General features: G+C 42.4%; 2 long non-coding RNA genes across 3 annotated transcripts; both read left to right on the forward strand.

The window, feature by feature from the left end:
• The first annotated feature begins 40,700 nt into the window (after positions 1 to 40,700).
• LOC144370347 (uncharacterized) lies at positions 40,701 to 52,880 on the forward strand. Of its 2 annotated transcripts, none has more exons than XR_013430339.1 (2): positions 40,701 to 40,914; positions 52,764 to 52,880. It is a non-coding gene; the product is annotated as an uncharacterized LOC144370347 (long non-coding RNA). The 2 variants fall into 2 exon arrangements; XR_013430338.1 differs by lacking the exon at positions 52,764 to 52,880 and adding an exon at positions 41,824 to 43,159.
• A 12,230-nt stretch (positions 52,881 to 65,110) lies between these two features.
• Positions 65,111 to 67,573, forward strand: LOC144370348 (uncharacterized). The gene is made up of 2 exons (XR_013430340.1): positions 65,111 to 65,328; positions 66,238 to 67,573. It is a non-coding gene; the product is annotated as an uncharacterized LOC144370348 (long non-coding RNA).
• Positions 67,574 to 72,089: the final 4,516 nt, after the last annotated feature.

Consider the following 72,089-nt stretch of genomic DNA (forward strand, 5'->3'; position numbering starts at 1 on the left):
TGCATCGTCCCTTATTATCACCAGAAGGATGCTGGGTGTATCCTACCATGTACCTAATAGGAAAGATAGGCTAATGAAAAAAGTAGGAAGAGAAAACCAGTCCCTGGAGGAAGGCTTCACCCACAGAGAAAGATAAAACTGCTCTGCTGAACTGCCCAAGGCCCCAGGTTTCTGGTCTCCTACTGGGGGTGCTGGACTACTGAAATTGTCTTTAATCCAGTCCTGGAGTTGAAACTGCACCTCAAGATCCTAAAAAGGAATCAGATGAACCATGAAAGCATGCAAGGCCAATCCACATGAAGCAGGGACACGAGGCAGGCCATAATAAATGTCTATTCTGCCAGGAATGAGTGGCACCTATTTAAAAACATCACTCCATATAAAGGAGAATTTATTTATTTATTTATTTATTTATTTATTCTTATTTTAGCAGTGCTGGGGGTAGAATCCAGGACCTTGCACATGCTAAGCAAGGGCTCCACCACTGAGCTAGAGTCTCTATCCAATGATAATTTTTGAAAAACCCTCAGAGGATTGACAAAGCCGCTTCACAAAACATTTGCTACAATAAACAGAAGTAAATTACAAATTGTGCATTTCTTTTCAATCATTTAATTCAGAAAAACATGAATTGAAGGTAAAAGCTAAACAATGAGATGATTAATGAGGGTCTTTTAAAAAAATGAGAGGATTGATTGAGATGAGATGAGATTTTCACTGTCCAAGTTCACACAATAAGGAAATTAAAAATATCATAGTCTAATTCTGAAGTTTGTTGACTGCAGTTCAATACCGGAATCAACACTGCAGATCTGTATAGAAGTCAAGACTGAGACAATTTTTAGAATGCAGAGAAACAGAATAAAGAAGTAGAGGGAAAATGAATCTAGAACTAACACAAGAAAAACCAGAAGACAGATATTGTGGCTTTAATGGCAGAATGAATAAGCAAACAAGTGAAAAAGGATTAAAAGTTCCCCATATAAACTGGTGCAGTGGTGTCTGACTATAATCCCAGCAGCTCAGGAGGCTGAAGCAGGAGGATTGAGAGTTCAAAGCCAGCCTCAGCAAAAGCAAGGCTCTAAGCAACTCAGTGAGATCCTGTCTCTAAATAAAATACAAAATAGCTGGGGATGTTGCTCAGTGGTTGAGTGCCCCTGAGTTCAATCCCTAGTACCCCCCAAAAAAGTCTATATTTTTAATCTGTAATATATGTATATAAGAGGCACAAAACAAAGTAGGAAAGATCTTTGCAACATGTAAAAGAATGCTTGAATACCTTTGAGATCTAATGCTCTGACAAACTTATATAGAAAAAAATAATATAAAAATTTAAAAAATTGTAAATAAGACTTGAGGCACCCAAATAGCTAAAGAACACTTACAAAGAAGTTCATCAAATGCTTACGATTTTTAATTAAAGAAACACAAATTTACACCCATGAAATCGGCAAGGGTTTATAAAAATATGCATATCCATATCAGTGAAGATTCAGAAAAACTACTACTCCTGTACAGAGCTAACAGGCATGTAAATTGACACGAGCTTCCTAGATGGAAATTTTGCAAAATATATCCAAAAGGCACTTACTTGATCCAACAATTCTGCATCTATGAATTTATTTCAAGGAAGCAATTAGAAACATGCATTTCCACTGATTTATAATAATGAAAATGGAAAAATAGAGGCTTTGAAACAAGAGAGATAAATAGTATGATGTATCTATATGACAGATTACCAAGCAGCCATTAGCAGGCATAATATTATTCAATGACATGGAAAATATAAATTTTTTGAAGTAATATTAAGAAAAAATGCAATTTCAAGTCAGAATATAAAGGACACCAAATTGTTTTAACAGAATGTATGTGTGTGTGCGCTTATCTGTATGTATACATAAATAACAGCAAAAGTCTAAGCATACCAAAGAATTAACATTGCCTATGTATATTATGAGTGATTTTTAATTTTATATATGTCTCTTTGAATTTTCCAAGCTTTTTAAAAGATCAGATCATTTCAGTAATCAAAAGGGAAAATATCAGTCTTAGAGGTTCATTCCAACACTAAAAAATCTTCCTCCTAATAGCCTTACCTTGAGATGAGAAATATTAGTCTCAGAACAAAAAAGAAAGAAAGAAATGTCCCACATTCCACAATTTATAAATTCTCAAAGAACAGGGATTATATCTGTTTAGGTCATTGCTGTGTCCCCATAAGCTATCGCCATGCCTGACACGTAGCCAGTGCTCAGTAAGAATTTGTCTAGTGAGTGACTGAACACAGGATAAAAGTATAGGGCAATGCCCAAAGAGCCCTAGACCCTCCATGAAGAAAAGTGCATTTCAAGTCATCATTGTGCAGATTTCCTGGCATTCTAAAAATGAAACCAAGACTATCACCCTACTGTTTCCATTTCTAAACTGCTGCAGTGCAAGTCAGAGGGGAGAGGGAGCCTGCAGCCCAGAGTCCTAAGCAACAACACCTGCAGGCACTTTGCAGCGTGTGGCCTTGGAGGGAAACCTCACAGCAGGTGAACTGATGGAGACTATATTTGAAGCAAAAGCTCTGGAGAAATTAAGGAATTGTTGCAACTGGTGCAAAAGTGGAGATTCAAGGTGGCAGATCCATGGCTACAGACACTGTGGCACATATGGATCTAGCCTGTGGAGGAAGAGAGTTTTGGACAAGGCCAAGTTAATTCCTCCACTGTTTCCAAGAAGCCAGAATGAACAGACACTAGATTGGAGAAGTCTCCCTTAACTTGCCCTCAGACATGTTGGCTGCTTTGGCCAAGGGTCATGTGTCTTTTAGTTTTTGATCATACCATTCTGATAGTTGTGCTGTTATGGACCCAATAGAGTCCCTGCAAGTTCCTATGTCAAAGCCCTAATCTCCAGTGTGACTGCATTTGTAGAAAGGTCCTTTAAGGAGATTACTAAGGTTAAATAAGGTCATAAAAGCCCAATAGGGCTGGTGTTTTAATAAAAAGGGAAAGAAACAGTAGATCTCACCCTGCCCCACCTCCTTTATTTCCTCACTCTCTCCACCCCTCTCTCCACCTTCTTCCTTGTGCCCAGCAGAAAGGCCATATGAGGATAGGACAAGAAAGCGGCCATCTACAAGCCAGTGGCACTTGACCTTGTATTTCTAGCCTCCAGAACCCTAAGAAAATAAACATTATCTAAGCCCCCAGTTTGTGGTATCTCATTTTGGCAGCTGGAGCTGACAAATACATATGTCATCTTTCTCAACTAAATAGAGACAGCAGAAGACTCCCAGGATAAACCCTCTGAATAATAAAAACATGAAGAAAAAAAAACTTTTATTAAGAGCTATGATGTTATACAATAAAGCAATATTAACTATAATGAAAAATTAGTATATTTAAAGCTCATTGTTAAACTTATCAATGTATTCAAGGCCCCTTTGTAGATGTAAGTTATAGTAGGGTTATATAAACTTTTCAGGTAGACTTTTTCAACCTGAATTGTTGAGAGCCATCCATGGGCTATGTGTGGACTACACTGGCACCAAAGTCAAGTGAATAGGAGAATCTTGTGTCTGGGAATGTCCAGTGGAAATTTCCTCTGGACAAGACCACCCAGCTACATTGTAAGTCCTATTTAGCCCTGCCCCAGGTCCCACACAGCATGGGAGATGGGGTGACCTGCTGCATCCCACAGCCTCTCAGAGATGGGTATGACCTGCCAAGATGCCAATCAATATGCTGACTGCCAGACATCACTAAGCAAGACTCCGCCCCTAAAATAATATCCCTGCCTTTGATGTACTGTCTTAAATAAGCCACAGGAACCATTTTTTAGTTGTCCAGCTCCAGTTCCTGTGTGGGCTGAACCTATCAAGTACTCCATCCTTTAAAACTTTAATTCTGACTCTGTCTTTTGTTCTTTACTAATTATTTTAGACTTTAAGTTCTTCAGAGGTTTCATTCCTCTGAGCAGGCAAGAGTTCCAGGGTGAGGTGCTGGCCACCCAATGGTAATGAATGAGTCAAAACAATAATTAAATTTAATTTCAAAATACTATTAATTGCTGACAACCCAAGTGATCCCAGCAAATCCAATGACCTCAAACATCACATTGGCATTACTTTAATATTTCATTTTAATAATCAGTTTTACATTCCTTCTCCGATAGGCAGCTTCTAAAATGGGTCTCAATCATCCTTGCCTCATTGTATTCACATCTTGTGTAATTCTACTCCAAGATTTCATTAATGCATTGAACATTTCAGGCTACCCTCAAAGGAGAGTTATTTCATATTCTGGAAAGCTGTTGAACCCATGCAAGCCCTCTTTTCCCATCCCAGCTTCTGATTAAAATTACTTAAGAAAGAAATAGAATAGAGGAAATATTTTTTTACCAAACGTTGCACACTCCATTTCTTCTACTCTCCAAAAAAAAAAAAAAGACAATATTGTTCACTTTTGATTGGTAAAAAATACAAATTAGCTAAGATCCCAAGGAATCTCGAGGAAAAAAATATATAAGATACATAAAATTAGTACAAACACTAGAAAAGAGAGCAAAGCAGATTCCAAATTCACCCTCTATACTCTATAGATCATGAGACAAAGATACTGAAGATTATGTTTTCTATGTTTTTGTCACCAAATTATTGACAGTTGGAAGGAAGAAGAGATTCTTTTCTTCTCATATACTGTTGCTTTTGTTAGCCTTGCCCAACCAGCAGCATTTTGCCTCTAAAGTAGAAGTTTATTCCAGTAATTTCAGCTAAATTCAGGATCAATAGTTTCACAGATATAGTGCCTTCAAGTTCTATCATAACCCATCCAATCCTAGATTTTAAAAGTAGCAGTAGCTGGAGACACCACTTCAGCCTCCACTGACAACTTTTGAAAAACCCACAAGTAACATCATAATCAATGACAAAAACTGAAAGCTTTTCCTCTGATATCAGATACAAGGCAGAGATATTCACATTCACCAGTTCTCTTCAACATAGTGTTGGAAATACAAGCAAGAGCAATCAGACAAGAAAAAATAAATAAAACACATCCAATGCGGGTTTCAAGGTGTAACAAGGTGGTTGCTCCATGGTGTGAAACCCAAAAAACAGATAGGCAGCTTCTCAACAAGGTGGGTAAACAAAATATGGGCCAGAGAACTTTATTGTAATTTAATACTCAGCATAAAGAATATTAGGGACTCAGGAGGTTGGATATAATTAAATAAAGAAGAAACCTCCAGTGCCACGTCCACTGCCACAGTGGGAAGCAATAGCCAGAGCAGTCCCTCCACAAGCAAAGTGAGGGGATAAGGGAGAATTAAAGGAATCCACATTTTTAGGAAGCCTGAATCATGTCTGGATATGAAGAGTTTAGAGATCAAAGACAAAGCCCAACTGAACTGAAAGGCATGATGCACAATATCCTTGTGCAGGAAAGAACCTGCATCTCTCCCAACTGTGTGCAGAGGACACAGGAAAGAACCATTTTGCAGTCAAGGAATTGGGGCCAGCAAATAGGGGAGCCAATTCCTAGCAAACCTGAGTTCAGTCTGAAATAAAAGCCTGGCAAAATCACACTGCAGAACATACAGTGTATTTATGTAACCAGGAGAAAAATCAAACATGGAAAGGGGTTTACATAGAATACTGGTTGTGGAAACCCACTTGCTTTTGCCCTTCCACTCCAATATGGCTGCTTGTAGGAAAGGCTGGGAGAGGCATGCCTGGCTGGGAATTGGAAAGAGCAGGGACAGAAGAAATTGAGTCTGAAGACTGAACCAGCGACCAAGAAACATGAGATTCACAGATAACAGAGAGGCCTAAGAATTCACTCCTTCACCATATCAGTGGAACCTAGGGGAGATCCCTATGGTGCAGTCTTCCAGGGTGGACCAGCAATTTCTGGGTCCTAGAGGTGCACTTATTTAAAATCTCCAGACCAACTGGCATTCATCAAAGTGCCTGGAGCCTACCTAAGCCTAAACCACCTCCAGGAGTTTCACCTTTGAGATTACCTCTCTCACTCCAGCAACCCCTGCCCCCAAGGGTGGAGGCAAGCTTCAAATTCCAGACAAGCCCATGTAACACTGTTGAGAAGGGAAGCTGATAATATTCTGAACTCCAAAAACAAAAATTCCTTAATTTTTCATTGAGATCCTTTTTTTCCTATTTCTCTTTTCTCTGTTTAATTATGATCTTAATGATTCATGGACCTTCGTACATATGCATATTTGGTTTTTTTTCTCATTTCTAGCCTATTTGAAGCCAGTTATTTTCCATTGACCAGTATTTTGAAGACAAGGATGTTTGATTATTTTATTTTTATTTTTAATTTTTAAAATTTTAACTTATGTATATTTTTTTCTCACTAATCTGTTTCCCTTGATTCTCTTATTTTCTTTTTTTCTGCTAACAATCTCTACTATTCTTTCATTCTAGCTTTAATTTTTTACTTCTATCTTCTCTCCTTCTGCCTCATAAACATTACAACCTACATCACTTCTAATCTCTCCCTATCCACCATTTGAAATTGTAAACTGTTTTGCAAATTTACTGTTTTATTTCAGGCAATAACTGATCATGTTATTCCTGTTCATTGTGACAATTAACATTGTAGATGTCATAGCAGGAACTATTTGGTTTAATGTTGTATATCGTTTGCATTGGTTGTTGCTATTATTTGTACCCACCCTAAATGGTGAGGTACTGGAAACTATCGGGGACACTATAAGTCCACAAGGCAGAAACACTACTATGTGAAGTCCACATTTGTAGATGGGTAGACACACAAACAACATGAAAAAGCAAAAGAACAAATCATCCCAAACAAATCAAGATGCTCTAATAACAGAATCCACTGACACACACTGAAAGAAATGTCAAAGAAAGGTGTTTAGAATGTACATAGTTAAACTGATCTGCTAAGTAACAGATGGTATAAGAAATGAAATTGGTACATATTATTCCAAGACCTCAAATCTAAGAGGTCATCTTGGGATAATATATACCCAATCTCTCAATGAAAATGAATGCCAGCCAAGAATATTACACCAAGCAAAATTAAGCTATAGAATTGATGAAGCAATAAAAACCTTCTGTGATAAACAAAAGTTAAAAGAATTCACAATTAGAAAGCCTGCATTACAAAACATACCTAATAAAATATTACATGAAGAAATTAAACATAAAAGTGAAAACCACCACTGGGAGGAAGTACACTAGAATAGTCAATCAAAGAAGAAACTAATTCAAACTAAAAACCAAAAATAACTCAAAATGACATAGAGTAAAAATAATTTCTCAATAAATATATTGAATATAAATGGCCCAAACACATCAATCAAAAGACATAGTCTAGCAGATTGGATTAAAAAATGAGATGCAACAATATGCTGTCTCCAAAAGACTCATCTCCATAGATAATGACATCCAGACTGAAGCTAAAATGATGGGAAGAACATATCATTCACACGGATTTTGTAAACAAACAGGGTTTATTATCCTCATATCAGATAAAGTGGACTTCAAGCCAAAGTTAAACAGAAGAGACTAAGAAAGACATTTTATACTGCTTCAGGGAATTATACATCAACCAGACATAACAATTGTAAATATTTATGCCCCAAACAATGGAGATTCTACATACATCAAACAAAATGTTCTCAATTTCAAGTATCAAATAGACAACAACACAATAAAACTGGATGACTTTAACAAAACTCCCTCACCACTGGATAGATTCTTTAAAGAAAAACTAAAAAAAAAAAAAAGAAGAAGCTATAGAACCTCAAAATACAATTAATAATTTAGACAAAACATAACAGACACATATAGAAAATTTCATCCATCAGTGACTTAATACCTTCTAAGTAACACATGGATCCCCATGAAATAGACCATATCTTAGGCCACAAAGAAACTCTTAGAAAGTAGAGAGAGAGAGAGAGAGAAAGAGAGAGAGAGAGAGAGAGAGAGAGAGAGAGAGAGAGAGAGAGAGAGAGAGAGAGATAATACCTTCATTATTATCAGGTCATATGGATTGGAATCTGAAATCAACAATAAAATGAACAATAGAACCTACAATACCTGCAGACAAAATAACACCATATTGAATGACCAGTGAATAGAAGAAGAAATCAGGGATGGAATTTTACTTAAATATAAATGAGTATATCAATATAGTATATAAAAATATCTGGGACACTATGAAGGCAAGTCAAAGAGGAAAGTTCATTGTATTGAGCTCATTCACTAAAAGAATAGAAAGTCACCAAATAAATAACCTAACATTATATCTCAAAGATATAGAAAAAGTATAACTAATCAACACCAAAAGCAGTAGAAGACAGGAAATAATGAAATCAGAGTAGAAATAAAGAAAACTGAAAAAAAATAATAAAACAAAATGTTATATCTTTGGAAAAATATATAAAATTGGTAAAACCTTAACCAACCTAATAATGTGAGAGAAAACTTACTGAAATTTATAATGAAAAAGACACCACTGAAATAACAAAAATAATCAGACTATTTTGAAAATGTATACTCTAATAAATTAGAAAACCTTGGAAGACAAAAGCAAATTTTTAGAGACATATGACCTACACAAATTGAATCAGGAGGACATAAGAAATTTAAACAGATCAATTTTAAGCAATGAAATTGAACATTCATTAAACCCTACCAGCAAACAAAGGCCTAGGACCAGAGGGATTCTCACCTAAATTCTACCTGACCTTTAAAGAGAACTACCACCAATCCTACTCAAATTATTCCATGAAATGGAAAAGGAATGAACACTCCCAAATTCATTTGATCACCCTGATACCAAAAAACCAGATAAAGATGCATCAGGAAAGAAAACTTCAGACCAATATCCCCAATGAACATAGATACAAAAATTCTTAATAAAATACTGGCACATTGCATACAAAAATATATTAAGAAGATAGTGCACCATACTCAAATGGGGTTCATCTCAAGCATGCAAGGTTGGTTCAACATACAGAAATCAATAAATGTAAACATCAATAGACTTAATAACAAGAATTACATGATTCAATAAATAGATGCAGGAAAAGCATTTGACAAACTACAGCATCCATTCATGACCAAAACACCAGAAAAATTAGGTATGATAGGACCATACCTCAACATGGTAAAAGCTATATATAATAAACCCAAGGCAAACACCATTCTAGAAGGAGAAAAATTGGAAGCATTTCCTCTGCAAACTGGAACAAGACAGGAAGATCCTCTTTCACCACTTCTGTTCAACACAGTACTGAAAAACTTATCAGAGCAATTAGAAGAAAGAGGAAAAGAAAAACTCAACTTATCCTTATTTGCTGACTATATAATTCCCTACATGTAGAAGACCATAAATCTCCACCAGAAAACTTCTAGAACTCAAAATGAATTCAGCAATGTATCAGGATATAAAATTAACACTCATAAATCATTTCATTCCAATATATCAGTGATGAATCACATGATGGAAAATTATCCCATTCGCAATAGCCTCAAAGAAAATAAAATATTTGGGAATCAATCTAACAAAAGAGGTGAAAAAACCTCTACAATAAAAACTACAGAACACTAAAGAAAAAAATCCAAGAAGACCTTAGAAGATGGAAAGATCTCCCATGATTTTGAATAGGCAGAATTAATATGGTCAAAATGGCCATGCTACCAAAAGTACTATCTATACACATTTAATGCAATTACTATTGAGGTTCTGATGACATTCTTCAGAGAAACAGAAAAAGCAGTCATGAAATTCATTTGGAATATAAGAGACCCAGAATAGCCAAAGCAATCTTCAGCAAGTAAAGCAGGAAGCATCAAAATACCAGATTTTATATTATACAATGGTATAGAAGATAAGAGTTACAGACAGGAGACAGCGGGGCACCACCCAGAAATGACCAGCAAGCAGGGAGAAACGTGGCTGCGGATTCTGTGGAATTCTGCTGGCTGAGCCCCCACTGAGCCCTGGGCTGAGTTCGGGATTTTAGATGGGGAAGGAAGCGGTACAGTTCTATCCCCCACAACGAAAACTCCACCAAGAAACCAACGGCCACCATCTTGGAGAGCTGAAGTAACCACCACCACTCTCCCACAGATTGCAAAAATAAAACAGGTGTGTGCTACTCAGCTCATTTCCCATACAGCAGGAAATTCACATAAAATCTCTCCTAGACTTTCCGGGGGAGGGATTATCAAAGCGAGCCTGCATAAAGACTCAGGGAAAACTAGAGACACCTGACCAATCAAAATCCCAACGGCATTTCTTGTAGAAATAGATAAAGCAATCATGAAATTCATATGGAAAAACAAAAGACTCAGAATAGCAAAAGCAATTCTAAGCAGGAAGTGTGAATCTGGAGCTATAGCGATACCAGAGTTCAAACTGTACTACAAAGCAATAGTAACAAAAACAGCGTGGTACTGGTACCAAAACAGGCAGGTGGACCAATGGTACAGAATAGAGGACACAGAAACCAATCCACAAAAGTACAACTTTCTTATATTTGAAAAAGGGGCTAAAAGCATGCAATGGAGGAAGGATAGCATCTTCAACAAATAGTGTTAGGAAAACTGGAAATCCATATGCAACAAAATGAAACTGAATCTCCTCCTCTTGCCATGCACAAAAGTTAACTCAAGGTGGATCAAAAAGCTAAATATCAAATCAGAGACTGTGCGCCTGATAGAAGAAAAAGTTGGCTCCGATCTACATATTGTGGGGTCGGGCTCCAAATTCTTTAATAGGACACCCATAGCTCAAGAGTTTATAACAAGAATCAACAAATGGGACTTACTTAAACTGAAACAATAAGAGAGGTAAATAGGGAGCCTACATCATGGAAACAAATTTTTAATCCTCACACTTCAGATAGAGCCCTAATATCCAGAGTATACAAAGAACTCAAAAAATTAAACAATAAGATAACAAATAACCCAATCAACAAATGGGCCAAAGACCTGAACAGACACTTCTCAGAGGAGGACATACAATCAATCAACAAGTACATGAAAAAATGCTCACCATCTTTAGCAGTCAGAGAAATGCAAATCAAAACCACTCTAAGATACCATCTCACTCCAGTAAGATTGGCAGCCATTATGAAGTAAAACAACAACAAGTGCTGGCAAGGATGTGGGGAAAAGGGTACACTCTTATATTTTTTTAATAGAAAAGGATGAATTTCTTGACTAATATCACCACAAATTTATCAATTTTATTAGTTTTCTACTGTACCAAGCTTCAGATTTCAAATGATTTCTCCTTTTTCTATATCCATAACTTGTGCTCCCTAACCTTATTTCCTGTATTCTACTTTTTTTTTGTTTAACTTGTTCTTTTCTTTATACTGTCTTGACATAAATGTCTTGATTATTTATTCTCACTATTCATATTTTCCAAGTATTCACTTAATGGCCAGCGAAGGCTTTAACTGAGCTTATGAAATTGAGATTAATACTGAACACATATTTTTTCTAGTTTCTACTCTTTTCTCTGATCATGGGTTATTAAGAAGCTTAATTCCCAAAAGACATGAATCGTCTTCTTCTGATGATGATGATGATGATGATAATCCTTTTTGATAATACTTTCTAGCATAAATCCACTGCAGTAAGAGAACACATACTATAAACATACTAACACATGGTTATGGTTAATTATGGCTATTATGGTTGGCATCACATGTGGCCAATTAGAGTGGTCTTAGGCCACTATAATACCTCAGCAGTAAGAACCATAGCAATATGGACTTTGGACATAACCAATGCTGAGCTGATCTCAGCAGGCCATGGACTTCAGTGTGTGACACAAAATTGCCACATTCCTGGTCATAAGCAGAACTCAGGAGCCTGGGGATAGAGTTCTTGAGTTCCTGACCACAAGACAATGATTGTGGATGAGGTATTTGGACTACCCTTTCTCCAGGGAGAGGTTTGTAGGCACAGACTACCCTTTCTAGATCCCCTTCCCCAATTCATTTTGAACAACACATCAACTACAGAGTTGGGACAAACCTGGGCTTGGGTTGGACAAGTTGCAAAAACAACTGACCATGGACCACAGAGCTGGAGATCCTATAGGAATCCTGTTCCAGAAGCTGGGCAGCTGCCTATCTTTCCCCCACCTTCCATGGAACCTCTCCATTTCTCTTAGCTCCCACTCTTGCACTTTGACTGCACCCCAGGATTAAAATCTTAGACTCATTCCCCACAACTCCACAGTCACAGTGCTGTCTGACTCTTCATTTTACTTCAATTCTGGGTTCCTTGGTGAAGACTGAGTATTCAGGGAGAGGCCAAACTACCTTAGTCTAGACTAACCAAGCATCCAGGAAAGGCCAGTACACAGAAACAAGAGGGATTCTACTGATGACTCTCAACCCCACTTGATTACAATAACAAAGAAAGAAAGAAGAAGAAGAAAAGCACATTAAGCTAACTCCCTTAACAACAGTTCAAAAGAAAAGCAGATCAAGTTAAAACATGATAGGATAAGCAAATACAGTGAAGAAGATCAAGCAGCTTAACTCAAATTGGGCTCTGAAAGCTATGATGTGCATGGCAACCATTTTGCAGTGACCACAGCTAGCCAGCAACCCTAGAAGAAATTAAATCAATACAGCTCCTCCCCACCTTCAGTCAGCAACAAATAAAACCAGCAGGAATACCTCTGAGATGGCATATCTCAATTATCAGTCTAAAAGAAACTTGCAGAGATAACTACTATCTGAAAGTTACTGAACCCCCTCCCCATCACAGGAGACAAGGGGAATAAGAAGCACCAGAGCTGAGAGCTCATCACTCCCAGGGAGTGTTAGCCCTGACCAAGCACCCAACACAACCTGCATGGGAGCTCAGACAACCACAGCTGACATTCCATCTTCATAAATGACAGATAAAAAGCCCATGAGCTACACCACACAGAGGCTTCTGTCAGCAACAGAAAAGAAAGAAAATGTGGAGTTTTATTCTGTCATAAAGAAAGAAATTTATGGCATCTTCTAGTAAATGGATGAAACAACATGCTAAATGAAATAAGCCAGACACAGAACTCAAGGGTCAAATGTTTTCATTTTCTTTCTTTCTTTCTTTCTTTGGTACCAGGGATTGCACTCAGGGGCACTCGACCACTGAGCCACATCCCCAGCTCTATTTTGTTTTATTAAGACACAGCGTCTCACTGAGCTGCTTAGCACCTCACCATAGCTAAGGCTGGCTTTGAACTCAAAATCCTCCTGTCTCAGCCTCCCAAGGTGCTGGGATTATAGGTTTGTGGCAAGATCCCAGCTCAAATGTTTTCTCTCATTTGTTAAAGCTAGAACAAACAAAGGGAGAGAAAGTGATGGAATCCTATAGAAATAAAACAGACTTCAGTAAAACAGAGGAAGTGGATTGATAGGGAGATAGGAGAGATAGGGAAAGAAAAGATTTGATAAACTGTATCTTCAATTTTTTAATATCTGATTGTTTTGTGGATCTGAATCAACTATTTTGTTGGGCATGGTGGTTCACGCATGTAATCCCAGCAGCATGAGAGGCTGAGGTAGGTGGATCATAAGTCAAGGCAAGTTTTAGCAATTTAGCAAGGCTCTAATCTTACCTAGAAATATTCTGTCTCAAAATAAAAAATAAAAATAGGGTTTGTGATGTGGCTCAGTGGTTAAATGCCTCTGGATTCAATCCCTGGTATTAAAAAATAAAATAAATCCATTGTTTTTGTTTTGCTAACCACTTTTCAAGGTTAATTATTTCCTTATGGATTATGAGTTCATATATTGCTGATACTAATCTGTAGGAATCATGAGGTATCCTTCTTAAAAGCTGCATTTTTTTTAATCATCGATGTCATCAGTTATGGGCCAGAAATTCACCTGGGATTCCTTGGCCAGCTTCTCTCAAGGTCAAGCAACAACTATTTTAAAAAAAATATTCTTTTATTTTCAAGAAAAAAAATACAATTTTCTTCCATCAGATGCCCTCAGTTCTTACCAATCTTGGAAAAATGTAACCTCATGGATTAATATATAATCAAAATATAAATCTATATAAGATTTGAAGTATAGTCATGAATTCTCAATATGAGGATTTTGTTCATCTGTTTTTCTTTTTCTTTAATATATCTAGAACTAAGAAGAAAACAGATGATAACTTGTTTTCTCCCTTTGCTTGAAAGAAGTGGCATATTTGTTGTGTAGACTTCCCTTCCAATTAGACTAATGCAGTTAAATATTACTATTAGGTAGGGGTTGAGAGTTTTGGGGGAGTTGTAACATATCTGTTCCTGGAGGATATAATCCTCTGACAAAAGAAAAGTAGCCAATTATTTTTAAAAAGAGTGCTGGGAGCCCTAAGACTCCAGAGGCTGAGGCAGGAAGATTACAAGTTCAAAGCCAGCCTCAGCAAAAGCAAGGCACTAAGAAACTCAGTGAGACCCTGTCTCCAAATAAAATACAAAATAATGATGGGGATATGGCTCAGTGTTCGAGTGCCCCCTCTGTTCAATCCACAGTGCAAAAAAAAACAAAAAACAAAAACAAAAAAACACCCAATTTGAAATAACAGATCAGTAGAAAAAAGGGAAGGGAACATAAGAAGGGGGGAGGGGAGGAAAAAGGGAAGCCCTGGGAACTGAATCAGAACAAATTATATTTCATGCTTTTATACTTATATCAAAATGAATCGTATTGTCATGTATAACTAAAAGACCCAATAAAAAAAAGTAGCCAACAAGCTTCAGGAAATAAGATGCTTATCTTGCAAAAGTAACAGATTCTATCTATATATACAAAGTAGATTAACAAAAACTGCTTACATATATTTTTTTAAATGGATTAATTAAAAATGAAAAATAAATGGGTGAAATTTTTCACAGTATCACTGAACTTAAAGATCAATGTCAAATAATTTGAAAATAATAATGTATAAAACAGTATATACCAAATTTTTATCCACAACAATATGCAATTAAAGATACCGAGAGAATAATGATGAGGCATATTCATTTTTCTCAAAAACACACAACATGAGTCTTGAGAAACTTATGAAACTTTACATTGCACTGAAATTATATCCAGAGATAATAATGTGTAACTGCCAACTATAATGTCAGGCCCAGTTTACAAATAGAAAATTTATGTACTATTCAGAGGATTACAGTTCAAAAAGTGTTGTGATAGCAAGAGTTTTCAGTTAGACTTTCCAAGCTATATATCTAGGCATCTTACTTTCCTAATAATTAAAATGAAAATGTAGGTCTATAATCTAGAGAACTATTTTTGTTATTCTTGTCATAATTATCCTACTAAACATTTATGTGGGCACATTTTCTACTACCAATTTTTAAGAAACTACTTTTAGTTTAGAAAAAAATTACTAAAGTTTACCATCAGTGGCAGTTCACTACAGCCTGTTGTGTTATTTGTGGCAAGTTTATAGGTCTCTGTGGAGGAAAAATTCATCACTTTGTTTTACATGTACCTTATGTAAATCACAAAAATTTTCCATTTTGAATTCTCTTGAAACAAAGACTTATGTTTTTATCTAAATTATCTATAATGGGAGAAACAGCATATTTTATATTACTTATGTATAATCCCATGTATGAAAATTAATGTTTTTAGTCCTATATTCACATCTCCCTTTTTTCAAGCATACCAATGAACACAAATTCATTCTCTAATAATTTTAACAGTCATGCAGGTCCTTCATGAAAAGTAAAATAATGATAACATTTGCAAGTCACAAATTCAGCTCTGAAAGCACTTCGTAACAAAATTATATGAAATAAGTGGAAATAAAAGAGTTAACATGGGTATAGCTTTTTTTCCTTCATGCGGTGATATATCAGACTCAGCATAAATGACTCTTTTTCCTGAGTGAGGAATATTAATTTGATTACTTTTTTCTTCATAAATCATGTGTATAAATCCTGATAGAGCATCAATTGGTTGGTTCGATTCCATATGAAACATCTTTGAATTGTATTATTCCCCTGAATGTTAAAATAATTCAAAGAAAGTCTGAAATTATTCTACCAAAACTATAATTCTAATGAGAAATTTTGGCCAGATTTGTTTTTCGATTTTTTTTTTTTAAGATTTAAATGTTACCTTTGTTTTTCAACTTTATTCCTTTGGTCTTTGAGGTTTCATATCAGAAACAGACTACTATATCACAATGTATTTTGCTTTCTGTTACAAATATTTTTTAATCATTTTACCAAAAGCACATAGTGGCATGGATTTGTGTTCTTACACAGGCAAGGGACCCCCTTTCTAGTGTGTAGATTTTCAGAGCATATCTGCAGGGTCTGTTAGTCTTGTGTCCCTTTTCTCTGAAACACTAACTCTGATACCTAATGTTCATGTGTGCTGAACTGAAGGTACTACATGTCTAAAAATTATTGCATGCAGAGCCAAACTGTCTATTGGTCTAAGGCGTTGTACAATTGGCAATTATTGTAGAAAATTAAGAAATAGGTATAGACTGAGGAGTGGGATATAGCTGGGTCAAAGGTGGTTCTATTCCCAGTTTTCCAAGGAATCTCCATACTGTTTTCCATATTGGTGGCACCATTTTGCAGTTCCACCAGCAATGCACAAGTGTGCCTTTTCCCCCACATCCTCCTCAACACTTATTGTTGTTTGTATTCTTAATAGCTGCCATTCTGACTGGAGTGAGATGAAATCTTAGAGAAGTATACAGCCACATCAATGTTTATAGCAGCACAATTCACAATAGGTAAACTGTGGAACCAACCTAGATGCCCTTCAGTAGATGAATGGATAAAGAAAATTTAGCATATATACACAATGGAATATTACTCAGAAATAAAAGAGAATAAAATCAAGGCATTTGCAGGTAAATGGATGGAGTTAGAGAATATAATGCTAAGTGAAGTTTTAGCCAATCCGAAAAAACCAAAAGCCAAATGTTTTCTCTGATATAAGGAGAATAATTCATAGTGAGGTTGGGAGGGGGGGGCTTTTGAGGATTAGATGAATTCTAGATAGGGCAAAGGGGTGGGAGGGGATGGGAGGGGGAATGGGGGTAGAAAAATGGTGAAATGAGATGGACATCATGACCCTAAGTACATGTAAGAAGACATGAATGGTGAGAATATACTTTGTGTACAACCAGAGATATGAAAAATTGTGCTCTATATGTGTGATATGAATTGTAATATATTCTGCTATCATATATAACAAATTAGAATTTTTAAAAAATTTAAAAAGGACAAAAACGGAATTTGGGCAAACTAAAAAGTTATGGAGAGACCAACACTCTGTATACTCCAGACTCATCAAAGTCAATAAGCACCAGATCCTTTTGGTATCAACAAAGCCTCTCATCAGGAAGCAAAGCTGCTAGGGTCCCAATGTGGTTTTATTAGTTATTCTGATTCATCCTTAGGGAATTGAAATATAAAGGTGATTATAGAGTGAGAAAACATATATGAAGAATTAATTTGTAATTGAAAGAGTGGCAAATTGAATATCTTTAAATTATGAACAACCTGAGTCCTGAACAAGTGTTGAGTGTCACAAGAGAATTTATAAAACCTGCAACATATCCATTATAATTGCAGTTCATCTGAAAAACAAAAATACATAAAGTAAAACAAGTGGATAAATTCATTTTTAAAATTTACTTCCCAGTATGACATTTATATTTATTCATATTAAAAAATCCTAAAACTTACCTGAGCTAACAAAGGCTCAGAATGTTCAGTGCCATTTTTGTCATAAGAATAAATAAGAGATGATGGAGATAAAAACGATCTAGGCAAAAATAAAAACAAGCTCAAATGAAACAGAAAAAGTAGAAAACATACTCTTCATATGCAAACACTCTATGGGTTGAGGAATTCAAAGTATGACCAATCAACTGTTTATAGACTGTTCTCCAAATCTTTCCAACTAGAGTTATAATACTAAAATGCAAGTCCATGAAAAAACAAATCACTAAACATATAAAAGAAAAATCATGTAGGCCCCATTTCTAGCATAGAACTTTCGAATCTATGTCTTTATCATTCATTGATTTCATATGTTACTCTTGAATCTCAAAATTGAAATGTAGCATTTTAAAAGATTTGTTTTCTTTCACTACAAATTCATATAAACTAAGCTTAGCTATGCACAAAATTCATTTAGATATTGGTTAAATTTTCTTTTATTCCTCTCAGTAATCATTCAAAAACTCAACACCACTCCTATCAATCATTCCAGAAACACTCCATGTGCCAGTCCTCACTCCTTCACTTCCAGAGGATTACTTCTTTTTATTTAAAGCAGTTCTTTAGGTGCTGAGGATGTGGCTCAAGTGGTAGCGCGCTCGCCTGGCATGCGTGTGGCCTGGGTTCAATTCTCAGCACCACATACAAAACAAAGATGTTGTGTCCACCAATAACTAAAAAACAAATATTGAAAAATTCTCTCTCCCTCTCTCACTCTATCTTTAAAAAAAACTTCTATTGTCAGAAGTTGAATATGGCATTTTCAAGTCATTACCATCCTAAATAACTCTCCCTTGGCCCTTTGCCCTATATTTTTCAATTCTTAACAAATTTTATCAAAAGAATAATTGTTATGGTTTGGATGTGAGGTGTCCCCAAAAAGCTCATGTATGAGACAATGCAAGAAATCTTCGAGGTGAAATGATTGGGTTATGAGATTCTTACACTCAATCAGTGGAATAATGCCATAATAGGGATTAACTGTGTGTTAACTGTAGGTAGGTAGGGTGTGCCAGGACGGTGGTAGGTTTTTGGGTTAATGGCTTTAGTATATATAATTTGTCCATGGTGAGTATAGCATTCTCCCCATATCTATCTATCTATCTATCTATCTATCTATCTATCTATCTATCTCCTCCTCCCCCTTCTTAATTGTCGTGTCTGACCTGTTTTTCTTCCCCACAGTCTTCTGCCTTTATGTTCTGCCTCACCTCAGCACGCCCTCCCCCCACCAGAATAGAGCCAATTGTGTATTACTGAGACCTCTGACACGTGAACCCCCTAATAAACGTCTCCTCCTTAAAATTGTCCTTGTCATGTCTTTTGGTTACAACAGTGAAAAGCTGACTAAATCAGTAGTCTAACACATATACTCCACTTTGTCAATTATTAGTCACCCTGAAACTTCTCTGTAAAATATTCATAGCCATGTATAGGTCAAATCCAAAAGATTTAAAATGCACTGCCATATTCAACTTCTGACTTCTATTTGAAAATCAGGACCACTCAGTCCAATCATTTAATTTACATTCACTTCATTCTTCTGCTTCTCTTCCTACTTCACTGGCTGCTCCAGTTTCATCTTCCATGTTAGCTACATTTTTTTTCTACCTTTCACAGAAATATTGGTCTTTCTCTGGGCTTAGACTTTAGCCTCTAATCTGTTCATAGACATAACTCTCATCAAAAATTTCAATATAGCCAAATTATCACTTACTGGTAAATCTATATCCCTATGCCTATATTTATCTGTCCAGTAGGAAAAATCCACTTGGATATGTTATAAGCACTAAAGCTCACTCTTTCCTCATACAAATATCTCCCTTGTTCATATCCTCTGTTCATATCCCTCATTTGGTTACATCATAAGCTATCCATTTACTTGAGCAACAACTAAATTATATCTGAGGTTCCCCACTGTTTCTCAATCGTTCTATCAAATCTGTCTTGAGGTTCACTGAATATTTTTTTGCAGTGCTATAATTGGTGATGCACCATCATCACTCACCTAAACTATTAGTTATGTTATCAGTCACCCTACCTTTGGTATTTCACCCCTATAAGACTCAATTGGACTATACAAGTACATGAGTAAAGCTATTTTTGTCTCCCAATATCCTCAAACAGACTCCAACCTTATTTTTCAGAATCTGTTACCTCTATCCTTCAGAAAAATTTATTATTTAGTAATTCACATTGACTTTTTGCATATCAAAAACAACAACACCACTACTCTGTCTCACATGTACTTATTTTGAAAATGATTTTCTCTCTTTATGGAATGCCACTCCCGCACCCCATTCCTACTGCTATTCTTCATATATATATAGCTATATATCTTCTCTCAATGCACAAGTTATCTCTTACCTCTTTCTAATAAGATTTCTCTGATTTCCAAACATTACGACTTATACATTTATCATAATAAAATACTATAATAAAATTTTTTCTCTATTAATGTATCTCCTTGAACTATACATTTGACTATGTATCATATTTTATTCTTTTTTCTGCCTAGTACTTTGCTCAATACCCAATTTACAATAGGTATCTATATATTTGAATTAAAATGATTCTAATCATAACTAAGTTTTACAATCAAGAAAACAAAGAATTAAAATTTGAAAAGATGAAATAATTACTTACTGCTTTTTAAGATGAACAAAATATGGTTTTCCTTCTATTGTAATGATATAAGCAATCTATAACAAGAGTATCCAAAAATTTCAGTTAGATTTATAAATAATATGTGTTAAACTATGTACTTTTTAGTACTTATATTTTTTTACCATACGATTTATTTTTATTTTTTTTAGTCATACATAACAGCAGAATGTATTTTGACATATAATACATACATGGAATGTACATACATCAGTCATAATGTCTATTATATTCTGTTCCCCTTCCTATCCCCCCTACTCTAGTACTTATATTTTAAAAGATTGACAGAATTAACAATAATATGTAACCATTTTATTTGCTTCCCTATGTGTATATCTGAGGCTTCAGGAGTCTGAACCAGTAATAAAGGACCCATTATTTTGCATCATTACATTTCTGGGTGAACACTTACCTGATGTCAACTGTTATCTTTTGACTTAGAATCCACCAGTTCACCCATGCCAAAGACAAATTTCATGATTCACTTCACTCACATTACCTTAATCCTGTCTTGGGGGAAATTCAGTTTTGTTATCCACTTAATTTCCATATTTTTGGATTCTTATCCCTAAAGTCCTTCATCTTCAAAGAAATAAAGTTTCATGCATATTCACACACATTGAAATGGTCTGCTGTGAAACTATTCTAAGCTGTCATCTCTGCCTCCTGCAGCAGTGGTGTCACATTAAAAAGGCAACTTAACATAATCTAAGGTTTAAAAATATTATTCCCAGGTCAGTAGAATTGAGGGAAGGGAACAGGAGAAACAGGAGAGGGAAGGAAAAGTAGAAATACTTTATCTATTACTGAGACCTCTTATAATTCAAGAAAATTATATTCCATGCTTTTATAGTTATGTCAAATGCATCCTAATGTGTAACTAAAATATTTTAAAAATTTGCATATATAATAATATGATATAATAATTATATAATCCGCAATTACTCTATTTTCTCGATCGTGTTTTGCATCTGTTGATGAAATCCTTTCAGGAACAGTGGTGTGAAGAAAGCTTTTGTGCGACTCTAAAAATAAAAAGAAGTGATTTTATTTTAGTACCTGTGATTTTACATTATGTATTCCTAAGTCTATTTCTGCATTTCTTTCTCTACATTAAATAATCTACACATCTCTTCCTTTTTACCATTTTTCTAGTCCTTTTTATCTCCAAATTTCTAAACCCTTTCTTGTCAATATCTCAAGTTTTATTCTCTCTCTCTCTCTCTCTCTCTCTCTCTCTCTCTCTCTCACACACACACACACACACACAATTCAGCTAGCTAAAGTACTTAGTACCAAATTAGTGTTGTGACAGGAGCAGAAATGAGAAAACAAACTAATTAAAAAAGGGAGGTCATTTGCAGGAAAGCATGTAGATTACCAGATATAGGAATAATCTGCAATTTCCAAACCAGAAAATCATTGAGTTTCTTCATGGTGATTAGCAGAATTTTGTATGGGAAGGTGGGTGAGGGAGGCACAGTTTTGTCCATTTTGCACATAAGAACGCTGTCCCAGAGAAGTGAAAGTATTCTCCACCACAGGCAGCCTTTCTGGTTTCACTTTTTGGTAGAAGCAAGTGGCAAGGAGAAATCGCGTGGGAGATCATGGAGCCACACCTCCTGCCTGGATCTGGGATGGGAAGGGAGACCCCCCCTCCCCCCCCCCCCCCCCCCCCGCTAAATGAACACAGTCCACACTCAGAAGCCCAGGCTGGGAGAGGGGGACAAGTGTGTGCACTCACTGCGGCCTGCGTGCAGCCCACCAAGTCCGGTGAGAAGCACCACAAGAAGTAACATGGCTCCGGTGTCATGGAGCCCGTCTGTGTAACAGCAGTTGAGACGTTGAAGCAAGTGCAGGAGCAGCTCGCGCCAGGCAGCGGCGCGAGAAGCCCCACAGGAAGGCGATCTGAGAACAGAGAGAAGGAAACCTCTGCGGAAGGACGCGCTGCTGGTGGCTGCTCAGTGCTGCTAGCCCTGAGAAGGCTTTCAGAGGTTTTTTTTTGTTTTGTTTTGGTTTGGGTTTTTTTGAGATTCAATAAAGATATTTAATTAATTTATTTGATACATGGCTATTGAATTAGTAAACCATTAGTGTAAAACCAAAATAACAACTTTTCTAAGAGAGACAATGTACATCACATTAGTCCAACACATTGAGCACAATTCAAGATGAAGTGTTCAAAAATTCAAGAGAGCCTTTGCCTGAGTCAGGGAGCCAGATCCCTGGAAACACTTTAAGGCTCCAAAGCAAAGTTTTCAAAATGACTTAGTGACAGTGACATAGGAGAAACAACTCAAGAATTTGTTAGAAATTAACAAAAATCTCTTCATAATATTGTTTATGGAATTTTGTATAATCACATCCAGAAAAAAAAAAACTGGCAGGTAGATATGATCACCATTATCGTAACCTATGAGTTGTCCATTGGTCTTGTTTATTTTTAGTGGTGATATCTATTAAAATCACTGAGAGAGAAAAGATAGAACCTAACAATTATAGTTTTGTTGAAATCATCTCTATTTTTTGCACTGGATATTTAAATTTTTTTTTTCAAGCTTTGGGTGCAGTCCGATTACAAAAATGTTGGACATACCCTTGCTAACAACTATAGTTTCGTTCTGATTTTTAGGTGAACCCAAGTGAAAACTTATATTTAAATGCAAAAAATTCACATCACATAGTACAGAGAAGCAAAAACCACTTGCTTTAAAATGAATCTCACAAAAAATTTATAATTTTCTGATAGATCTTTTCCTGTCATCTTCAAAGACTGTCACTGAAACTTTTATTTTCATCATTTTTAAGCAAAAAAAAAAATCCTTAATCATTATCAAAAGAATTTAAATTTGAGATACCCATCTGTTGCAATTTTTAGAGGCTCCAAACACCCCTCCTGGAGAGAAACCTTGGTTTTGAACTTCAGTGATGAAACAGTGGTCTCCTTTGTGCAATCTGCTCATACTGCTGTTAGGTAGCAAGTATTTCAACACTAACCTTCAGTCAAGAGCCTCTTGTCCTACAAGACACTCATTATTCAAGAAAAAATATCATCTACATTTAAAAAATGAAAGAACAGAATCTGTGCTCATGCAAGTGTTTATGTTGTATTTTTTTTAAATCTCTAATGTAGAGGCTCTGCAATCACCAGAATTGCAATTTTTTTTCCTGTCTGAGATAATAAAGGGACCACTTAATTATCATCTCATGGTCATTTTGCTTGCGACGTACAGATTTGAAATCCAATAACAACTCTAATGAAAAGCATTTCTTCATGGCCACAACCCTTTCACACCTGGACTATCGCTTTCAGAAGATGATTATATGGTTGCTACAAGAAGGTCACCATACAAGGCCAAAGTTACCGTCAGATGCCTGGATTCCCCACAAGCACCTTACTAACATAATGCAGAATGAATGGCTCCAGAGGTTTACAAAAAGAGACTATTTTTCAATGTCCATTAGTGCTTTGAAAAGACAATTTCAAATAACATAACACTACAATGAGGTTAAGATAATGGACTAACCTTCTAAAATGTTAACCAGCTTGTAGTTTGAATTAAAAATAATGGTAAAAGAAGATGAAACTAATATTTTACAGTAATTTTCACTGAAGTAAATGAAGCAAGGCTTACATAGGAGAACCTCGAAGAATATGGAATTCTACCCATCAATGTGCTTCAAACGACAGCATATGTTGTTTATTTTGAATTCTCTGATAAATGAATGTTTATCCTGGGATCAGTGGCTCTAGGTGAATGGCAGATTGCAGCAGCAATTGCTTTCTTACCAAGAGAATCATCTTAAATCAGATCTCCTTTGTTTGATGAAACCTAAATTGCAGGGGGTGTTATTTAAACATCTAAGGAGAAAATTCATAGATAAGTTAACACATGGCTCCAAGATGCATTTAGCAGAACTAATTGTCTCTATTATTCTTTTATTCTGGAAGCTACAGATAGAATGTATAAGTGAAATAGCAAAATACTCTACCATTGTGCATTCTCTGATAAGGGACAGTAAGCCACCAAAATAGTAGATTTACTTCAAGTGGGTCCTGGGACCAAAGAGACAATTACATCTGTAGCAAGTCCAGCTAAATAGCTGGATTAAGAATAAAAACTCCTTCTTTGTGCTGTGCTTTTTTTTGTGAGGCGGAAAAAACCTGGAATCTGGTTCCTCTGTGGAGTACCTGTGGTACTCTGCACTCTCGACTCAAATATATCAAGAAGACTGGCTAAGTGACTGCACATGTGTGGTCCTAAAGAAAGTGATAGTAAAACCACCATGATAAAGAGCTCAAGGGCAGACATTCCTGCATTTGACTCCTGTCTTTGCCACATACTAGATACATAACCCCAGGAAAGGTCTTATATCTCTCTAAAGTCCTTTTAAAAAGTTTTGGTTAGCTAGAGAATGTTAAAATATAATCAAGTATCAAAAAGCCATCTGGGGCTTGGACTGTGTCTCAGTGGTACAGCATTTGCTAGCACAGGAGAGGCACTGGGTTTGATCCCCAGCACCATATTAAAAAAAAAAAAAACTAAAACAAAATAAAGGTATTGTGTCCATCTACAACTAAAAATATTAAAATAAAAAAAAAGCCATCTGGCAACCTATCAGACATTTCTCAAGCCTTTCCAGGAGAGTTCCTTGCCTCCCCAGCCCACTGAAGCTATCTTGCCTGAGCTTCTCCTTGACACTGAGCCCAGTAGCTCCATTCAAAGCCTGCTGGGTTCTAAAGGATACCTCTGCAACCTCTAACTCTGCTGGCCATTCCCCTCTTTGTGAATCACCTCCTTCCCTCAATACAGAGAGAAAAGCAGACATATTTATAGAAGAGAAGCCACTGTTCTGGGAGAGACAGTAGCTGACTGAGTTTCTTTCACCTCTTAGAACTTGGTTTTTGGTCTTCCTGACGCTAGGTTCTAAGAATGTCTCATTGAGCTGCCTTAAAACATCAGAGTTTAAGCAATGTTAAAGCTAAATGTTCAAGACAAGTCAGAAAGCCACTAAATTTTACAGGTTAAGACAGTACATGGTGAGGATTTTGTTTAGATGCTTTGAGAGTCACAAGGGCCTCCTGGCTCATTGGCCACTCGCTTGTCTTAAACAGAGATGGAAAGCTACATTATCTTCCAGGTCCCAATCTATACATGTTCCCACATCCACCCCCCAGTAATGATGACCAGAAGTGACCTAGTGAGCCCAGGACACACAGTGCTTAGCCCAGATTCTCAGGCAGCACTGGACCATGCTGTTCGATGGGAGATTACATTCCATACCGTGGTGAAGATGAGGCTTTCCTCTAAAATATGTGGTTCAAATTTAAGAAATAAGGGAAAGGGACTTAAAAATTATTAGTCAATCCAGGTGTGGTGGTGCATTCCTATAATCCCAGTAATTCAGGGGCTGAGGCAAGAAGTTGTTGAGTTCTAGGGTAGTATCCCAAAAGTAGTGAGACCCTGTCTTAGAATAAAAAGTAAAAGATTTTTGTAAAGCCCAATGGAAGAGCACCTTTGGCTCAATCTTCTGCACACACAAAACATGTTGTTATTCCAAATTTGCATAATGTCTAGCTCCACACATTACCATGAACATATGTCACACCTTTCTTTGACATCTAATCAGAAAGCAAGATAGGTGCATAAAAAGAGTCAGAAAAACTAGAAACAATAAAATTTACATACATTTGCGGGGCAAGAGCAAGGCCATGGAGGCAAATACGTGAGTTTTTAGGAAGCCCCTTTAGCTAGCAATGAATATCTTAGCCAGGTTGAAGGTCAGGAAAATTGCCCAGCTCAGATCAAGCAGGTTACCATCAAACCAGAGTGTGGGTTTTGTGATGGTGTCAGGTCAGGCATACATGCAGATCTCCTCTAGGCTCCACAGTGAGTGTTTTAGATGCACAGTGTTTAACCCTGGGCTTCAGTGTGGACCCCAGGACTTGAATGAGCACTTCAAGACCAGCTTTCCCTCCAGGCCCAGCAGTGCAGGTTTCAAGACCACTTCATGCCTGAGAGGGAAGCTGGCAAATGGGAAGTCTGGATATGATGTCCCATATCCAGCCCACCTGTGACAAAGTCCAAGCCTGTCCTGGAGACTCTAAACCCCTGCACTGCACTATAGGAAAGCCTAGCCAGCTGTTGAGTGATGTGCACAAGGGCATCTGGGTTGACATCATATCGACAAGACCAAGCAGCCCATTGCTGCTATTCAGGGTTGAAGGGTTGGTGAGTTCAAGCCCACAGCCTGGGCTGAGCTTCCTGGGTGGGTTACACTAATTGAATGTGTTATGTCACTTTGTTTGGATTGTATTTATACACACAAACTCAACATAGACAATGCAGTGAATGATGACTCCACTTAGGAGGAGTTAACTTAAGAGACTATAACATATATACAGTGAAAACTACTTTCGTCATACGCTCTTAACTTCCCATAATTGTGTTAACAAGTTCTTTCTGAATTCTTTCTAAGTTTTAGGTTCCCAAGGTCCACAGGCATGATTCCTGATCTTTTGGAAGTTTTCAGATATTTGTATGTCTGTTTATATTCCTTTCTCCCTTGTAGCATTTTCTTTTCTTGTATTGTCTAGTATTTTTCCTTAAAGTGATCTCTTTTAGTTACATTCAATTTACTGCTCTCCCAGAGCATTCTTTATAACTGCAGCTTAAGTTTTTAGGTTACACCTCAAACTTTACATAGTTTCTATCCTTCCTGATGGAAATCACCCCATTAGTTAGGCAAACCACAGTATTTCTATATCCCTTATTACCTTATTGTCCTCTGATGTCTCCTAACATAACCACACTTTTATATATGAAAATTAGTTACTTCCTCCAAACTAAGACAAAAAAGATCTTTATTGTCTCCAGTCTCTGTCCCTGTCACCAAGGGAATTATGATAGAGTGCTTAAACACTGCAATTCTTTCAGACTTTTGTTTCCTAAAAGCATTACCCTCCCATTAGTCTGAAATTACTTGAAAGTAATGGCCATATTTATTTTGCTCATCACCAATTTATAGGTAGTACCATGCAGAGAATATACTCAATAAATACTTATGAATGAGTAATTACTCTTGACCTTCACATTGCATATGGAGTTAGTGTTGTAACTACTACTCTAGTTGTATCCTCACATTTTATCATAATCATCCTATTCCAGAAATTATATATATATATATATATATATATATATATATATATATATATATATATATATATATATATATATATTCAAGAAAGACTTTTGGTAATTGTTAAAACAAAACATAAAATAGAATTTGAACAGATAAATTTCTTTTCCCTCACACTTTGAAATGGAAGAGAAAGAAATTACCATAAAAATAAACATAACTTTGACAGATTTTATTATAGCAATCTAAAAATATTATTTCCTTATATATTTAGATCAAAATCATAGGGAAGCACCCAAATATATAGTACTAAGTAAACTAAAATGAAATTGACAATGCACAATTAATTCCTAAGTATTGATTTGACAGATGAACTGATGAAATCTTATTATTAATCTGTTTTTTATTCAGGTTAGTAGTATTATCTTAAGTTTATTGAGCAGTTATTCTCGTTGTCAGATTGGAATTAAAGAGATGAAGCTAATAAGATGTAAGATCTATGAATTAGTTTATAAAACACACCCATATTTTATTAAAAGTGAAGAATGTTAACTTTTCTCATTTGCAAGTTCTACTTTAGTTCCCCAGAAATTAAAAAAAAAAATCATAAAGAGAATAAATGACTCATGGCCAAAACATGTAATAAAAATTGTGATCATTCTTTCAAGAATTCTTTTTCCTGACACATGAATTTTTCATGTGGTAGTACTCTTTTTGTGCACTTTACAGTGGAATGGAATTTGAGCATGAGTATCTTTTCTTCTATTCCGCAGTGACCAGAAGTCTCTTCAGAAGACAATGAATGATATCGAGGGTCTCACTGAGACAATAAAACTACCGTTCCTCCTTTGGTTGAAGCTAATGCAAAAAATAAACAGTGTGGACCAGTCCGCATGCCAGTGTGTCTGATTTTCTTTTCCCCTTCCTCCACTTGGGTGGTCTCCATATGGAACACCTCTCCACCTTGAAGGCTTTGTTTCTTTGGGGAAGTTTGAGTTTCCTGATGGGCCAGTCCAGGTGGTGACTTGGGTCCTATGGCCAAGGAGGTGGGGCCTGCAAATGGGAAGGAGTAGAAAAATCAGAGTAAGAAAGACACTTCCAGGGAAAAGAACATTGGTTCATAGTATTCTCTATTGGGTGCTTCCATCTTGCCCTCTGTCGGAGCCAGCGGCTCAGATATATTTATTCATAGTTCAAAGCTAGTTGAGGGCAAGTATCAACAAATATTCAACAAGCCTTAGCCTAATTCGCCAATGGTTAGCTGAGTCAAGAACCCCATTCCCTTGGTGCTGCAGTGCTCTGCTTTCGACCTGTGATGGGCTGAGTTCTCTGCTGCTTGGTACTGACCCTGAATACTGATCCTCCCCACAAGGTCAACTGCTATATTTGATGACAAATACGCCACCTGAGGATCACAAGGCCAGACCCAATGTGACTACTCATGTCCCACATGTTAGAAAGGTCTTCCTTTAATTGAGATTAAATTTAATCTTTCTGAGAAATAGAAAGCTGCTCTACTCCAGCTTCTTCAATATAGAGAATGTGAAGCAAAGCAAAGCATAGTGTACAGAGTCATGGAAACGGGCACCTCAGGGTTCTCATGAGGACACACATCATGGAAGAGTTTTATGATCAACGTCATGGTGCTATCAAACTCTTGACAACTTACGTAACTTCATTGCTGCCCTGTTTCTGGCCTGCTCACATTTCCTCCTGTAAAGCCCAATTCTGTTTTTCTATGTAAACACAATCTGCAGTCATTGTTACATCAGTTCCAATCCATTGTCATTTACTCTTTATAGTAATTTTAGATATTTTTTACTCTGCAGGATTTTCAAACTTTAGAAATACTGTTAAGAGAATTCCATATGGGAATTCTTTCCTAATTGATCTAATCAATCTTGTTGAAGTAATCTTGCTGAGCAAACAGCTTTTACAGATTTTTAACACATCATTAATGAGGGAGACAGGTCTATATTATAATAGTTGAAAGATTCATCTATACATGTGAAATATTGAAGTGTGTTTGCAAATGAATGCCAAACTTTTCTTCCTAGTGGGGGAGGGAAGACCACTGAAACTGCCTGGACACACTTTATTTCCTGTCTCTCCATGAGAGTTCTTTGGAATGTCTAGGAGGAGTCACAGACTTTTCACATTTTGCCACATGTACTTTATCTTGCCTCTTTCCCTAATTCAACCTTTCTGAACAGTTTGAGAAGAGTATTTGTGTCTCCTACCCCTGTGCACTTAATGCCTTTACTGTGCTGTGAATTGTCCAGGACAGCACATTCTCTCCCATAACCCTGGAAAATTCCTACATTCAGGAAACTAACATTGACACAATACTTTCCTCTAGTCTATAGCCCAGTTTCTTAGTTGTCCTGTTGTCATCCTCCATGCTTGATTTAAGTCCAGGCTCCCACAGTTCATACACTTATCACATCTCTTTAGTCTCCTTTATAGTTTCAGAAAATTTTCAAGTTTGCCCACTTCTGAAACTTAGAGACAAAGACTGTGGCATTTCTGTGTATGTGTGTGTGTGAGTGTGTGTGTGTGTGTGTGTGTGTGTGTGTGTGCACGTATACATATGCACTGCTTCATTGGTGATTATGTCTTCAGCTATTATGTGAAAAGCCAACAAATCGCAAATATGTGGCACCAGGCCTACAATATAGAAATAGCTGTCGACGTGTCTGCCCTGCTTACCAAATTGAGTCAGTGTAAGAACTTGGCAGGCAGGAGGTGACTAGAACTTGACAGCCTTCGAAGGAGGGGTCGTATCCATGGGCTCTTCACTGGCAGCCTGGGAGGTTGGTGGTGCTGATGCCCTCTGTGCCAGGGTGGAGGCCGGTGAGTGGTCCTGCACTGGCAGTGTGGTAACCGTGGGGGCATTGGGAAGAGAGGCTCTTTGCTGTCCAGCAGGGTGCCTAGAAGCAGGCTGAGGGGCGGGTGGTGGGACAATGGAATGGGACAGATTGCGGTTGGGTTGAGAGAACTGAAGGGTTGGGGGGCTGGGGAGGACTGGTCCCTTTGCTGGCTGCCTGTGCTGCCTATGGCCATGGACATTGCTGTCACTGGATGCAGGAGAAGACAAAATGACCGCCATGGAAGGGGGAGTGGTGTCCATGGCCATGTCCTCAGGCAGCACAGCGGGATTCTGGGGAAGGTGAGCCGATGACATGGCTATTAGGGTGAGAGGGACACTCCTAGTGGAGTGCTGGCCCTGGGTATTGGGGTTTGGGGTGGAAGGGACAGGAGTGGGTCTTGGGAAGGAATGAGGAGGAGGAGGAAGAGGAGCAGCAGGGCTGGGGAGGACTTGTCCCTTTGCTGGCTGCCTGTGCTGCCTATGGCCATGGACATTGCTGCCACTGGATGCAGGAGAGGACAAAATGACTGCCATGGAAGGGGGAGTGGTGTCCATGGCCGTGTCCTCAGGCAGCACAGCGGGATTCTGGGGAAGGTGAGCCGATGACATGGCTATTAGGGTGGGAGGGACACTCCTAGTGGAGTGCTGGCCCTGGGTATTGGGGTTTGGGGTGGAAGGGACAGGAGTGGGTCTTGGGAAGGAATGAGGAGGAGGAGGAAGAGGAGCAGCAGGGCTGGGGAGGACTTGTCCCTTTGCTGGCTGCCTGTGCTGCCTATGGCCATGGACATTGCTGCCACTGGATGTAGGAGAGGACAAAATGACCGCCATGGAAGGGGGAGTGGTGTCCATGGCCGTGTCCTCAGGCAGCACAGCGGGATTCTGGGGAAGGTGAGCCGATGACATGGCTATTAGGATGGGAGGGACACTCCTGGTGGAGTACTGGCCCTGGGTATTGGGCTTTGGGGTGGAAGGGACAGGAGTGGGTCTTGGGAAGGAATGAGGAGGAGGAGGAAGAGGAGCAGCAGGAGGAGCAGCCAAAGGAGAGGGAACACTAGGAGGAGGAGCAGGAAGAGGAGGAGGAGGAGGAGGAATAGGAGCAGGAGGAAGTGGAAATGGAGAAGGGGGAGAGGGAAAAGGAGGAGGAGGAGGAGGAGGAGGAGGAGGAGGAGGAGCAGGAGGAGGAGGAGGAGGAGGAGCAGGAGGAGCAGGAGGAAAAGGAGAAGGGGAATGAGGAGGAAGAGAGGGAGTAGGGCTAGGAGAAAGACCAGGGGGAGGAGGAGGAGGGGGAGGAGGAGGGGGAGGAGGAGCAGGAGAAAAAAGTGAAGGAAGAGGAGAAGGAAATGGAAGAGGAGGAGGAGGAAGACAAGGAGAAGGAGGGGGAGGGGGAGGAAGAGGAAAAGGAGAAGGAGGAGGAGGAGGAGGATCTATGCACATGGGGGTTGGGGATTCCATTCTGGAAGAGGTAGGATTGGAGGGGAAAGGGACCTGGGTAGGAGGTGTGGGAAGGTGAAACACATTCGGGGTAATTCCAACATGGGGACTGGGGCTGAAGGGAGAAGGAGGTTTCCTGGGAAGAGGCAGTGGAATATTAGATGAGGGGGAAGGTGGAGGGATGGGTAGGTTCAGGGGCCCAGCAGGCTCGAATTCCATTGGGATGGGGGAGGGGTCAGTGGGTGGGGGGAGGGGGCCTGCATTCCAGGTAGGGCCTGCAGGTGGGGAGGATGAATGGACAGTGGTGGTGCAGTCCTCCAGAGCCTCTCTTCCGCCCTGGGCGACCTGTGTCTCAGGCTTCACGTGGTTACTTCTGGCACTCTGAACCCTCCTCAGGGTGCCTTTTGAACATAAAAGTGGCCGCTTTGCAGGTGGGGGCAGCCCATCCTGATGCCAGGCAATCAGTGATGGCAGGGCCACTGGCATGAGCAGCTTTCTTTTATGCGGCCTCCTGGAAGCAGCAGTTAGTGAGGGCCAACCCTGGGATAGAACACAGGTGGGCTTCAGGCCCTGCTCTCCCTGGATGGATGGGGAGGCAGACAGGCAGATCCACTTCTTGGGCGACACGGGGGGCCTCTGGAGAACACTATTTCTCTCTGGGGGCCAAGAACTGGCCTCCAGGGCACTGAGGTCTCCCCGAGTGACCTCCTCCGTCTTCTTCTCCTCCTCGTCCTTCTCCTCCTCCTTCAGCTTCTCCTCCTTCTTCAGCTTCTCCTCCTTCTCCTCCTCTTCCTCCTCCTCCTCCTCCTCCTTCTCCTCTTCCTCCTCCTCCTCCTCCTCCTCCTCTTCCTCCTTGTCCTTCTCCTCTTCCTCCTCCTCCTCTTCCTCCTCGTCCTTCTCCTCCTCCTCCTCCTCCTCCTCCTCCTCCTCCTCCTCCTCCTCTTCCTCCTCGTACTTCTCCTCTTCCTCCTTGTCCTCCTCCTCCTCCTCCTCCTCCTCCTCCTCCTCCTCCTCGTCGTCGTCCTCCTCCTCCTCCTCCTCCTCCTCCTCCTCCTTCTCCTCCTCCTCCTCCTGCTCCTCCTCCTGATGGGTCTTGCGGTTTTCTGGATGTTCCTGGGCCCTGAGCTCGGCTTCCTTAGGCGCACCAAGAGGGCAGCGAGCAGCTGTCATGGGCCCCTCAGCTTGGTGGATGAGCTGAGGAACTGGAGGCAGGAGGAGTGGCCAGCGCCCAGGAGGGGGGACCCTTACTGCTGTCCAGGGGCCGAACATCCGGGAGTTGTTCCTCGATAGCACCGGCTTTTTGGGGAACGGCCCCCAGGACGCGGGCAGCAGGATCCCCCGACAGAGGAGCGGGCCTCTGTCCCTGCCAGCAGCAGGAGGCCCCCGAGGTGGAGGTCGGGGATCCTGGAGGAAGCGCCTGCTGGCAGGGCTGGGGGGAGCGGCAGGTGCAGCCGGGTGGGCCCTGTGAGGATAGGGAGCCTCCCGGGCGAGGCGCAGGGGAGTTTGACGGGCCACCAGGGCCCTGCGGCGCAGCCTGCGACCGCACTTGGTGAGAAGACTGCCCATGGAGGGCACGGGGGCTCGTCACTAGGCACAAGTCCACACTAGTCCAACGCTGGTCAGCACAGAGCAGCTTGGCTGAGAAGCCAGCTCCTCCTTGGACCAAAGGCTGAACTGGAGTTTAGCCTTTGTGACGTGTGGATGGAACCTGTGACGCAGAAAGGACTTGGGCCAAGGCGGTTGGTCAAAGGAAGGCTCCAGGGTGAAGAGACCCCCACCCCCACTTGGTCTGAGCTCAGGCTCCTCCTGACTCTGCGCTGCTTCTTCTCCCACACCCACCGCACAGTTATTCTCACCCTCCAGAGGGTCATTCTGAGGCTGCTTTCCTCTGGGTTACTTAGGCAGTCATTCCACGTGGCTCCAAAAATCTCTCCAGGGTTCTACTGGACATGACTGTACCCATCCAGAGTCGATTAGTTTTATATGACACTAGATGGTATTTGGATACATCATACATAAATGGAGTATAACTTCTCATTCTTCCAGCTGTACGTGTTGTAGAATTACACTGGTCATGTAATCATATATGCACATAAGCTCATAATGTCTGATTCACTCTACTATCCCTCCTACTCCCATGCCACCTCCCCTCCCTTTGTCTAATCCAAAGCCCTTCTATTCTTCCTTAGGCACCCTCCCCCGTTTTTGTGAATTAGCATCCACAAATCACAGAAAACATTCAGCCTCTGGTTCTTTGGGATTAGCTTATTTTGCCAATGTCATAACTTTGTTCTTTTTTATGACTGAGTAATAGTCCATCGTGTATCTATACCACATTTTCTTTTCCATTTCATCTGCTAAAGGGCACCTAGGTTTCTTCCATAGTTTAGCTATTTAGTGAGTTGAGCTGCTATAAACATTAATGTGGCTGTGTCACATTAAGTCATTCAGGCACAACTCGAGGAGTGGGATAGGTGTGTTTCATTTTGCAATTGATGGTTTTGTGTTTGCTTTTCTCTCCTGGTCACTCCATATCCAAACATAAAGCACGTCCAACATCCTTGTGTTTTCTAATTAAGAAACAGTGGAAAAGGCACAATTCTGACTTTGACACTCACATTGGCTGCTTCCACTGTGGACCAGTGTAGGGACATGCTCTTCTAGGTGCCCCATGGTGCATGGTAGTCTGCTGTCCCTGCTGCCTATTGCATCACTGTGACCACACCCAGCTGTGACCTCTGCTGGACCCTGCACTGCAAAGACCCATATTGCTTCCACCTTGGGATCAGGAAATGGAGAAGGCAGGCTAAGGATCAGAGGGCACACACCCCATTCCCTCTGGAAAGGCAGGAAACAAAGGGACAGGTGTCTGTTTGTCACTGCCACAACACGCTCCCCATCTTCTCCTGTGGGGTACAGTGGTCCACACGCTGGACTTACAGTGACCAACACCCTGTCACACAACCAGGTAGCCAGCTGCTATCATCCTGTGGAACCTTGACGGGGCTTAGATGTGGCAGCTGCCACCACCCTGCATCCTTGCTGGGACACTTGTCCACACCTTTGGGACTATTGGAAGTAAGATTATCTGTGGAAACCATGTCCCACCCCACCACCCAATGCTGCTTCTGTCACCCCCTCCTTCGGTCCCTGCAGGTGTCTTGGTTGCCCAGAAGACTCTGCTTGACCACTGCAACAGTGCAAAATGGGGTCCAGCAGGCAGGCAACTGACTATGTGCACAGACCCACCCTCCTGTCATGGACCACACAATTCCTCCTGCGCTCATTGGGCCATTCTGACACCGCTGTTCCATGTACTGCCCACCCTGTGATCCAGAATAGGCCCTGGTAAAGCCTCTGGCAGATGGATTTTAAATGTTTTATGTTCTTTTTACTTATACATGCCAGTGGAATGCATTTTGACACATTATAGGTACATGGAGTATAACTCCCCATATTTTGGCTGTACATGATGAGGATTTACACTGGCCATGAATCCATACGTGAACATAGGAAAGTTACATCTGGTTCATCCTACTATCTTTCCTTTTCTCATCGCTTTTCCCTTCCCTTCATTCCCGTTTGTCTTATCCAATGAAGTCTATTCTTCCCTCCCCACCCCTTTATTGTGCATTGGCACCCACATATCAGAGAACATTCAATCTTTGTTTTTTGGGATTGGCTTATTTCATTTAGCATGATAGTCTCCATCTCCAGTTCCATCTGCTTACCAGCAAATGTCATAATTTCATCCTTTATGGCTGAGAAATATTCCTGTGTTTATGTGTGTGTATTTTTTTCCATTCATCTGTTGAATGCCACCTAGGTTGGTTCCAGAGCTTAGCTATTGTGAATTAAGGTGCAAAAAATATTGATGTGGGTGCATCCTTATGGTATGCCCATTTTAAGTACTTTGGGTATATGCCAAAGAGTGGGATAACTAGTTCAAATGCTTGTTTCATTGCAAGATTTCTGAGGGATTTCTATACTACTTTCCAGAGCTTGGGAGGTTGAAGCAGGAGAATTGCAAGTTCAAATCCAGTCTCAGCAATTTAGCAAGGCCCTAAACAACTTTACAAGACTCTGTCTCAAAATTTGAAAACAAACAAACAAACAAACAAACAAAAAGCGCTGGGATATGGCTCAGTGTTAACCCCCCATGAGTTCAATTCCTGGTACTAAAACAAATAAAAGTAATGTTTCATAAATCACTTCTGAAAAAAATCTCATTAATTTTCTTAACTGGTGTTTTAAGATTAGGTCCACATACAAAAACATGTCAACCATTTGACACCCAGAACAATATTCTGCCTTCAAAATGCAGGAAATCTTGTGATTTGAAACCCTAATGAGCTTTAGGAGACATTATTCTAAGTGAAAAAAGCAAATGTAGAAGGTCGTGCTCTATGACCTCAATGAAGTGTGGAATCAAAACCAGTTGCTCTGTAAAAGCAGAGAGCAGGATGGTGGTTCCCAGGAGCTCGGGGTTTAGGAAAACAGGAGCTGTTACCCAAAGAGTACAAAACTTCAGTGATGCAGCATGAGCCAATTCTGGACATCTGTCCTACAACTGGGTCCCCACCGTGAATAACACTCTGTTGTATGCTTAAATTTGCTGCTCTGTGAGCTGGGGTTATGGCTCAGTTGCAGAGCACTTGCTTGGCACATGTGAGGTCCTGGGTTCAATCCTTAGCACCACACAAAAATAAATAAAAGAAAGGTATTGTGTCCAACTACAACTAAAAAAAAATTTTTAATTGTTCTGCTTGAAAGTGTTCTCACTACACACACACACAAACACAAACACACACAGACACACACACACATATGTGAGTGGGTGGATATGTTAATTAGCTTGATTACAGTAATCATCAATTTCACATGGTACTTTTATTTTAGTTTATTTTTAAGCAGTTGTTATTATACTAATGTATTAAGACAAGTACAAAATAACCTTGTAATCAGGGTACTGTATCAGTCAATAACAAAGGAAAGACCACTACAGTATGAAGAGATATACAAATGACTCAAGTATACAGCTTTCATAGTTAACAGACAATTTTAAATGGGAAGTTGGTTTCTTTGACAAATGGTAAATTTTCTTGAAATAGGAAAAACAATATACAGTGCTCTAAGCATGAATAATAATTCCTGCCATAAATACAAGTGCCTTGCAGAAACTCCATGCAAATTTCAATTCCATTCTCTTTGTGAGTGTGACACTGTAGCTGACTTACCAGCTCAAACACTAGGTCAAGGGAAGCCTCCTCACTTTTGTCCTGGAAGAGCTCAGTACTCAATTTATCACTGATGTCCAAATGTCCAAATCTGTTGTCTTGAAAAATCCCTGGAATATAATCAATCCATTACAATGCATATGCAGTCGGGGCTAGTAGGAATATCACTTGAAACTGAATGTGAATGTTTTCTCTGATAAGTAGATACTGATCCATAATGGGGGAGGGGGCAAGGGAGGAATGGATGAACTTTGGATAGGGCAAAGGGGAGGGATGGAAAGGGAGGGCCATGGGGGTAGGAAAGATGGTAGAATGAGATGGACATCATTACCCTAGATACATATGGGAAGACACGAATGATGTGACTCTACTTTGTGTACAACCAGAGAAATAAAAAGTTGTGCTCCATTTGTGTACTATGAATCAAAATGAATTCCGCTGTCATGTATGACTAATTAGAACAAATAAATAAATTTTTTAAAAAGTTCAGTCTGGAAGTGCCCTGTGGTCGAATGGACCACTGTCTCACCCGTGGTTTCTGGTGGAAAGCTGTGATTTGGATTGGAACCGTTTTTTCTGGAACATCAGTGGAAAGACGGGCTTCTGGTAGTTGGTCCCCCACAGGAATCAGGACAGATACATCATTTTCTTCTGTTGGACATGATGGATTAATTTCCAGAGGTTTCATTTCCATAGGTTCATGGAAACTAAACTGCTCTCATCACCACTCTCGTCTCTAGATCTAAAATCCCCATGAACTGATCCAGATTCTAGCAAAGTGTTTAACATTGGTCTCAAGACCTCTTTGAGTTCCCAATCTCTTCTGATCCTGCTTTTTCTTAGAACAGTCTTCAATGGAGTGATCTTCTCAGAGTCTCATTTGGCATCTAAGGTCATCAGAACAAGAGGCAGGCTGCACTGCACTGTCTGGCTCAGGTTCCGTGGTTTCCATTCCCATAATGTGGATCAGCTCCAATTCCTCCTCAGGGTCTAAAAACCCTACCAGAAAAGGAAGAAAGATGATCATTTACAAAATGACAATTGAATCCCATTCATTCATTAAAATATTTTGTGTTGGTTTGTGACTAAGTCACTGAAATCTCTCCTCCTGTGCTGTATTTATTCTCTACCAGTCCATTTTAACTTTTAAGAAACGAAGGCTCCAAAACAGCACAAGCTATTCAAAATCAAAGCACAGGTAAAGGCAGGTGAGAAAGAATGACTTTGAACAGGACTTGGCAATTATTTGTGGACTTAACACTTTGTAATTCTGCTGGGTTATGAATTTTTATCATAAGGCCAAGGTGGGGTAGGATAGGAGACAGACATAACTGTGTCTAGATGAAGATAGCAGAGAAACACATCTCAGTTTGTGGTTCTCTTTACAGTTGTTTATGTATCATCGGCTTCATGAGTTGAGAAAAACTTGGAATCTTTGTGAGGGGGAAAAGTTCATCAAATGAAAGATAAACTTCAAAATTAAGTTGTGAACTTGGGGTATGAGTATATACAAAGAAAACAAGAGACTCTCAATTCAAGTGTTACATGGGATAAAGTCAGAAGCCTGTTAAACATTTCTATATTCATAAAGTTCCAATATACTCCAAGAATGTGAAAGGCCTAGTATGGCAATTGCCAGAAAAACATTACCACTACTGAGAAAGAATACCAGGTTTTCAGCTTCAGCAGTAACCACACTGCATACTGTGTTAAAAACCAAACAGGACCCCATTATAGGTAAAGGCCTCATTTTTGTCTCCCGAAAAGTTACATATGTGCACTTTAAAAAGCCAGTAAAGGCATATTATAGAAAGGCAGCATAAAATACACACAAAATTTCAGATACTAAATGAACTCCCCAAAGAAATTAAAATGTTCTTGCAAGAATCAGAATCCTTGAACAAAAGTGAAATTTGAGAGTATTGGCTGAGATCATGCCAAGCAAGAAAGATAATGAGCAATTGATTCTCTTCTCTTTTCCACCAAACTGAAAGGACATGTGATGCAAAAGCCTAGGCCTTAATCAAATATGCATGGAGGGTGTCCAGTACAGTGCCCAGCACAATGCACACAGTGGGTGATCCATACATATTTCTTAGCTGAATTAATGAAGAAAAAGGCATGCATCAAAGGCTAAGTTTTGGGTTGCTTGTAGGTCAAAAACAAAAACTGAGTTTTGAGAAAAACATTAAAGTCCTAATTGGAGAGATTCATAATTGATCTATAGAAAGTGAATAATCAAACTTAGAAACACAAATCACAGAGCATGGCTCATGACAAAGTGTTTGCCCAGGTACAAAAGGAAGCAGTGGAAAAAGGAGCTTTCAGAGTGAGTGGTCATCCTCAGGGAAAGCTAGGAGGCAGCCAAGCAAGGCCTGTGGTTCATCCTCTGGTGCTCCTGCCTGGAGGCACAACTGGCACAGCCCGCGGTGTTCCCTCTGCACCACCTGAAGCCCACGCATGCTCCCTGACCACTCACCTGGCCCCCACCCCGCGCCGGCGGACAGGTGGGTGCGGGTTCCCTCAGGCGCTCAACCGCCGCCCCTCCCCAGCTCCAGGGCGCCCCAGGCGGCACCCAGTCCCCATCAGCGGGCACCACAGGGACAGAGGTAAGAGAGACACGGGTTGCTGCGCGCCATCCCCGCCCGCCGCGGGTCCCAGAGGCTCCTCCCGGAGGACACCTGCCCGCCGGCCGCCCTGGCGCGCGGGGCAGGCAGCGTCCTAGCGGGAAAGAGGCGCCCGAAGTTCTGGTTGAGCTGCCGCGGGCCGCGGGTCTCAGGCCGCGGAAATGGCCGCCTCGGCCGGTCCGGCTCTGCACACCTGCCGGCGACGGGCGGATCGTGAGGCCGGGCCAGTGGATGCCGCGCCCGGGCAGCGCAGGTAGCGACCAGAGCGGGACCTGAGCGGCACCGCCATCCCGCAGCCTCCAGCCGTCCAGGCTTCCGTTAGCGGAAGCGGGCGCTGGGAGGGAGCGCGGCGGACAGTGCGCCCCCTGCTGGCTGGTCGGCCACTCGGCCGCCAAGCCGCCAAGGAAAGCGCAGGACTCTGCAGCTATTTCAAATCAAAGGCTGAATGTTCTCTCTGATAAGTGGATGCTGATCCATAATTGGAGAAGGGGGGATGGAGGAACTTTGATGGGGCAAAGGGAGGGAGGGGTGGGAAGGGGGAAATGGAGGCTGGAAAGATGGTGGGATGAGATGGACATCATTACCCTAGGTCCACGTATGAATGCACAAATGGTGCATCGTGTACAACCAGAAAAATGAAAAGTTGTGCTGCAATTGTGTACGATAAATCACAATGCATTCTGCTGTCATATACACCAAGTTGTCCAGAGATCAGTTTATTTAGCATAGGTAGAAGCATCTGCAGCAGGAGTGGTGTGGTTCTAGGGACCTATATAGCCCCTAAGGGAAATGTGCCAGATTACAATTGGTCAGGTGATTGTCAGTGCCTGTTGTCAGTTCCATATTGGGCTCCTGGGCTGCTGATGGATCTTTGGCGGGTTCTTTTGGCTGGCTTTTCGTCCTAATCAGCAAGAAGGATCTGGAAGCCTAGAGTCCTAGAGGTGGCTGCCATTGTTGGGTGGTGGCCCATCCCTGTCCTGACTCTGTGCCCAACAGAGGGCCTGACAACACAGAAGTCAGAGCAAGAAGATGCTGTGTGGCCCAGCATTGACTCAGCAGTAGGAGCAATGGCAGAGCCACTCTGTAGCCACCTGGTGTTTGTTTCTGTTTTGTAGGATTGGATCCTGGAGAGTATCTTTGTCTTCAGCAGTGAATGGGATGACCCACTAGACAGTCACACACTGAAGGTAGGACACCAAGGGAGCAGGTCTCTGTAAGAGCTGGAGGACACTGCTGCTTTTGAACCTGGGGAGGGAGTTTTGAATCCAAAAATATATGTCTGAATGCAGGTCTCTTTATAGTTTTCATATCTTAATGACCTTGTGTCAAGAGATCTGATTCCATGACCTTTGAGTGTGCTGTGTTACCACCTTTTCTAGCTCTATATGGAAAGTTGCCCTTTGTCAGGAGATGAGCTCATTCTCTCCTTGTCACCCAAACATCTAGCCTTGGGCTCTGATTGGTGATGACCTCTCAGGCAACAAGCCCAGGAGGTCTTATTTGGGATTAGTGTTTATTTCTGCCTAGACTCTTTCTGCTCTGCAACAAATTACCTGGGGATGGTCATCTAAGAGAAAGAGAAATTCCTTTCTCACAGCTCTGGAGACCATGGAGTCCCAGATCCAGGTGCTGAGCATTGGACTGCTGAGGGCATTCTTGCTGTGTCTGTGCATGGCAGAAGGCAGGAGGACAGAGCATGGGGTGGTGGGTGGAACTCTCACAGGCACAACCTGGAGCCAGGAGACAAAGTTCTGTCATCTGTCAGGTGGAGGGAGGGCAGTGCACCCACTCTCTGCAGGATCAGGATGTGCAGCAGCATCATCACCTTCTCTTCCTCACCCTCAACATCTGGATAACAGGGCACAGCGAGGACTGGATAGTTCAGGAGTGTTTTGTGTGGGATGAGTGTGTGTACGCCACCATTGTGGGGAGATGAGGGGAGAAGGAGAACCTCCTGCACCAGAATCCAGTTTCCTGGAAGAAGGAGATGAGAGGATACTAAGAGGAAGAGGGGAAGTGTGAGATTCGGGGGCTGGATACAGAGTAAGACAAATGGGTGCCCATGTTCTAAAGTGCCCGGCTCACTATTTTGGCAGATGATGTAGGAAGAAACCAGACACACTGAGGGGAGCTCCGCAGAGGCTGCTCCTGTGTGAGCTCACAAGTGGAGACAAGAGGATGGGACAATCCACGTATTTCATTGAAGCAGCCCCAGAACACTCTCCCAGGGAATCCATCACCACTCCATAGCTGCTCCTCCTGCTGCCAGGATGAGGCTCCGTGTCTCCTTTATCCAGACGCAGAGGCTGCAGGTGCTGCTGGCACCAGGGTGTGTGACTGGGGTGGGGGGCTGCCCACTATGTCCCTGATGGAGATGCCACTAGAGAGGTTCAATCTCTTACTCTGCAGGGACTGACAACCACTCTGCCTGTCCAACCCCAACTCATCAGGGCCATGGTCAGTGAATCACTAGGTGTGGAAGGACTGGGAAAACCTGGCCTTCAGAGTCTCCCAGGCTCCTCATGCAGCAGGCAGGACCACCCACTGCACCCAGATTTGCAGCCCTGTGGGCAAGCAGTCCTGGCCTCAAGCAGGGACAGTATGGCTTCAAGGACGAGTGGGACACATCCCAGTCCTGGAATCCTTCAGCTGCTGTGAAGCCTCCTAGGACTTGGGACACATTTCTCAATCTGAGGATTGAAGGACGTGGTGTGTCAAGATATATATCACTTTTTGCACATATGCCACATTCAACCAAGCCCAATACCTATTCATTTCAATGCAGTACTCATGTGGAAGATCAGGATTGTGGTTACTTATCTTCCTTTTTTCCCCTTTTGTGACTGAGAATCAAATAATATAAACATAGTCAGTTTTTTTCTTTGTTTTACTTTTTCTAATTTTTTTTTCTAATTAGTTACGCATGAGAATAGAATGCATTTTGACACATGACTCATAAATGGAGTATAGCCTCTCATTCTTTGGTTTGTATGTGATGTAGAATCATACTGGTCATGAAATCATAAGCCATAATTTCATTCTTCTTTAAAGCTGAGTAATATTTCATTGTGTGCATATGCCTCATGTTCTTATCCATTCATCTGTTGAAGGGAACCTAGGTTTGTTAAATAGTTTATCTATTGTGAATTGATAAATATTGATAAACTTTGATGTGATTACATTACTGTAGTCTGCTGATATTAAGTGCTTTGAGTATAAACCTAAGAGTGGGATAGCTGGGTCAAATGGTGGTTTCATTCCCAGTTTTCTGAGGAATCTCAATACCACTTTCTGTAATGTTTGCACCAATCTGCAAGGCCACGGGCAATGTATGACTGTACATTTTCTCCCACAGCCTCATCAACATTTAATATTGCTTGTATTCTTGATGATTGTCATTCTGAATGGAGTGAGATAAAATATTAGAGTAGTTTTGACTTGCATTTTTATAACCACTAGAGGTGTTAAACATTTTTTCATATATTTGTTGGTTGATTGTATATCTTCTTAGTTAAGTGTCTGTTCTGTTCCTTAGCCCATTTATTAATTGAGTTATTTTTTTTTTTTATGGTGTTGAGTTTTTTGAGTTCTTTATATATTCTGGAAATTCTCTATCTGAGGTGCATGTGGTAAAGATTTCATCCCATTCTGTAGGCTCTATCTTCACATTATTGATTGTTTTCTTTACTGAGGAGACAGTTTAGTTTGAATATATCCCATTTATTGATTCTGGATTTTACTTCTTGTGCATTAGGAGTCTTGTTAAGGAAGTCAGTTCCTCGGCCAACATGGGACTACTTTTTCTTCTACTAGACCCAGGGTCTCTGTTCTAGTGCCTAAGTCTTCGATGTACTTTGAGTTGAATTTCAACCAGGGTGAGAGATAGGGGTTTCATTTTATTTTTCTACATATGGATTTTCGGTTTTCGCAGCATCATTTGTTGAAGAAACTATCTTTTCTCCAATGAATGTCACGTGTATGAAAGAAGATTCCTTCCTACACAGGATCTAGCCAATGCAAATGCAGACAAATTGGCAGAAGAATTTAAGAGGTTTGGAGTTACATCAAGGGTAAGATTATGTGAAGCCACTGTAGACACTCCTCTTGTGGAGAAAGAAGGCAACCATGTGCTCGATTGGCCTTTTACTGATGTTGCACCACCCTCCAACAGATTTTTTTTGCTCTTAAGTCTTTGGAAAATTACCTTTCATGCAGCACCTGGCTGTTTCATTGCTGTCTGTGGCCCTGAAGGCCTTGGGAGGCTCCAGTGTGGGTTGCTCTAGCATTAGTTGAAGGGGCGCTGCGGCATGAAGATGCACCACAGTCCCTAAGACAAAAACAGTGTGGGGCTTTGAACAGCAAACAACTCTTGTATTCAGAGAAGCATCATCCAAAAATGCAGCTGTGCTTCAAAGGTTCCAGGGGGCACAGGAACAACTCCTGCGTTCAGTAAGTCGTGGTGCCTGATGCTACTGCCTTGGAAATGGGACGTGTGATGGGACCTAATTGGGTGTAAATATTAGCTAGTGTGCTGGTGAGCTGGATGGGTCTGATGTAACTTCCATGGGAATACTGGAAAGGAGTTTCACCAGGCCACAAGGTAGACAGAATTACATCATCAATGATCTGGTGATGATCAACCTACGTAGACACTGAGCAAAACCACTTTCTGTTTGGTAATTAAAATGCGTTATGCTTTGGGTGTGAGTTGTCCCCCAAAGCTCACGGGTGACAGTGCAGAAATGCTCACAGTGAAGTGATTAGATTGTGAGTGCTGTGGCCTAACAGTGGACCTAACAAATCCTGAGTTTTTAAAATACTTTTATTTTTATTTATTAATTTTTTAAATTGTTGATAGATATTTATTTTTATTATATGTGGTGTTGAGATTCGAACCCAGTGCCTCACACATGCCAGGCAAGTGCACTACCACTGAGCCATAACCCCAGACCTCCAAATCTTGATGATTTTGAGTGGATGATTTGAGAGGACTACGTATTTGGTGGTAACTGCCAGCAGGTGATGTGAGTCAGCAGGAAGGAGGTCGTTGTCGTGGGCGCCCACCCTTGTGGGTTACATTTTCTCCCTGGGAGCTTGCTCTGTCTCTCTGCATTCCTGCTGCCATGGGACAGGGTAGTTTTCCTCTGTCATGGGCTTTCACCATGATATTCTGCCTCTGCTCTGGCCCAAAGAAATGGTGCCAACTGATCATGGACTGAAACCTCTGATATTGTGAAAATATCTTTTCTTCTTCTACGATGGATGTTCTTGTTAGGGATTTGGGTCACAGTAACAACAACAACAAAAAAAGGGTGCACAATAAAAAAATTTATATCACTTTCTACAGAAAAAAAACAATATCCTTTTATTTTAAAAATTCTATCAAAATAGGTTTCCATATGACACTGCATTTTTTAAAAAAATTAATGTTTACCAGCCTGTGGGTTAGCAGACCATACAGACTGCATCAGAGCATTCATAGATGCTTAGAATATTTACAAGTGTTGTTCACTAGGTGGTAAAGTTCTGTTGCTATTTTTCCAGTACATATTCCACAGTAAAAGAAAGGGCATATGTTGGAATTCTTGTTTAAAAATTCTTAACAAATGGAAAGAAGCAAAATTTTCTGAAAAAAAGGTTTTTCTTGAAATAGTTCTCTTAAACAATCAGGAATATAGAAATGCAAAATAAATGTAAAGAAGAATAAGAAGGTTTAAGTTCATATTATTCTTTTAAATTATTTAAAGTAACATTAAGGTAAATTTTTACATTCATTATAAAAATGTTGTCCCACCTTCTGCAAATGATTTCACTCTGATTGTTGTAATGGAAATTTCACTTATTTAAAAAAATATATGCATGGAAGAATAATATCTTGCTTGCTACCTATGCACAAATTCCAGCTGACCTCAAACTAGTCAGGCAAGATGACCTTTGAGAAACATCAGTCGCAGAGTCTGTTGGAGTCACTACTCAGTCTTGCAAACTGAACAATATTTTGACAAGAGAGCCAGGAACTCACTGAGTCTTCAAGACTGTGCCAAACAGCCTCCAATGATCTTCTCCACGAATGCTTGTGAAATATGCATGTGGAAGAGGTGTGCAGAAATTCTGGAATAACCAATATTGATTGATCAAAATAATTGATCAGAAGAAACACATGATTTGGGGCAATTCACATAGAACTTTGTTGGAAAGAATCTCTGCATTTTCCTTAGCAGGCAATTGGCCCTGTTCCTAGTCCCAGTTTCTGCAAGCAGTTTAGGAGCCAACCTGTGGCAGACTGGCTGGAAGTGTCCCTGGCCCAATGGAGCAGGCCATGTTTTCACACACTGGCCCTTTCCTAGAGGAGCTTCATCTTCTTTTTCTCTTTAGCAAGCCTCCTGGGGAAATCACACATGGGTGGGATGCACTGTCTACATGGTCCCCACAGTCTGGGCTGCTGGACAAATTCAGACACAAGAGGTGCAAGGCCTTCTTGGGTGGATCCCTCCCCACCTCGTTGTCACAAGGGCTGAGGCCAGGGCCAGAGCACAATAGGAATCCTGTCCCACTGAGGACGTGACTTCAGCTGGCAAGGCCAGACTGAAGCCTATGTGGAGCCCATTTGACCTGAATAATGGAGCTTGATGTATTCAGGGTTGGTGCCCTCTCCTGCAGCAGACCTCACAGGGGCTCCTGTCCCTGAGGCTATTGGAACTGTTGGAGGGGAAGTAGTTCTGCTGTAATCCTCTGAGTTAGAAGATAGAGAAGTTGGAGTCACAAGAACCAAATTATTGCTGTTAGGAGAACAAGTCTTTGACTTCATTATTTTTAGGTTTTGGTTTTCTGGTTTGAATTCCCTGTTTTTTTCATAGGAAGAGGTTGAGGCACTGCATGGAGTTTCTGATAGAGTCCACAGGCATTGCACGCAGGTTTGCCTTCAGCGTTTCTGCACCATAAGGTCATGATGGTGGTGTGCCAGTTGTCATGGGATAGTCCTAGCCACCAAGATGAAGGCGCGTGCTTCTGCTGCTTGATGCGGGGCACACTGAGGTCATTCAACTTAGTGTAGAGGCTGCAGGCTTTGCACAGGTAGGGTCCAGTTCCCTCCTACCACCAAGTAGTGTCTAGATGGAACCACAGTTTATGCATTTGGTGCGCTCTCTGGCAGGTCCTCCAGTAGGTTTGCAGTGGGGCCCAGAGGCACTGCAAGCAAGGCTCAGGCTTGGCTGTTCAGACTGTGCAGCAGTAGAGTCTCCAAGGGTCCAGCTGTCCAGGCAGACATCAGTGGCAAACCTATGTAGGGACTCAAACTGAGTCCTTTTGAAAACTGCAATACAATTTAGTAGTTTGACTGACTGACAGCCTCGTTTCTTGAATAGCCTTGGCTCAGACAAGTACAGCAGCTGAACTTGGCCAATGCAGAGTCGTAATATTGTTGTAAGCAAGGAAAGGATTTTGTGCCTCACTTCAGTTCGTAAATACTGCCACATGGCACTGCACACATTAGTTCCATGGACATTTTGTGATTGTGAGGGCTTTCAGAGAATCCAGTCATTCCAGTTGTTGATTTTTGTATTTCTGCTTGCTCAGATAAATTCTATGGAATTGAACTTCTCTAAAGTTATTTTCTCCTTTGAATATCAAGTGAGAGCTTATTCATCTTAAGGATGAGGGTGTTATTAATGTTTATATTCTATTTTCATCATTAAAACCTACAACTAGAGGTTCAGGGATTGCTGACCAGGGTTGGCTGTGCTTAAACTCTGAATTCATCTGTGGGCTGGGTACCCACGCTCTGGGTAGGTTCCTGGTTTGGGAAAATTTCCCCACTCAGTCCCATGCCCCTCTAGTAGTTAGGATCCAGCTCTCCAATAATGTCTCTGATGACCTTTGCAGCAGGGCAGGGACATACCCTCTTGCCAAGGAAGTGTGCAGACTTTGCAATCTCCTGGAGGGTTGGACAGCTGCGGTGGCATCTCTTAGTGTGAGAAGTCAGAGTACAAGAGCCTGGCCACAGTGATCTTTTCTGCCCAGTGGTGGACCTGGTCACCCAGGTAAGGAGCTGGACTCCTCCTCTGCAGACTTTAGAGTCACTCTCATGGCTTTGGTGCCCAAGGATCCTGGAGGGCAGAAGCCAGAACTTGCCTCCCAAGGAAGCTGTGGACCCCTCCAGGCCTACAGGCCTGAACACTACCACTCAGCCAGGCAGTGGCCTTTGTGGCTCCCAAAGCCTAGGGGCCCTCTCACCTTCACAGGCACAGATGAGCACTTGCTGCTGAGAACTGCAGGTAGGAAAGGATCTAACCAGCACTGGAGATGAGCCTGTGCATGGAAGGAAGAGGCATCAGGATTGGAAACTGGTGCTTGGTGGGGAAGGGACACCCACTGGGTAGCACCTGAATTCTGTTCCTGTCCCCAACCCCATACCTCTCCATGCCCCATGCACCTGGCATAATGGCCACAGCAAGCAGCTTTGAGTACATCTCCTGGACAAAATGCAGGGCTCTCAAAGGGCATGGTGAGCTATTTCTACATTTCCCCTTGTTCATTCTGGGGTCCTGAGCAGACAGAAAGCTCCTTTTATTTTGAAAACCCAACTCCAGTGCCTAAATTCATGGCAACTTTGGCAAAAGCCACAAGCCGGATGTAGAAGATGGAACATGACCCTGTTGGAGAGCCCCATCCCATGTATGCTAGAGCCCCATCCCATGTATGCTGCATGACCAGGTGACACCCTCTTACCCAAACACTGTCCTCACTGGCCAAGTAATCTGCCCTCCAGGCGGGGGTGCAAACTGAACTCACCTGGACTAGGAGGTAGATGTCTCAGGGTCAAGAGGCTGGTGACCCCATCTAGTGCCCAAAGCCTGATCAGATATGGAGGGACAAGGAAGAGAACCAGTGGGACCAGACAGGGGAAGAATCGCAACTCCCCTGTCATGAACTGCCTGGCTATTGGTGGCAGGGCAGAGAGGGGTGGCCTAGTGAGAACCTGCACATGGAGGAGGCTGGTCCCTCCAAAGACATCTCCCAGACCTGCACCCCCATGCCCTACCATACGAGGCTGAAGTGGTGGAGGGCAGGCTACCCTGAAAGCCTCAAAGATCTACAAGGGATTGTATTGTGAGCTGCAGTCCGTCTCTTTGCTGGTCTTGTCTGGACTTGGAGGGCTGCAGGTTGTTTCCTACCAAACCTCCAACCCCACTATCTTCATCTGTCCAAGAGATTCATTAATGGCAATTACGCCTTTAAGCTGTGTATCTCCAAGGATGCAGGCTCCTGTCACAGTGAAAGGAAGGGTGGGTCCACTTAGCTGGCAGGATCCCAGTGGGCACTTGGTACATAGGATAGCTGTAGTGGGGATGGTACGAATGTGTTTGGGAAATCATGGGCTGGTGTGGCTAGAAGGGGCAGTGGGCTCCTCGAATCTAGCTGATACGTTGTCAGTCCTGCTGGGTTGGGGGATAGTAGCCTGTTTGGGGGGACCACTGGCCCTGGTCTGAGGATCAAAGCACCTCTACCCTCCTATGCTAGTCATTTTTTGGCACTGTCAGGGAGTTCCATGTGTGATGGTTCATGAATTGGATTGTATGTCCCTTAGTTTCAGGCTTTGGGTCACCCAAGGAGCCCAGTATCCCTTAAATAGGGGAAGTACCTGGGGCCAACCTTTATTTATCTGGGCATGGAGATGCTCTGCTGTTCTAACTTTTCAGATTTCAGGGAGAGGCAGCCACGGTTTCATAGCATTCTTTCTCCCACACACCCAGGACCTCCCCCACTGTTTCAGTTACCATTTCCTTGTGTTTGAAGACAAGCCATTATCAGGCTCTCTGTCTTCTCATATGGGCTGACCCCCTGGTACCAGAATCACCTTCCTCTCACACATTCCATTGCCTTGAAGGGAAGGGATTCATCTGTCATATTTGGATAGAAACCTGCCTGTGAACCTGGAGTTCTGGAGCCACAGAGGAGGAAAGAGATTGACCAGTGCTGTAGGAGGTGATTTTCACCACTGAGTAGTGCTACAAAGGCTGTGGAGAGGGAAGGTCAATGGCTTGTCTGAACACTGTCCTGGGGCACTTGATGGGAGGGTTCAAGGTGAAAGGCAGGGCTCCTGGGTAGCAACTGGTTCTCCTCCACGGGCTGGTGCTATGCTGGCAACTGGAGGAATAGACAGAGCACAAAGGATGATAAATGACCTAACCACAGAGGTAGGATCTTGAGAGTCACAAGGGCCTCCTGGCTCATTGGCCACTTGCTTGTCTTAAACAGAGATGGAAAGCTACATTATCTTCCAGGTCCCAATCTATACATGTTCCCACATCCACCCCCCAGTAATGATGACCAGAAGTGACCTAGTGAGCCCAGGACACACAGTGCTTAGCCCAGATTCTCAGGCAGCACTGGACCATGCTGTTCGATGGGAGATTACATTCCATACCGTGGTGAAGATGAGGCTTTCCTCTAAAATATGTGGTTCAAATTTAAGAAATAAGGGAAAGGGACTTAAAAATTATTAGTCAATCCAGGTGTGGTGGTGCATTCCTATAATCCCAGTAATTCAGGGGCTGAGGCAAGAAGTTGTTGAGTTCTAGGGTAGTATCCCAAAAGTAGTGAGACCCTGTCTTAGAATAAAAAGTAAAAGATTTTTGTAAAGCCCAATGGAAGAGCACCTTTGGCTCAATCTTCTGCACACACAAAACATGTTGTTATTCCAAATTTGCATAATGTCTAGCTCCACACATTACCATGAACATATGTCACACCTTTCTTTGACATCTAATCAGAAAGCAAGATAGGTGCATAAAAAGAGTCAGAAAAACTAGAAACAATAAAATTTACATACATTTGCGGGGCAAGAGCAAGGCCATGGAGGCAAATACGTGAGTTTTTAGGAAGCCCCTTTAGCTAGCAATGAATATCTTAGCCAGGTTGAAGGTCAGGAAAATTGCCCAGCTCAGATCAAGCAGGTTACCATCAAACCAGAGTGTGGGTTTTGTGATGGTGTCAGGTCAGGCATACATGCAGATCTCCTCTAGGCTCCACAGTGAGTGTTTTAGATGCACAGTGTTTAACCCTGGGCTTCAGTGTGGACCCCAGGACTTGAATGAGCACTTCAAGACCAGCTTTCCCTCCAGGCCCAGCAGTGCAGGTTTCAAGACCACTTCATGCCTGAGAGGGAAGCTGGCAAATGGGAAGTCTGGATATGATGTCCCATATCCAGCCCACCTGTGACAAAGTCCAAGCCTGTCCTGGAGACTCTAAACCCCTGCACTGCACTATAGGAAAGCCTAGCCAGCTGTTGAGTGATGTGCACAAGGGCATCTGGGTTGACATCATATCCACAAGACCAAGCAGCCCATTGCTGCTATTCAGGGTTGAAGGGTTGGTGAGTTCAAGCCCACAGCCTGGGCTGAGCTTCCTGGGTGGGTTACACTAATTGAATGTGTTATGTCACTTTGTTTGGATTGTATTTATACACACAAACTCAACATAGACAATGCAGTGAATGATGACTCCACTTAGGAGGAGTTAACTTAAGAGACTATAACATATATACAGTGAAAACTACTTTCGTCATACACTCTTAACTTCCCATAATTGTGTTAACAAGTTCTTTCTGAATTCTTTCTAAGTTTTAGGTTCCCAAGGTCCACAGGCATGATTCCTGATCTTTTGGAAGTTTTCAGATATTTGTATGTCTGTTTATATTCCTTTCTCCCTTGTAGCATTTTCTTTTCTTGTATTGTCTAGTATTTTTCCTTAAAGTGATCTCTTTTAGTTACATTCAATTTACTGCTCTCCCAGAGCATTCTTTATAACTGCAGCTTAAGTTTTTAGGTTACACCTCAAACTTTACATAGTTTCTATCCTTCCTGATGGAAATCACCCCATTAGTTAGGCAAACCACAGTATTTCTATATCCCTTATTACCTTATTGTCCTCTGATGTCTCCAAACATAACCACACTTTTATATATGAAAATTAGTTACTTCCTCCAAACTAAGACAAAAAAGATCTTTATTGTCTCCAGTCTCTGTCCCTGTCACCAAGGGAATTATGATAGAGTGCTTAAACACTGCAATTCTTTCAGACTTTTGTTTCCTAAAAGCATTACCCTCCCATTAGTCTGAAATTACTTGAAAGTAATGGCCATATTTATTTTGCTCATCACCAATTTATAGGTAGTACCATGCAGAGAATATACTCAATAAATACTTATGAATGAGTAATTACTCTTGACCTTCACATTGCATATGGAGTTAGTGTTGTAACTACTACTCTAGTTGTATCCTCACATTTTATCATAATCATCCTATTCCAGAAATTATATATATATATATATATATATATATATATATATATATATATATATATTCAAGAAAGACTTTTGGTAATTGTTAAAACAAAACATAAAATAGAATTTGAACAGATAAATTTCTTTTCCCTCACACTTTGAAATGGAAGAGAAAGAAATTACCATAAAAATAAACATAACTTTGACAGATTTTATTATAGCAATCTAAAAATATTATTTCCTTATATATTTAGATCAAAATCATAGGGAAGCACCCAAATATATAGTACTAAGTAAACTAAAATGAAATTGACAATGCACAATTAATTCCTAAGTATTGATTTGACAGATGAACTGATGAAATCTTATTATTAATCTGTTTTTTATTCAGGTTAGTAGTATTATCTTAAGTTTATTGAGCAGTTATTCTCGTTGTCAGATTGGAATTAAAGAGATGAAGCTAATAAGATGTAAGATCTATGAATTAGTTTATAAAACACACCCATATTTTATTAAAAGTGAAGAATGTTAACTTTTCTCATTTGCAAGTTCTACTTTAGTTCCCCAGAAATTAAAAAAAAAAATCATAAAGAGAATAAATGACTCATGGCCAAAACATGTAATAAAAATTGTGATCATTCTTTCAAGAATTCTTTTTCCTGACACATGAATTTTTCATGTGGTAGTACTCTTTTTGTGCACTTTACAGTGGAATGGAATTTGAGCATGAGTATCTTTTCTTCTATTCCGCAGTGACCAGAAGTCTCTTCAGAAGACAATGAATGATATCGAGGGTCTCACTGAGACAATAAAACTACCGTTCCTCCTTTGGTTGAAGCTAATGCAAAAAATAAACAGTGTGGACCAGTCCGCATGCCAGTGTGTCTGATTTTCTTTTCCCCTTCCTCCACTTGGGTGGTCTCCATATGGAACACCTCTCCACCTTGAAGGCTTTGTTTCTTTGGGGAAGTTTGAGTTTCCTGATGGGCCAGTCCAGGTGGTGACTTGGGTCCTATGGCCAAGGAGGTGGGGCCTGCAAATGGGAAGGAGTAGAAAAATCAGAGTAAGAAAGACACTTCCAGGGAAAAGAACATTGGTTCATAGTATTCTCTATTGGGTGCTTCCATCTTGCCCTCTGTCGGAGCCAGCGGCTCAGATATATTTATTCATAGTTCAAAGCTAGTTGAGGGCAAGTATCAACAAATATTCAACAAGCCTTAGCCTAATTCGCCAATGGTTAGCTGAGTCAAGAACCCCATTCCCTTGGTGCTGCAGTGCTCTGCTTTCGACCTGTGATGGGCTGAGTTCTCTGCTGCTTGGTACTGACCCTGAATACTGATCCTCCCCACAAGGTCAACTGCTATATTTGATGACAAATACGCCACCTGAGGATCACAAGGCCAGACCCAATGTGACTACTCATGTCCCACATGTTAGAAAGGTCTTCCTTTAATTGAGATTAAATTTAATCTTTCTGAGAAATAGAAAGCTGCTCTACTCCAGCTTCTTCAATATAGAGAATGTGAAGCAAAGCAAAGCATAGTGTACAGAGTCATGGAAACGGGCACCTCAGGGTTCTCATGAGGACACACATCATGGAAGAGTTTTATGATCAACGTCATGGTGCTATCAAACTCTTGACAACTTACGTAACTTCATTGCTGCCCTGTTTCTGGCCTGCTCACATTTCCTCCTGTAAAGCCCAATTCTGTTTTTCTATGTAAACACAATCTGCAGTCATTGTTACATCAGTTCCAATCCATTGTCATTTACTCTTTATAGTAATTTTAGATATTTTTTACTCTGCAGGATTTTCAAACTTTAGAAATACTGTTAAGAGAATTCCATATGGGAATTCTTTCCTAATTGATCTAATCAATCTTGTTGAAGTAATCTTGCTGAGCAAACAGCTTTTACAGATTTTTAACACATCATTAATGAGGGAGACAGGTCTATATTATAATAGTTGAAAGATTCATCTATACATGTGAAATATTGAAGTGTGTTTGCAAATGAATGCCAAACTTTTCTTCCTAGTGGGGGAGGGAAGACCACTGAAACTGCCTGGACACACTTTATTTCCTGTCTCTCCATGAGAGTTCTTTGGAATGTCTAGGAGGAGTCACAGACTTTTCACATTTTGCCACATGTACTTTATCTTGCCTCTTTCCCTAATTCAACCTTTCTGAACAGTTTGAGAAGAGTATTTGTGTCTCCTACCCCTGTGCACTTAATGCCTTTACTGTGCTGTGAATTGTCCAGGACAGCACATTCTCTCCCATAACCCTGGAAAATTCCTACATTCAGGAAACTAACATTGACACAATACTTTCCTCTAGTCTATAGCCCAGTTTCTTAGTTGTCCTGTTGTCATCCTCCATGCTTGATTTAAGTCCAGGCTCCCACAGTTCATACACTTATCACATCTCTTTAGTCTCCTTTATAGTTTCAGAAAATTTTCAAGTTTGCCCACTTCTGAAACTTAGAGACAAAGACTGTGGCATTTCTGTGTATGTGTGTGTGTGAGTGTGTGTGTGTGTGTGTGTGTGTGTGTGTGCACGTATACATATGCACTGCTTCATTGGTGATTATGTCTTCAGCTATTATGTGAAAAGCCAACAAATCGCAAATATGTGGCACCAGGCCTACAATATAGAAATAGCTGTCGACGTGTCTGCCCTGCTTACCAAATTGAGTCAGTGTAAGAACTTGGCAGGCAGGAGGTGACTAGAACTTGACAGCCTTCGAAGGAGGGGTCGTATCCATGGGCTCTTCACTGGCAGCCTGGGAGGTTGGTGGTGCTGATGCCCTCTGTGCCAGGGTGGAGGCCGGTGAGTGGTCCTGCACTGGCAGTGTGGTAACCGTGGGGGCATTGGGAAGAGAGGCTCTTTGCTGTCCAGCAGGGTGCCTAGAAGCAGGCTGAGGGGCGGGTGGTGGGACAATGGAATGGGACAGATTGCGGTTGGGTTGAGAGAACTGAAGGGTTGGGGGGCTGGGGAGGACTGGTCCCTTTGCTGGCTGCCTGTGCTGCCTATGGCCATGGACATTGCTGTCACTGGATGCAGGAGAAGACAAAATGACCGCCATGGAAGGGGGAGTGGTGTCCATGGGCATGTCCTCAGGCAGCACAGCGGGATTCTGGGGAAGGTGAGCCGATGACATGGCTATTAGGGTGAGAGGGACACTCCTAGTGGAGTGCTGGCCCTGGGTATTGGGGTTTGGGGTGGAAGGGACAGGAGTGGGTCTTGGGAAGGAATGAGGAGGAGGAGGAAGAGGAGCAGCAGGGCTGGGGAGGACTTGTCCCTTTGCTGGCTGCCTGTGCTGCCTATGGCCATGGACATTGCTGCCACTGGATGCAGGAGAGGACAAAATGACTGCCATGGAAGGGGGAGTGGTGTCCATGGCCGTGTCCTCAGGCAGCACAGCGGGATTCTGGGGAAGGTGAGCCGATGACATGGCTATTAGGGTGGGAGGGACACTCCTAGTGGAGTGCTGGCCCTGGGTATTGGGGTTTGGGGTGGAAGGGACAGGAGTGGGTCTTGGGAAGGAATGAGGAGGAGGAGGAAGAGGAGCAGCAGGGCTGGGGAGGACTTGTCCCTTTGCTGGCTGCCTGTGCTGCCTATGGCCATGGACATTGCTGCCACTGGATGTAGGAGAGGACAAAATGACCGCCATGGAAGGGGGAGTGGTGTCCATGGCCGTGTCCTCAGGCAGCACAGCGGGATTCTGGGGAAGGTGAGCCGATGACATGGCTATTAGGATGGGAGGGACACTCCTGGTGGAGTACTGGCCCTGGGTATTGGGCTTTGGGGTGGAAGGGACAGGAGTGGGTCTTGGGAAGGAATGAGGAGGAGGAGGAAGAGGAGCAGCAGGAGGAGCAGCCAAAGGAGAGGGAACACTAGGAGGAGGAGCAGGAAGAGGAGGAGGAGGAGGAGGAATAGGAGCAGGAGGAAGTGGAAATGGAGAAGGGGGAGAGGGAAAAGGAGGAGGAGGAGGAGGAGGAGGAGGAGGAGGAGGAGGAGCAGGAGGAGGAGGAGGAGGAGGAGCAGGAGGAGCAGGAGGAAAAGGAGAAGGGGAATGAGGAGGAAGAGAGGGAGTAGGACTAGGAGAAAGACCAGGGGGAGGAGGAGGAGGGGGAGGAGGAGGGGGAGGAGGAGCAGGAGAAAAAAGTGAAGGAAGAGGAGAAGGAAATGGAAGAGGAGGAGGAGGAAGACAAGGAGAAGGAGGGGGAGGGGGAGGAAGAGGAAAAGGAGAAGGAGGAGGAGGAGGAGGATCTATGCACATGGGGGTTGGGGATTCCATTCTGGAAGAGGTAGGATTGGAGGGGAAAGGGACCTGGGTAGGAGGTGTGGGAAGGTGAAACACATTCGGGGTAATTCCAACATGGGGACTGGGGCTGAAGGGAGAAGGAGGTTTCCTGGGAAGAGGCAGTGGAATATTAGATGAGGGGGAAGGTGGAGGGATGGGTAGGTTCAGGGGCCCAGCAGGCTCGAATTCCATTGGGATGGGGGAGGGGTCAGTGGGTGGGGGGAGGGGGCCTGCATTCCAGGTAGGGCCTGCAGGTGGGGAGGATGAATGGACAGTGGTGGTGCAGTCCTCCAGAGCCTCTCTTCCGCCCTGGGCGACCTGTGTCTCAGGCTTCACGTGGTTACTTCTGGCACTCTGAACCCTCCTCAGGGTGCCTTTTGAACATAAAAGTGGCCGCTTTGCAGGTGGGGGCAGCCCATCCTGATGCCAGGCAATCAGTGATGGCAGGGCCACTGGCATGAGCAGCTTTCTTTTATGCGGCCTCCTGGAAGCAGCAGTTAGTGAGGGCCAACCCTGGGATAGAACACAGGTGGGCTTCAGGCCCTGCTCTCCCTGGATGGATGGGGAGGCAGACAGGCAGATCCACTTCTTGGGCGACACGGGGGGCCTCTGGAGAACACTATTTCTCTCTGGGGGCCAAGAACTGGCCTCCAGGGCACTGAGGTCTCCCGTGCCTCCGTCTCTTCTCCTCCTCTCGTCCTTCTCCTCCTCCTTCAGCTTCCCTCCTTCTCAGTCTCCTCCTTCCTCCTCCTCCTCCTCCTCCTCCTCCTCTTCTCCTCTTCCTCCTCCTCCTCCTCCTCCTCTCTTCCTCCTTGTCCTTCCCTCTTCCTCTTCTCTCCTCCTCCTCTTCCTCCTCGTCCTTCTCCTCCTCCTCCTCCTCCTCCTCCTCCTCCTCCTCCTCTTCCTCCTCGTACTTCTCCTCTTCCTCCTTGTCCTCCTCCTCCTCCTCCTCCTCCTCCTCCTCCTCCTCCTCGTCGTCGTCCTCCTCCTCCTCCTCCTCCTCCTCCTCCTCCTTCTCCTCCTCCTCCTCCTGCTCCTCCTCCTGATGGGTCTTGCGGTTTTCTGGATGTTCCTGGGCCCTGAGCTCGGCTTCCTTAGGCGCACCAAGAGGGCAGCGAGCAGCTGTCATGGGCCCCTCAGCTTGGTGGATGAGCTGAGGAACTGGAGGCAGGAGGAGTGGCCAGCGCCCAGGAGGGGGGACCCTTACTGCTGTCCAGGGGCCGAACATCCGGGAGTTGTTCCTCGATAGCACCGGCTTTTTGGGGAACGGCCCCCAGGACGCGGGCAGCAGGATCCCCCGACAGAGGAGCGGGCCTCTGTCCCTGCCAGCAGCAGGAGGCCCCCGAGGTGGAGGTCGGGGATCCTGGAGGAAGCGCCTGCTGGCAGGGCTGGGGGGAGCGGCAGGTGCAGCCGGGTGGGCCCTGTGAGGATAGGGAGCCTCCCGGGCGAGGCGCAGGGGAGTTTGACGGGCCACCAGGGCCCTGCGGCGCAGCCTGCGACCGCACTTGGTGAGAAGACTGCCCATGGAGGGCACGGGGGCTCGTCACTAGGCACAAGTCCACACTAGTCCAACGCTGGTCAGCACAGAGCAGCTTGGCTGAGAAGCCAGCTCCTCCTTGGACCAAAGGCTGAACTGGAGTTTAGCCTTTGTGACGTGTGGATGGAACCTGTGACGCAGAAAGGACTTGGGCCAAGGCGGTTGGTCAAAGGAAGGCTCCAGGGTGAAGAGACCCCCACCCCCACTTGGTCTGAGCTCAGGCTCCTCCTGACTCTGCGCTGCTTCTTCTCCCACACCCACCGCACAGTTATTCTCACCCTCCAGAGGGTCATTCTGAGGCTGCTTTCCTCTGGGTTACTTAGGCAGTCATTCCACGTGGCTCCAAAAATCTCTCCAGGGTTCTACTGGACATGACTGTACCCATCCAGAGTCGATTAGTTTTATATGACACTAGATGGTATTTGGATACATCATACATAAATGGAGTATAACTTCTCATTCTTCCAGCTGTACGTGTTGTAGAATTACACTGGTCATGTAATCATATATGCACATAAGCTCATAATGTCTGATTCACTCTACTATCCCTCCTACTCCCATGCCACCTCCCCTCCCTTTGTCTAATCCAAAGCCCTTCTATTCTTCCTTAGGCACCCTCCCCCGTTTTTGTGAATTAGCATCCACAAATCACAGAAAACATTCAGCCTCTGGTTCTTTGGGATTAGCTTATTTTGCCAATGTCATAACTTTGTTCTTTTTTATGACTGAGTAATAGTCCATCGTGTATCTATACCACATTTTCTTTTCCATTTCATCTGCTAAAGGGCACCTAGGTTTCTTCCATAGTTTAGCTATTTAGTGAGTTGAGCTGCTATAAACATTAATGTGGCTGTGTCACATTAAGTCATTCAGGCACAACTCGAGGAGTGGGATAGGTGTGTTTCATTTTGCAATTGATGGTTTTGTGTTTGCTTTTCTCTCCTGGTCACTCCATATCCAAACATAAAGCACGTCCAACATCCTTGTGTTTTCTAATTAAGAAACAGTGGAAAAGGCACAATTCTGACTTTGACACTCACATTGGCTGCTTCCACTGTGGACCAGTGTAGGGACATGCTCTTCTAGGTGCCCCATGGTGCATGGTAGTCTGCTGTCCCTGCTGCCTATTGCATCACTGTGACCACACCCAGCTGTGACCTCTGCTGGACCCTGCACTGCAAAGACCCATATTGCTTCCACCTTGGGATCAGGAAATGGAGAAGGCAGGCTAAGGATCAGAGGGCACACACCCCATTCCCTCTGGAAAGGCAGGAAACAAAGGGACAGGTGTCTGTTTGTCACTGCCACAACACGCTCCCCATCTTCTCCTGTGGGGTACAGTGGTCCACACGCTGGACTTACAGTGACCAACACCCTGTCACACAACCAGGTAGCCAGCTGCTATCATCCTGTGGAACCTTGACGGGGCTTAGATGTGGCAGCTGCCACCACCCTGCATCCTTGCTGGGACACTTGTCCACACCTTTGGGACTATTGGAAGTAAGATTATCTGTGGAAACCATGTCCCGCCCCACCACCCAATGCTGCTTCTGTCACCCCCTCCTTCGGTCCCTGCAGGTGTCTTGGTTGCCCAGAAGACTCTGCTTGACCACTGCAACAGTGCAAAATGGGGTCCAGCAGGCAGGCAACTGACTATGTGCACAGACCCACCCTCCTGTCATGGACCACACAATTCCTCCTGCGCTCATTGGGCCATTCTGACACCGCTGTTCCATGTACTGCCCACCCTGTGATCCAGAATAGGCCCTGGTAAAGCCTCTGGCAGATGGATTTTAAATGTTTTATGTTCTTTTTACTTATACATGCCAGTGGAATGCATTTTGACACATTATAGGTACATGGAGTATAACTCCCCATATTTTGGCTGTACATGATGAGGATTTACACTGGCCATGAATCCATACGTGAACATAGGAAAGTTACATCTGGTTCATCCTACTATCTTTCCTTTTCTCATCGCTTTTCCCTTCCCTTCATTCCCGTTTGTCTTATCCAATGAAGTCTATTCTTCCCTCCCCACCCCTTTATTGTGCATTGGCACCCACATATCAGAGAACATTCAATCTTTGTTTTTTGGGATTGGCTTATTTCATTTAGCATGATAGTCTCCATCTCCAGTTCCATCTGCTTACCAGCAAATGTCATAATTTCATCCTTTATGGCTGAGAAATATTCCTGTGTTTATGTGTGTGTATTTTTTTCCATTCATCTGTTGAATGCCACCTAGGTTGGTTCCAGAGCTTAGCTATTGTGAATTAAGGTGCAAAAAATATTGATGTGGGTGCATCCTTATGGTATGCCCATTTTAAGTACTTTGGGTATATGCCAAAGAGTGGGATAACTAGTTCAAATGCTTGTTTCATTGCAAGATTTCTGAGGGATTTCTATACTACTTTCCAGAGCTTGGGAGGTTGAAGCAGGAGAATTGCAAGTTCAAATCCAGTCTCAGCAATTTAGCAAGGCCCTAAACAACTTTACAAGACTCTGTCTCAAAATTTGAAAACAAACAAACAAACAAACAAACAAAAAGCGCTGGGATATGGCTCAGTGTTAACCCCCCATGAGTTCAATTCCTGGTACTAAAACAAATAAAAGTAATGTTTCATAAATCACTTCTGAAAAAAATCTCATTAATTTTCTTAACTGGTGTTTTAAGATTAGGTCCACATACAAAAACATGTCAACCATTTGACACCCAGAACAATATTCTGCCTTCAAAATGCAGGAAATCTTGTGATTTGAAACCCTAATGAGCTTTAGGAGACATTATTCTAAGTGAAAAAAGCAAATGTAGAAGGTCGTGCTCTATGACCTCAATGAAGTGTGGAATCAAAACCAGTTGCTCTGTAAAAGCAGAGAGCAGGATGGTGGTTCCCAGGAGCTCGGGGTTTAGGAAAACAGGAGCTGTTACCCAAAGAGTACAAAACTTCAGTGATGCAGCATGAGCCAATTCTGGACATCTGTCCTACAACTGGGTCCCCACCGTGAATAACACTCTGTTGTATGCTTAAATTTGCTGCTCTGTGAGCTGGGGTTATGGCTCAGTTGCAGAGCACTTGCTTGGCACATGTGAGGTCCTGGGTTCAATCCTTAGCACCACACAAAAATAAATAAAAGAAAGGTATTGTGTCCAACTACAACTAAAAAAAAATTTTTAATTGTTCTGCTTGAAAGTGTTCTCACTACACACACACACAAACACAAACACACACAGACACACACACACATATGTGAGTGGGTGGATATGTTAATTAGCTTGATTACAGTAATCATCAATTTCACATGGTACTTTTATTTTAGTTTATTTTTAAGCAGTTGTTATTATACTAATGTATTAAGACAAGTACAAAATAACCTTGTAATCAGGGTACTGTATCAGTCAATAACAAAGGAAAGACCACTACAGTATGAAGAGATATACAAATGACTCAAGTATACAGCTTTCATAGTTAACAGACAATTTTAAATGGGAAGTTGGTTTCTTTGACAAATGGTAAATTTTCTTGAAATAGGAAAAACAATATACAGTGCTCTAAGCATGAATAATAATTCCTGCCATAAATACAAGTGCCTTGCAGAAACTCCATGCAAATTTCAATTCCATTCTCTTTGTGAGTGTGACACTGTAGCTGACTTACCAGCTCAAACACTAGGTCAAGGGAAGCCTCCTCACTTTTGTCCTGGAAGAGCTCAGTACTCAATTTATCACTGATGTCCAAATGTCCAAATCTGTTGTCTTGAAAAATCCCTGGAATATAATCAATCCATTACAATGCATATGCAGTCGGGGCTAGTAGGAATATCACTTGAAACTGAATGTGAATGTTTTCTCTGATAAGTAGATACTGATCCATAATGGGGGAGGGGGCAAGGGAGGAATGGATGAACTTTGGATAGGGCAAAGGGGAGGGATGGAAAGGGAGGGCCATGGGGGTAGGAAAGATGGTAGAATGAGATGGACATCATTACCCTAGATACATATGGGAAGACACGAATGATGTGACTCTACTTTGTGTACAACCAGAGAAATAAAAAGTTGTGCTCCATTTGTGTACTATGAATCAAAATGAATTCCGCTGTCATGTATGACTAATTAGAACAAATAAATAAATTTTTTAAAAAGTTCAGTCTGGAAGTGCCCTGTGGTCGAATGGACCACTGTCTCACCCGTGGTTTCTGGTGGAAAGCTGTGATTTGGATTGGAACCGTTTTTTCTGGAACATCAGTGGAAAGACGGGCTTCTGGTAGTTGGTCCCCCACAGGAATCAGGACAGATACATCATTTTCTTCTGTTGGACATGATGGATTAATTTCCAGAGGTTTCATTTCCATAGGTTCATGGAAACTAAACTGCTCTCATCACCACTCTCGTCTCTAGATCTAAAATCCCCATGAACTGATCCAGATTCTAGCAAAGTGTTTAACATTGGTCTCAAGACCTCTTTGAGTTCCCAATCTCTTCTGATCCTGCTTTTTCTTAGAACAGTCTTCAATGGAGTGATCTTCTCAGAGTCTCATTTGGCATCTAAGGTCATCAGAACAAGAGGCAGGCTGCACTGCACTGTCTGGCTCAGGTTCCGTGGTTTCCATTCCCATAATGTGGATCAGCTCCAATTCCTCCTCAGGGTCTAAAAACCCTACCAGAAAAGGAAGAAAGATGATCATTTACAAAATGACAATTGAATCCCATTCATTCATTAAAATATTTTGTGTTGGTTTGTGACTAAGTCACTGAAATCTCTCCTCCTGTGCTGTATTTATTCTCTACCAGTCCATTTTAACTTTTAAGAAACGAAGGCTCCAAAACAGCACAAGCTATTCAAAATCAAAGCACAGGTAAAGGCAGGTGAGAAAGAATGACTTTGAACAGGACTTGGCAATTATTTGTGGACTTAACACTTTGTAATTCTGCTGGGTTATGAATTTTTATCATAAGGCCAAGGTGGGGTAGGATAGGAGACAGACATAACTGTGTCTAGATGAAGATAGCAGAGAAACACATCTCAGTTTGTGGTTCTCTTTACAGTTGTTTATGTATCATCGGCTTCATGAGTTGAGAAAAACTTGGAATCTTTGTGAGGGGGAAAAGTTCATCAAATGAAAGATAAACTTCAAAATTAAGTTGTGAACTTGGGGTATGAGTATATACAAAGAAAACAAGAGACTCTCAATTCAAGTGTTACATGGGATAAAGTCAGAAGCCTGTTAAACATTTCTATATTCATAAAGTTCCAATATACTCCAAGAATGTGAAAGGCCTAGTATGGCAATTGCCAGAAAAACATTACCACTACTGAGAAAGAATACCAGGTTTTCAGCTTCAGCAGTAACCACACTGCATACTGTGTTAAAAACCAAACAGGACCCCATTATAGGTAAAGGCCTCATTTTTGTCTCCCGAAAAGTTACATATGTGCACTTTAAAAAGCCAGTAAAGGCATATTATAGAAAGGCAGCATAAAATACACACAAAATTTCAGATACTAAATGAACTCCCCAAAGAAATTAAAATGTTCTTGCAAGAATCAGAATCCTTGAACAAAAGTGAAATTTGAGAGTATTGGCTGAGATCATGCCAAGCAAGAAAGATAATGAGCAATTGATTCTCTTCTCTTTTCCACCAAACTGAAAGGACATGTGATGCAAAAGCCTAGGCCTTAATCAAATATGCATGGAGGGTGTCCAGTACAGTGCCCAGCACAATGCACACAGTGGGTGATCCATACATATTTCTTAGCTGAATTAATGAAGAAAAAGGCATGCATCAAAGGCTAAGTTTTGGGTTGCTTGTAGGTCAAAAACAAAAACTGAGTTTTGAGAAAAACATTAAAGTCCTAATTGGAGAGATTCATAATTGATCTATAGAAAGTGAATAATCAAACTTAGAAACACAAATCACAGAGCATGGCTCATGACAAAGTGTTTGCCCAGGTACAAAAGGAAGCAGTGGAAAAAGGAGCTTTCAGAGTGAGTGGTCATCCTCAGGGAAAGCTAGGAGGCAGCCAAGCAAGGCCTGTGGTTCATCCTCTGGTGCTCCTGCCTGGAGGCACAACTGGCACAGCCCGCGGTGTTCCCTCTGCACCACCTGAAGCCCACGCATGCTCCCTGACCACTCACCTGGCCCCCACCCCGCGCCGGCGGACAGGTGGGTGCGGGTTCCCTCAGGCGCTCAACCGCCGCCCCTCCCCAGCTCCAGGGCGCCCCAGGCGGCACCCAGTCCCCATCAGCGGGCACCACAGGGACAGAGGTAAGAGAGACACGGGTTGCTGCGCGCCATCCCCGCCCGCCGCGGGTCCCAGAGGCTCCTCCCGGAGGACACCTGCCCGCCGGCCGCCCTGGCGCGCGGGGCAGGCAGCGTCCTAGCGGGAAAGAGGCGCCCGAAGTTCTGGTTGAGCTGCCGCGGGCCGCGGGTCTCAGGCCGCGGAAATGGCCGCCTCGGCCGGTCCGGCTCTGCACACCTGCCGGCGACGGGCGGATCGTGAGGCCGGGCCAGTGGATGCCGCGCCCGGGCAGCGCAGGTAGCGACCAGAGCGGGACCTGAGCGGCACCGCCATCCCGCAGCCTCCAGCCGTCCAGGCTTCCGTTAGCGGAAGCGGGCGCTGGGAGGGAGCGCGGCGGACAGTGCGCCCCCTGCTGGCTGGTCGGCCACTCGGCCGCCAAGCCGCCAAGGAAAGCGCAGGACTCTGCAGCTATTTCAAATCAAAGGCTGAATGTTCTCTCTGATAAGTGGATGCTGATCCATAATTGGAGAAGGGGGGATGGAGGAACTTTGATGGGGCAAAGGGAGGGAGGGGTGGGAAGGGGGAAATGGAGGCTGGAAAGATGGTGGGATGAGATGGACATCATTACCCTAGGTCCACGTATGAATGCACAAATGGTGCATCGTGTACAACCAGAAAAATGAAAAGTTGTGCTGCAATTGTGTACGATAAATCACAATGCATTCTGCTGTCATATACACCAAGTTGTCCAGAGATCAGTTTATTTAGCATAGGTAGAAGCATCTGCAGCAGGAGTGGTGTGGTTCTAGGGACCTATATAGCCCCTAAGGGAAATGTGCCAGATTACAATTGGTCAGGTGATTGTCAGTGCCTGTTGTCAGTTCCATATTGGGCTCCTGGGCTGCTGATGGATCTTTGGCGGGTTCTTTTGGCTGGCTTTTCGTCCTAATCAGCAAGAAGGATCTGGAAGCCTAGAGTCCTAGAGGTGGCTGCCATTGTTGGGTGGTGGCCCATCCCTGTCCTGACTCTGTGCCCAACAGAGGGCCTGACAACACAGAAGTCAGAGCAAGAAGATGCTGTGTGGCCCAGCATTGACTCAGCAGTAGGAGCAATGGCAGAGCCACTCTGTAGCCACCTGGTGTTTGTTTCTGTTTTGTAGGATTGGATCCTGGAGAGTATCTTTGTCTTCAGCAGTGAATGGGATGACCCACTAGACAGTCACACACTGAAGGTAGGACACCAAGGGAGCAGGTCTCTGTAAGAGCTGGAGGACACTGCTGCTTTTGAACCTGGGGAGGGAGTTTTGAATCCAAAAATATATGTCTGAATGCAGGTCTCTTTATAGTTTTCATATCTTAATGACCTTGTGTCAAGAGATCTGATTCCATGACCTTTGAGTGTGCTGTGTTACCACCTTTTCTAGCTCTATATGGAAAGTTGCCCTTTGTCAGGAGATGAGCTCATTCTCTCCTTGTCACCCAAACATCTAGCCTTGGGCTCTGATTGGTGATGACCTCTCAGGCAACAAGCCCAGGAGGTCTTATTTGGGATTAGTGTTTATTTCTGCCTAGACTCTTTCTGCTCTGCAACAAATTACCTGGGGATGGTCATCTAAGAGAAAGAGAAATTCCTTTCTCACAGCTCTGGAGACCATGGAGTCCCAGATCCAGGTGCTGAGCATTGGACTGCTGAGGGCATTCTTGCTGTGTCTGTGCATGGCAGAAGGCAGGAGGACAGAGCATGGGGTGGTGGGTGGAACTCTCACAGGCACAACCTGGAGCCAGGAGACAAAGTTCTGTCATCTGTCAGGTGGAGGGAGGGCAGTGCACCCACTCTCTGCAGGATCAGGATGTGCAGCAGCATCATCACCTTCTCTTCCTCACCCTCAACATCTGGATAACAGGGCACAGCGAGGACTGGATAGTTCAGGAGTGTTTTGTGTGGGATGAGTGTGTGTACGCCACCATTGTGGGGAGATGAGGGGAGAAGGAGAACCTCCTGCACCAGAATCCAGTTTCCTGGAAGAAGGAGATGAGAGGATACTAAGAGGAAGAGGGGAAGTGTGAGATTCGGGGGCTGGATACAGAGTAAGACAAATGGGTGCCCATGTTCTAAAGTGCCCGGCTCACTATTTTGGCAGATGATGTAGGAAGAAACCAGACACACTGAGGGGAGCTCCGCAGAGGCTGCTCCTGTGTGAGCTCACAAGTGGAGACAAGAGGATGGGACAATCCACGTATTTCATTGAAGCAGCCCCAGAACACTCTCCCAGGGAATCCATCACCACTCCATAGCTGCTCCTCCTGCTGCCAGGATGAGGCTCCGTGTCTCCTTTATCCAGACGCAGAGGCTGCAGGTGCTGCTGGCACCAGGGTGTGTGACTGGGGTGGGGGGCTGCCCACTATGTCCCTGATGGAGATGCCACTAGAGAGGTTCAATCTCTTACTCTGCAGGGACTGACAACCACTCTGCCTGTCCAACCCCAACTCATCAGGGCCATGGTCAGTGAATCACTAGGTGTGGAAGGACTGGGAAAACCTGGCCTTCAGAGTCTCCCAGGCTCCTCATGCAGCAGGCAGGACCACCCACTGCACCCAGATTTGCAGCCCTGTGGGCAAGCAGTCCTGGCCTCAAGCAGGGACAGTATGGCTTCAAGGACGAGTGGGACACATCCCAGTCCTGGAATCCTTCAGCTGCTGTGAAGCCTCCTAGGACTTGGGACACATTTCTCAATCTGAGGATTGAAGGACGTGGTGTGTCAAGATATATATCACTTTTTGCACATATGCCACATTCAACCAAGCCCAATACCTATTCATTTCAATGCAGTACTCATGTGGAAGATCAGGATTGTGGTTACTTATCTTCCTTTTTTCCCCTTTTGTGACTGAGAATCAAATAATATAAACATAGTCAGTTTTTTTCTTTGTTTTACTTTTTCTAATTTTTTTTTCTAATTAGTTACGCATGAGAATAGAATGCATTTTGACACATGACTCATAAATGGAGTATAGCCTCTCATTCTTTGGTTTGTATGTGATGTAGAATCATACTGGTCATGAAATCATAAGCCATAATTTCATTCTTCTTTAAAGCTGAGTAATATTTCATTGTGTGCATATGCCTCATGTTCTTATCCATTCATCTGTTGAAGGGAACCTAGGTTTGTTAAATAGTTTATCTATTGTGAATTGATAAATATTGATAAACTTTGATGTGATTACATTACTGTAGTCTGCTGATATTAAGTGCTTTGAGTATAAACCTAAGAGTGGGATAGCTGGGTCAAATGGTGGTTTCATTCCCAGTTTTCTGAGGAATCTCAATACCACTTTCTGTAATGTTTGCACCAATCTGCAAGGCCACGGGCAATGTATGACTGTACATTTTCTCCCACAGCCTCATCAACATTTAATATTGCTTGTATTCTTGATGATTGTCATTCTGAATGGAGTGAGATAAAATATTAGAGTAGTTTTGACTTGCATTTTTATAACCACTAGAGGTGTTAAACATTTTTTCATATATTTGTTGGTTGATTGTATATCTTCTTAGTTAAGTGTCTGTTCTGTTCCTTAGCCCATTTATTAATTGAGTTATTTTTTTTTTTTATGGTGTTGAGTTTTTTGAGTTCTTTATATATTCTGGAAATTCTCTATCTGAGGTGCATGTGGTAAAGATTTCATCCCATTCTGTAGGCTCTATCTTCACATTATTGATTGTTTTCTTTACTGAGGAGACAGTTTAGTTTGAATATATCCCATTTATTGATTCTGGATTTTACTTCTTGTGCATTAGGAGTCTTGTTAAGGAAGTCAGTTCCTCGGCCAACATGGGACTACTTTTTCTTCTACTAGACCCAGGGTCTCTGTTCTAGTGCCTAAGTCTTCGATGTACTTTGAGTTGAATTTCAACCAGGGTGAGAGATAGGGGTTTCATTTTATTTTTCTACATATGGATTTTCGGTTTTCGCAGCATCATTTGTTGAAGAAACTATCTTTTCTCCAATGAATGTCACGTGTATGAAAGAAGATTCCTTCCTACACAGGATCTAGCCAATGCAAATGCAGACAAATTGGCAGAAGAATTTAAGAGGTTTGGAGTTACATCAAGGGTAAGATTATGTGAAGCCACTGTAGACACTCCTCTTGTGGAGAAAGAAGGCAACCATGTGCTCGATTGGCCTTTTACTGATGTTGCACCACCCTCCAACAGATTTTTTTTGCTCTTAAGTCTTTGGAAAATTACCTTTCATGCAGCACCTGGCTGTTTCATTGCTGTCTGTGGCCCTGAAGGCCTTGGGAGGCTCCAGTGTGGGTTGCTCTAGCATTAGTTGAAGGGGCGCTGCGGCATGAAGATGCACCACAGTCCCTAAGACAAAAACAGTGTGGGGCTTTGAACAGCAAACAACTCTTGTATTCAGAGAAGCATCATCCAAAAATGCAGCTGTGCTTCAAAGGTTCCAGGGGGCACAGGAACAACTCCTGCGTTCAGTAAGTCGTGGTGCCTGATGCTACTGCCTTGGAAATGGGACGTGTGATGGGACCTAATTGGGTGTAAATATTAGCTAGTGTGCTGGTGAGCTGGATGGGTCTGATGTAACTTCCATGGGAATACTGGAAAGGAGTTTCACCAGGCCACAAGGTAGACAGAATTACATCATCAATGATCTGGTGATGATCAACCTACGTAGACACTGAGCAAAACCACTTTCTGTTTGGTAATTAAAATGCGTTATGCTTTGGGTGTGAGTTGTCCCCCAAAGCTCACGGGTGACAGTGCAGAAATGCTCACAGTGAAGTGATTAGATTGTGAGTGCTGTGGCCTAACAGTGGACCTAACAAATCCTGAGTTTTTAAAATACTTTTATTTTTATTTATTAATTTTTTAAATTGTTGATAGATATTTATTTTTATTATATGTGGTGTTGAGATTCGAACCCAGTGCCTCACACATGCCAGGCAAGTGCACTACCACTGAGCCATAACCCCAGACCTCCAAATCTTGATGATTTTGAGTGGATGATTTGAGAGGACTACGTATTTGGTGGTAACTGCCAGCAGGTGATGTGAGTCAGCAGGAAGGAGGTCGTTGTCGTGGGCGCCCACCCTTGTGGGTTACATTTTCTCCCTGGGAGCTTGCTCTGTCTCTCTGCATTCCTGCTGCCATGGGACAGGGTAGTTTTCCTCTGTCATGGGCTTTCACCATGATATTCTGCCTCTGCTCTGGCCCAAAGAAATGGTGCCAACTGATCATGGACTGAAACCTCTGATATTGTGAAAATATCTTTTCTTCTTCTACGATGGATGTTCTTGTTAGGGATTTGGGTCACAGTAACAACAACAACAAAAAAAGGGTGCACAATAAAAAAATTTATATCACTTTCTACAGAAAAAAAACAATATCCTTTTATTTTAAAAATTCTATCAAAATAGGTTTCCATATGACACTGCATTTTTTAAAAAAATTAATGTTTACCAGCCTGTGGGTTAGCAGACCATACAGACTGCATCAGAGCATTCATAGATGCTTAGAATATTTACAAGTGTTGTTCACTAGGTGGTAAAGTTCTGTTGCTATTTTTCCAGTACATATTCCACAGTAAAAGAAAGGGCATATGTTGGAATTCTTGTTTAAAAATTCTTAACAAATGGAAAGAAGCAAAATTTTCTGAAAAAAAGGTTTTTCTTGAAATAGTTCTCTTAAACAATCAGGAATATAGAAATGCAAAATAAATGTAAAGAAGAATAAGAAGGTTTAAGTTCATATTATTCTTTTAAATTATTTAAAGTAACATTAAGGTAAATTTTTACATTCATTATAAAAATGTTGTCCCACCTTCTGCAAATGATTTCACTCTGATTGTTGTAATGGAAATTTCACTTATTTAAAAAAATATATGCATGGAAGAATAATATCTTGCTTGCTACCTATGCACAAATTCCAGCTGACCTCAAACTAGTCAGGCAAGATGACCTTTGAGAAACATCAGTCGCAGAGTCTGTTGGAGTCACTACTCAGTCTTGCAAACTGAACAATATTTTGACAAGAGAGCCAGGAACTCACTGAGTCTTCAAGACTGTGCCAAACAGCCTCCAATGATCTTCTCCACGAATGCTTGTGAAATATGCATGTGGAAGAGGTGTGCAGAAATTCTGGAATAACCAATATTGATTGATCAAAATAATTGATCAGAAGAAACACATGATTTGGGGCAATTCACATAGAACTTTGTTGGAAAGAATCTCTGCATTTTCCTTAGCAGGCAATTGGCCCTGTTCCTAGTCCCAGTTTCTGCAAGCAGTTTAGGAGCCAACCTGTGGCAGACTGGCTGGAAGTGTCCCTGGCCCAATGGAGCAGGCCATGTTTTCACACACTGGCCCTTTCCTAGAGGAGCTTCATCTTCTTTTTCTCTTTAGCAAGCCTCCTGGGGAAATCACACATGGGTGGGATGCACTGTCTACACGGTCCCCACAGTCTGGGCTGCTGGACAAATTCAGACACAAGAGGTGCAAGGCCTTCTTGGGTGGATCCCTCCCCACCTCGTTGTCACAAGGGCTGAGGCCAGGGCCAGAGCACAATAGGAATCCTGTCCCACTGAGGACGTGACTTCAGCTGGCAAGGCCAGACTGAAGCCTATGTGGAGCCCATTTGACCTGAATAATGGAGCTTGATGTATTCAGGGTTGGTGCCCTCTCCTGCAGCAGACCTCACAGGGGCTCCTGTCCCTGAGGCTATTGGAACTGTTGGAGGGGAAGTAGTTCTGCTGTAATCCTCTGAGTTAGAAGATAGAGAAGTTGGAGTCACAAGAACCAAATTATTGCTGTTAGGAGAACAAGTCTTTGACTTCATTATTTTTAGGTTTTGGTTTTCTGGTTTGAATTCCCTGTTTTTTTCATAGGAAGAGGTTGAGGCACTGCATGGAGTTTCTGATAGAGTCCACAGGCATTGCACGCAGGTTTGCCTTCAGCGTTTCTGCACCATAAGGTCATGATGGTGGTGTGCCAGTTGTCATGGGATAGTCCTAGCCACCAAGATGAAGGCGCGTGCTTCTGCTGCTTGATGCGGGGCACACTGAGGTCATTCAACTTAGTGTAGAGGCTGCAGGCTTTGCACAGGTAGGGTCCAGTTCCCTCCTACCACCAAGTAGTGTCTAGATGGAACCACAGTTTATGCATTTGGTGCGCTCTCTGGCAGGTCCTCCAGTAGGTTTGCAGTGGGGCCCAGAGGCACTGCAAGCAAGGCTCAGGCTTGGCTGTTCAGACTGTGCAGCAGTAGAGTCTCCAAGGGTCCAGCTGTCCAGGCAGACATCAGTGGCAAACCTATGTAGGGACTCAAACTGAGTCCTTTTGAAAACTGCAATACAATTTAGTAGTTTGACTGACTGACAGCCTCGTTTCTTGAATAGCCTTGGCTCAGACAAGTACAGCAGCTGAACTTGGCCAATGCAGAGTCGTAATATTGTTGTAAGCAAGGAAAGGATTTTGTGCCTCACTTCAGTTCGTAAATACTGCCACATGGCACTGCACACATTAGTTCCATGGACATTTTGTGATTGTGAGGGCTTTCAGAGAATCCAGTCATTCCAGTTGTTGATTTTTGTATTTCTGCTTGCTCAGATAAATTCTATGGAATTGAACTTCTCTAAAGTTATTTTCTCCTTTGAATATCAAGTGAGAGCTTATTCATCTTAAGGATGAGGGTGTTATTAATGTTTATATTCTATTTTCATCATTAAAACCTACAACTAGAGGTTCAGGGATTGCTGACCAGGGTTGGCTGTGCTTAAACTCTGAATTCATCTGTGGGCTGGGTACCCACGCTCTGGGTAGGTTCCTGGTTTGGGAAAATTTCCCCACTCAGTCCCATGCCCCTCTAGTAGTTAGGATCCAGCTCTCCAATAATGTCTCTGATGACCTTTGCAGCAGGGCAGGGACATACCCTCTTGCCAAGGAAGTGTGCAGACTTTGCAATCTCCTGGAGGGTTGGACA

This window comes from Ictidomys tridecemlineatus, chromosome 14, assembly GCF_052094955.1.
Source record: "Ictidomys tridecemlineatus isolate mIctTri1 chromosome 14, mIctTri1.hap1, whole genome shotgun sequence".
Lineage (NCBI taxonomy): Eukaryota > Metazoa > Chordata > Mammalia > Rodentia > Sciuridae > Ictidomys > Ictidomys tridecemlineatus.